General features: G+C 44.7%; 1 pseudogene; it reads right to left on the bottom strand.

Moving 5' to 3' along the window:
• Positions 1-27,900: 27,900 nt before the first annotated feature.
• LOC117362903 lies at positions 27,901-53,605 on the bottom strand (annotated as a pseudogene).
• Between the last annotated feature and the right edge of the window lie 18,484 nt (positions 53,606-72,089).

Below are 72,089 nucleotides of genomic sequence, written 5' to 3'. Positions count from 1 at the left end.
AGCCCTAAGGGCTATTGGGGTGGTAGATAAGTGGGTCTAGGGGATTTTAGAGGTGGTTTGGGGGGCTCACCGTGACCTATAAGGGAGCTATAGTGAGATGATGACATGGCACCCTTTTTGTGAGGTACCCCACCCTTGTCTGGATGTTCAATCCATCACTTTGCAGACCCCTCCCATGTCCAACAGGGCTTGTTCTGGGCGGTTATGACTTGGACGAAAAGTTGGACGGAAATGTGGTATAAAGATGGACGCTTTAGCGACTTGGATGATCAGATCGACAGGACGTATAATTAGACGATTTTCGAAACAAAAAAAATTTTGGACGTATTTTTTGAAAATGTGTCGTAAGCTGTTTTTTTACTTTGGACGACTTGCGAGTTGGACGCAAACGGACTTAGATGTCCCTTTCGATTATGCCCCTCCACATGCTTTAATGCCTTATGCCTAAATAATGAATTGGATTGGCTCTCATTAGTTTAAGGGTCTTTGTGGGGGGGGGGGGGTTGATGACAGAAATGTATCAAACTGGGTGAGCTTAAGTCCAATCCCGCGATCCTACCTGTAATTAGGAGGACCAGGGGTTCCGGGTTGGTGCAAAGCTTAAATCTTTAGCTAAATAAATAAAAAATAATTTTAATAGCAATGGGTCTTATGGGAGAGCTGCAATGACAAGAGATAGAGGCATTCCCGTGGGTTGATAGGAAAGGTTGTTGGCACTAGGATCTCAGTTGATTTGCCATTGAATGATGACATGGCGAGTCAGCTGGAGCTGGTGGCACTAGTATAAAATTAATAAGAATGCTGCCGCTATCTCACAGCTGTAAAAGAACGCATATGGGAAGGTGGTTAATGGAAAATATGTATGACAGGACGCTAAAATATTATGTAACTTAGGTGGTATTTAAGAAACTATAAGCTTTTATACTATGCTCCTTAATCATTCTATAGGTGTAATATAAGTGTTGAAAATATGCTTTTTATTTATCTCATAGGGAAAGCCTTGATAAAGCAGTGGGCGAAACATGTTGGCTCCTTAACCCCTGCATATGAAACCACAAAGCTAAGTACTAAATGGAAAAAATGTATAGAAAAGTATGAACGATAAAAGAGAGTTATCATACAAGTACGAACCGATGAAGAGTGGACACGTGAAGCTTAAAGCAATGAAACTTTTAAGCTTTGAGTGGTGTCACTGAGGTTCTTTGAAACAGATAGTAGGGATTACCAATGAATATGCATAGATATATATATAAATAAAGGTGGATGTGCATATGTGTGGCGCAGTAAACTGCAGCAGTAAAATGGTCAATTTTTTTACATTAATGTCTCCATTTGTTCTCAGCGATAATTATCGAATTAGCACTTTGGCCCGGATTCTATAAACAGCACCATCGGCTGCCTTAAATATGGTCATCGATCATGTGTCAATCATGTGATGGCACCATTTATAGAATCGCAGCTTCGGGAAAGGTAGGCGCTGAAAATATAGGTCATGGTTTTCAAGGCATACATTTCTAGTGCCTACCTTTCATGTGAATCATGCCTAGAGGCGCTTTATGACATCTAGGGCTCCTTTTACAAAGCCGCGCTAGGGCCTTAATGCACGGAATAGCGCATGCGCTAGCCACTACCGCCTCCTTTTGAGCAGGCGGTAGATTTCCAGTTAGCTCGCTATAGCGCACACTAATCCGGTGTGTGCATTAAAACCACTAGTGCGGCTTTGTAAAAGGAGCCCCTAATGTCACTTCTGACATTAACCATGCCTACAGTAGCATTAAGCATCATCAAGTGCCTCCATAGGTGTGATGCAGGTAGGCACCTAGAATGTTTTTAAAACCACTTTTAAGTGCCGTTTTGCACTTAATTTAAGCACCAGTAGGGTACCTACCAGTGCCTAACTTAAGGCACTGTTTATAGAATATGGGCTTTACTGACATCTATTTTGTAGGTTGTAAGGACACACAAGGTACTCATACCAGTTTTAATCATTTTCACCATAAGCAATTCCCTAATCCCTTATTTGTCCTGTTTGTCTGTTTTGATTACATTGAAAACTCTGTTGAGTAGGGAGTGTCTCTTATGTGTTTAATGTATGTCTCATATGTCTAGCAGTGCTATAGAAATGATAAGCTGTAATTGTAGTAGTAGAACTTGCATTAATCAGCACAAGGTAATATAGCTGTGTAAAGTGATTAGCACAGAAATACCTACTTTCTTTCCCCAGACACGTCTCTCCATGTAAAAATAAAAGTTTTTTTAAGGCACAGGTAATATAGTAACATAATAAATGATGGTAGATAAACACCTGAATGGTCCATCCAGTCTGTCCTGTAATCACGTGCATTACAATTTTATGATTAAATTAAAAAGTCTTTTTTCTTTGTTATTTCTGGGCCATAGACCTTAGAAGTCTACTCGATGCTGTTCTTAGGTTCCAACTACTGGAGTTGCCATTGAAGATCACTCCAGTCTATCCAAACCATCCCCTTTACTGGATTCATACTGTGAAAGTTTACACATTCATATTTTAATTAGTGATCCTCTGTGTTCATCCCATGCTTTTTTGAATTCCATCACAGTTTTCCTCTCCACCACTTCCCTCGGGAGGGCATTCCAGGCATCTACTACCCTCTCCATGAAAAATAATTTTCTAACATTACTCTTAAGTCTACCACCCCTCAATCTCAATTTATGTCATCTAGTTTTACCAAATTTCCCTTCTCTAGAAAGATTTGGTCCTATATGATATATGTCTGCATCATATCACCCTGTCCCTTCTCTCCTCCAGAGTATACATGTTAAGGTCTTCTAGTCTCTTATTGTACTTCTTTTGGTGCAAACCCCCTACCATTTTCATTGCTTTCCTCTAGACTGCTTCAAGTCATTTTATATCCTTGGTCAGATACAGTCAGATACTGAACACAATACTCCAAGTGGGGTCTCACCAATGACCTATACTTCATCAATACCTCCTTTCTCCTGCTGGTTATGCCTCTCTTTATACAGCCTAGCATCCTCCTGACTACCACCACCGACTTGTCACACTACTTTCTCACCTTCATATCCTCAGACACTATCACCCTAAGGTCCCTCTCCCTGTCCATACATACTTATTTTATTTACTTAAATAACTTATTATCCGCTTATCTCCAGAGGTCAAAATTTACCATACATTTTCCAATACATTACAAACATCAATCAGCTTTGTTTACAATGTTCAACAAAATTTTTAGTTATTCTCAAACATTGGATGTCAGAGGGACAGCTAAAAGCTAAGATGAAAAAATGAGCCTTAAGTAATTTTTGAAATAGCAGTACATTGTTACAAAAACATATTGCTCTGAACAATCCATTCCAAAGCATCAGACCCACAATTGAAAATCAAGCATTTGGTCATTCTGGAAGGGTATCATATATCCCTTGAAGGATTATTTTCAAAATCTTAAACTGTGATCCAGTGTCCCTATTTCAAGATGACAGTGCCAGCATCTATTAGACTTTGAACTATCTAACTTTTGCAAATGAACAGGGGTCCAAAAGATTTGATATAACAGAAAAAAACAGGTTTGTCGCATAGATGCTGATGCTGTATATCTCATCCTCCAAGTCCAAATCCGTGGCCATTGAGTAGCAGAAATCTGCTGCTTTGGCTCAATGCTCCAAATATCTTTGTTTTTGGTTTTTTGTTCAAATATTCAGATATTAATTTGTACCACTTGGCAGCATGATGCCCTAGCAAATCTATCTGGAAACATATGCCCAGCAAGCTATACTGATTTTTTAAGTTTTGCCAATCAGGGAACCCTTTCTGAATGACCTGTTTCAACTGCAAACATTTATAAGCTTGAGACTTTGTAATGCCGAATGATTGTTGCAGTTGTAATAAATTTAGCATTTTCCCATTAGAATCACATCATATAAAGTACATATGCCTGCCTGCAGCCAGTGTTTCCAGAGGATTTTAGACTCGCCAATTTGAATCCTGGAGTTTAACCATAAAGATTGACACATGGATTGATAAATTGGAATAGGTGTTAAATTATTAATAAATTTTAGGGCTCCTTTTACGAAGGTGCGTTAGGGCCTTAACGTGTGGAATTGCATGCACTAAATTGACGCATGCGCTAGCCGCTACTGCCTCCTTTTGAGCAGGTGGTAGATTTTTGGCTACTGCAATCTGGTGCGTGTTCTAAAACACTTAGCGCACCTTCATAAAAGGAGCCCTTAATGTATTCCAGGTGGAAAATAAAATTCTATTGTCCTTATAAATCCTAGGCAACTTGATACTCAAAATATGGCACAATCGTGATGGGGACATAAGTTCACTTTCTAATATTAGCCAGTCCGGAAGATGCTCCATGAGTTCTGGAAGGATCCAATACATACACTGATACAAAATGAAGGCTTGATGATACCTATAAAAATTTGGAAAATTTACCCCACCCACCAAAATTGGTTTTTGCAAAGATACTAAGGCTATTCTAGCAATTTTACCTAAGAACATAAGCATTGCCTCTGCCGGGTCAGACCAGGAGTCCATTGTTCCCAGCAGTCCGCTCCCGCAGCGGCCCCCCATGGTCCATGACCTGTAAGTGATCCTTTACTTAAATCGTGTATTCCCTATTCATTTATTATCCTGTATAGTTACCCTCTATCTGTATCCTTCAATGCCCTTCTCCTTCAGGAAGACATCCAGTCTCTTTTTGAAACCCAATATTGTACTCTGTCCTATCACCTCTTCTGGGAGCACATTCCAGGTGTCCACTGCCCTCTGAGTGAAGAAGAACTTCCTAGCATTCATTTTAAATCTGTCTCCTTTCAATTTTTCTGAATGCCCTCTTGTTTTTGTTGTCCCCGCTAGTCTGAAGAATCTGTCCCTCTCTACCTTCTCTATGCCTTTCATGATTTTATAAGTCTCTATCATGTCCCCTCTAAGTCTCCGCTTTTCCAGGGTAAAGAGCCCCAGCTTCTCCAGCCTTTCAGCATACGAAATGTTTTCCATGCCCTTTATCATCCTTGTCGCACTTCTCTGGACCCTCTCGAGTATCGCCATATCCTTCTTAAGGTACGGCGATCAGTATTGGACGCAGTACTCCAGATGCGGACGCACCATCGCTCGATACAGTGGTAGGATAACTTCCTTCGTTCTGGTTGTGTTACCCTTTTGATAATGCCCAACATTCTGTTCACTTTCTTTGAGGCCGCTGCACATTGCGCCGCTAGCTTCATTGTTTTATCCACCAGTACCACCAAGTCTTTTTCTAGATTGCCTTCCCCCAGTACCCTCCCTCCCATCATATAACTGTACATCGGGTTCCCCTTCTCTATATACAAGACTTTACATTTCTCTACATTGAAGCTCATCTGCCACTCACTCAGTTTGTTCAGGTCTCTTTGAAGTTCTTTGCATTCCTCAACTCTTCTGACCCTACTGGAGAGTTTTGTGTCATCCACAAATTTTATAACTTCGCACTATGTCCCTGTTTCCAGGTCATTAATGAATATATTGAACAGCAGTGGTCCCAACACTGACCCCTGTGGGACACCACTTGTGACCCATTTAGTTACTTATAAAATGAACTTTGAAAATAAACCGGTAACAAACCACAGGCAAAATCATCATTTTGACAGTTTGGACTCTCCCCCACCAAGAAAGATGTAGTGGGTTCCAATGCTCACACAGTTCTTTGACCTTCAGCAATAAAGACTTTTCAATTCCTGTCATTGTATCTTCAAAAGTTCTTTGAATCATAATACCCAAATATTTTATTCCTTCTTCCTTCCAAAAGAATGGGAATGAATCAAATAAGCTCTTTACACAATGCACATTTAATGGAAGAATTTCTGATTTGTTCCAATTTATTTTGTACTCCGAAAATTTGCCAAATCGATCAATCAATTTCAGTAAATGCGGGATGGTAGATTCAGGATTCTTCAAATGAAGCAAAATACCATCTGCATAGGCTGAAACCTTAAAATCTTGACCTGCATATGGAATACCCTGTATCTCATTTGCCTGCTGAATGGCCAACAACTAGGGTTCCAAAACAATATCAAAAAGCAAAGGAGATAAGGGGCATCCTTATCTAACTCCCCTCTTCAAATTAAAATGTTCAGAGAACGTGTTAATATATAATCTGGCAGAAGGGGAACTATGCAAGGTTTGAATCATTTGAATAAATCCGGATCCTATACCAAACCAATCCATTGCTTGATACATGACAGTCCATTCTACACAATCAAAGGCCTTCTCTGCATCCAAAGAAACAGAGAAAGCCAGATCATCCATTGTTTTTACTAAATTTAGGCTGTACTATTTTGGTTATTTGAGACTTAAAAAAAAATTTTGCATCAAGGATAACCCCCCAGCATTTTGATCTCTTCATTAAAGATAATCAGATGATCATTTACAAGAATGTGACTAGGCCAAAGATGTTCTTGCTGCTTACCTATAATCATTATTTCAGTTTTTTCAACATTTAGCCACAACCCATTATCAAACATCCATTAATTGATCTATTCATATAATCATTTAATTTCATAGATAATTTTGCACCCAACTTCTCTCCTAGCACATACATCTCCCTCAGATTTCAGCTTTTCAAATGCATAACTCTGCACTTCTTTACATTGAATTTTAATTGCCAGACATCAGACCATTCTTCCAACTTTTGCAGATCCTTTTTCTTGTTTTCCACTCCCTCCGGGTGTCCATTCTGTTACCTCAGCCTCAAGGAAAGCAAACAAAATGTTGGGTATCATTAAGAAGGGTATCACAACCAGGACGAAGGAAGTTATCCTGCCACTGTATCGTGCAATGGTGCGACCGCACCTGGAGTACTGTGTTCAGTACTGGTCGCCGCACCTCAAGAAGGACATGGCAGTACTTGAGAAAGTCCAGAGAAGAGCAACTAAACTAATAAAGGGTATAGAGGACCTCTCATATACTGACAGACTGAAAAAGTTGGGGCTTTTCTCCCTGAAAAAGCGGAGACTTAGAGGAGACATGATAGAAACCTTCAAGATCATGAAGGGTATAGAAAAAATAGACAGGGACAGACTTTTCAAATTAAGGGGAACCACAAGTACAAGGGGGCACTCAGAGAAATTGAAAGGGGAGAGGTTTAGATCAAACGCCAGGAAGTTTTTCTTCACACAGAGGGTGGTGGATACATGGAATGCGCTGCCAGAGGATGTAGTAAGCAGGAGCATGCTACAGGGCTTCAAAGAAGCTTTGGATAGGTACTTGGAGGACAAAGGGATAGAAGGGTACAGATAAGAATGGAGATAGAGGTAAGTTATAGAATTGGTCAGGGACCACTGTTTCAGGCAGTGGGCCTGGTGGGCCGCCGCGGGTGCGGACCGCTGAGCAAGATGGACCTATGGTCTGCCCCAGCGGAGGCAACTCTTATGTTCTTATGTTCAGTCTTGTATCATCAGCAAAAAGGCAAACCTTTCCCTCTAACCTTTCGGCAATATTGCTCACAAACATATTGAACAGAATTGGCCCCAGCACAGATCCTTGAGGAACTCCACTACTCACCTTTCTTTCCTCTGAGCAAATTCCATTAACCACCACCCTGTCCATATGTCTATCAACTAGTGTCTAATCGAGTTCACCACTTTGGTTCCTAATTTCAGCCAGTCAAGTTTGTTCAATAGCCTCCTATGAAGAACTGTGTCAATTACTTTGCTGAAATCTAAGTAAATTATATCTAACACACTTCCTTGATCTACTTTTCTGGTCACCCAGTCAAAGAATTCAATCAGATTCATTTGGCACAATTTAACTCTAGTAACGCCTTGTTGTCTCAGATTTTATAACATTTGATTCTAGGAATTTCATTATCCTCTCCTTCAGCAACGCTTCCATTATTTTTCCAATAACCAAAGTGAGGCTTACTGATCTCTAGTTTCCTGCTTCATCTCTGTGATCATTTTTGTTAAGAGGAGTCACATCCTCTCTTCTCCAATTCCATGGAACCACTCCCATCTCCAGGGGTTAATTGAACATATCTTTAAGTGGAGCCGCCAGAACCTCTCTGAGCTCCCTCAATATCCTGGGATGGATCCTGTCCAGTCCCATGGCTTTGTCCAAGTTTTCAAGTTGTTCATTAACACTTTCTTCCATGAATGGTGCAGTATCCATTCCATTCTAACTTGTAATTTTGTCTGCCAAATGTGGTCCTTCTCCAGGATTTTCTATCTTGAACACAGAGCAGAAGTATTTGTTTTGCTTTTTCTTGATCATTCTGCCCGTAGCACTTGATAGCATCTTTCTATCTCACAATTCCATTTTTCATCTTCCTTCTTTCTCTAATATACCTGAAAACATTTTTGTCTCTCTTTTTTATATTTCTAGCCATTTGCTCTTCCGCTTGTGTTTTTGCCAAATGTATCTCTCGCTTGGCTTCTTTAATTTTCATCTGGTATTCCTTTTTGTTCTTCTTTTCTTGAGTATTTTTATATTTCATGAACACCAACTCTTTTGCCTTTATTTTCTCTGCCAGGTAGTGCACACACATTAGGAACTTACTGCAGGATGCCTTACACATTCCATGGTAAGCATGCCATAGTGCTTACCGCAGCTTAGTAAAAGGACCCCATAGTGATTTTTATGTAGCTTTTCCAAAATATGCAAATTCTCAAATGTATTTTACAAAAAATTAGGAAATGTTTAATTTTGCTCAGCACAGATGGCAAACTTTTTCTACTGCAAATTTTTAAAGTCGCAAATTTAAGTGAATCAAACCTGCGATTATTATTTTTCTGCTTCTCTAGTAGAAAATGAGTATCATGATTGCAAAGTGCTAGTAACATAGCTAGGTCATGTGCCTGAGCAGGATGAGTGGTATAATTAACAGCCATTTAAATGTTTCAGGGTCCAACAGTCAGAATAGGCATTTAAAAAATTACAACAAAGCAAGCACTATGTCCTGGCTCCAGCTGAGAGTAAGCAGAAAGCTGCATTTCCTTAAAGATCTGTCTGACCTGCTATACTGAGTTTACATTGCTTTTCTTAATTGGTCAAGTAGGCTCCAGATTTAACTATTATGGTTTTCAGAACATTCCTCAGACCACATTTTCAAAGGACTCGAGGACATTTATAGAAAAGTATTTACACAGAGGGAATTGTATTTCCTTCCCCTCTTCCTGCTCCTTGGGGAATGCTGTGGCTGGTCTGTATTATTATATTCTCATCTCTCGCTCTGACAGACAATTATAAGTAAATTCCTTTCTACTTTGGTTGTCTGATGAGGGAAGCCAAGACTTTTTTCTCCTCTGGCTCCATGCTTTCTAGATCAAGTCACAGCATTTTGCAAAATGCATGAAAGCAGCAGTCAAAAGGAAACACTGGGGTTTATGTTTTAGCGGTTAAACCTTTCCGTGCAACAAAAGCCACTGGCTTTGAGTTTGTGCCAGAATGTCACCAGCCAGATATTACTTGGAACTATATGACCTGGGAAAATCATCCAGTCTGAGATACAAATAAGGATGAGCCTTATTTATTTATTTTTTTTTCTTTCAAAGGAATACAACAGTACTAGATCATATCTTTTCAGCCCCTGTTTTTTAATTAGCTTTTATCCTTCACTGCTTTATTAATCAATTCTCTTGTGATTCATTCAGAGGCTAATGTAATAAAAGAGCCCTTTTACTAAGATGTTTTAGGTGCTAAGGTGCTCCTAATGCAGCTTAAAATGGTTTACCACAGGATGCACTCAGACATTCTGTGATAACTGCCAAATGTGTGTGTTAACATAGAAACATTGAAACATGATGGCAGAAAAAGCCAAATGGCCTATCTAGTCTGACCAAAGGCAGTAACCATTATGTTTGGGGGGGTTGATTTTTGTGTGTGTGGTTTTTTTAAAATTATGCCCCTCAATGCGATTGCCATACTATGCTTGTACAGTACTCCCCCGATATTCACAGGGATTCCTGGAACGGAATTCCCGCAAATATCGGGGGAATACTGTACAAGCATAGTATGGCAATCGCATTGAGGGGCATAATAAAAAATATATGTCTCTCTGTTTTGGGCCAAAGTCACTAGTCATCCAAAGTTAGACATGTCCAAAGTCTATTCTCAAAAAATATGTCCCCAATTTTTTTTTTTTTTTTGAGAATTGTCTACTTGTACGTCCAGCTGTTTGATCAACCAAACTGCTATATCATCTATCTTTATACCCCATTCTTGTCCAAAAATTTGTCCAAGTCAAAAATGCCAAGAACATGACCTTTTAGATGTGGGAGGGGCCAGCAAAGTGATGGACTGGCCACCCAGACATTTCAAGAGTGAGCGGCACCTTACAGGGCACTGCTGTGAACTTCACAAAAAGGGTGCCACATAAACCTTTCACCACAACTCCCTTACAGGTCATGGTGAGCCACCCAAAACCTACTATACCCACCTGTCTACCACCCCAATAGCCCTTATGGCTGCAGGTGCCATATATATGGCAGTACAATAGGGTTTGGGGGGGTTTCGTGGGTGCACATGTTTCACCATGAATGCAGTGGTTAGAGCGGCTTATGGGCCTGGGTCTTCCTCTCTATGGTTCAGCAGCCTCCCCCCCCCCCCCTCCCAGACTACTTAAGCCACCTCTGTGCAGCTCTACTAGGATTTCCTATGCCAGGTGCTGATGTTCTGGAGGCAGGTATGTATGTTTTATTCCAATTTTTATGACAGTGGTGGGGGGTCAGTGATCACTGGGTGAGTGTGTGGGGGTCTGTACTTTGTGTCTGCAGTGGTTATCTAGTCACTTTGGATACCTTCTGGGCACTTAGACCTGTTTTTAGATCACCTAAGTCATTATGTATAAGTTCCGTCTAGGCAGTCTCGTTAAACTTTCAGTTATACTTGCAGTACGACTAAGTCTAGGTCAGCCCACGTCCTGCCTAAATCCCACCCTCACCACTCCTCCTAAAACACCCCTTTCAGTTTGGGGTGTACAGCAGCACTGAAAAGGCCTAAGCTGCTTTTAGATACATCTAAAACCCGTTTCAAATATCAGCACTTGGACAACCTATCTTTAAGGTTGTCCAAGTGCCGATTTGGGCAGGATTTTAGACGTATTTCTATTTCGATTATGAGCCCCATTATACATAGTGAGCATAGTATATTAGAGAAACTAAAAAAACATTGTGGAGAAACGCTGTTCCTGAAATAGACTTTATTATTAAAATATATATATATGTCAACATAGCAATCCACATAAAAACCTTAGCTGGGAGCGTTGGACCCAACACAATCCTGTTTCGACAAGAGAGTCTTCCTCAGGGGTCCCTGCTAATCCTAGGGTGAAAAATACATGGAAAAGCTAAACAGTCCAAAAGTACCAATATATAGAAGCTCCTTTATTGAATATACTGTATACTGTATATGACAAATGAATGGAAAAAATGGTGTTATAATTAGTACTATTATGGGGGCGGGGTCTGGGGAAGATTGGATGGAAATGGGTGATATCTGCCTCAGGGACTTCAGGGTAAAGTTGTATTATTTGCCGATGATGCTAAATTATGCAATTAGTGGGCGGAGGTACCGTGCCCGACACTATGACACAGGACCTACTTTTACTGGAGCAATGGTCTACTATTTGGCAACTGAGTTTTAATGCCATGAAGTGTAAAGTTATGCACCTTGGTAGCGGAAACCCATGCAGAACCTACACTCTGAACGGTGAGACCTTAACTAGAACTGTTACCGAACGGGACCTGGGAGTAATCATTAGTAAAGATATGAAGACGGCCAATTAAGTGGAGAAAGCTTCATCCAAGGCTAGACAAATGCTGGGATGCATCCGGAGAAGTTTTGTCAGCCGAAAGCCCAAAGTGGTAATGCCGCTGTACAGGTCCATGGTGAGACCACATCTGGAATATTGTGTTCAATTTTGGAGGCCACACTATCAAAAGGATGTGCTGAGAATGGAATCGGTTCAGCGAATGCCCACGAGGATGGTCTCAGGACTCAAGGATCTCCCATATGAAGAACGCCTAGGTAAGTTGCAGCTATACACTCTCGAGGAACGCAGAGAGAGGGGAGACATGATAGAGACGTTCAAATATGTTACTTGCCGTATTGAGGTAGAAGAAGACATTTTTTTCCTCACAAGACCTATGGTGACAAGAGGGCATCTGCTAAAAATCAGGGGTGGGAGATTTCATGGTGACACTAGGTATTTCTTCACCGAAAGGGTGGTTGATCGATGGAATGATCTTCCACTTCAGGTAGTAGAGGCCAACAATGTGCTCGATTTTAAGAATAAATGGGATAAACATGTGGGTTCACTTCGAGGAAGTGCTTAGTGGGGTGGGTTATTCGAGTGGGCAGACTTGTTGGGCCGATGGCCCTTTTCTGCCTTCATACTCTATGTTTCTATGTTTTTATCTGTTCCATGACTTAGCCCAGTGTTCTTCAACTGCTGGTCCGCGGACCGGTGCCGGTCCACAAAATAATTATTTTATTTTTGCCAGTCCATAGGTGTCAAAAGGTTGAAGAACACTGGTCTAGATGTAGCCCCCTAAATTGATGGCAGGAGTGAAACTAATTGTGCATAATTAACTAAACCCATTATAGAGTTGCTAATGTTAGGGATAATTACTAATGAAGTAAAATTGACAAGTTTATTTGAGCATGAATTTAGTTTGAGCTAACTGATAAAGATTTTAAGAGATTCTAGATTAAATTGCTGATGTTTATTTTTGGCATTATTTGGTTTTAACGACTAAAGGTACTCAGAGGCTGCTCTGAGGGAACTGACAAGTTAATTAATTTTAGAAGCTTGACCATTGTGAATTTTCATTGCTGACAAGTGGTAACTCAAGAACAATCCTTGTAAGGAATTAATTTTGTTTAACAGTTTGCTCCCTGATATTATATGGGATAAAAGGGGAGGTTGTTTTTGAATTGAGCTCTGATCAAGCTGAAGTTACAGGAGAAAACTGATATTTGTGGAAACATCAGAGGAGTTAATAAATTAAAATCTCCTTTTACAGAGTTGTTCCTGATGTTATTTCTGTGAATTAATCCATTAGGGAAAAATAGTTTTAAATTGAATCTTGAGGAGCACTGCTGCAATGTTGAGCTGGGCTGCAGTGGCTCTGCAGATCTGAGTGCCAGTGTTCCAAAGCTGCACTAGTAACATATAGAAATTGATTTGCTGGCTGTTGTATTGAACAGAAAGTGCTTGAATGTGAGGAGCAGTTTACCTTATTGCACAAGGTGAGAGGTCTAGTATTGGGAATTTTATTTTATTAGTTAGAACACGGCTTGTCTGTCTAAGAATACTGATGAAGTAACACACACAGAAAGAGTGAGGGTTTTGCCTCCTTTTAAGAAAGAGTAATCCAGTTCCAGTGCAGCATCCAGTTCCAGGCTAGCCAATGCAAGACAGCCTTCAAACGGAAAAGAGGTTTTCTTTAGTTTTATTCTTTTTTCTCTGTGTGCACACAGTGAGATAATGTAACTTTTTTTTATACTTACCTGCTTGGAAGTCTTAATAGTATTATCTTCAATACTCTTGAATGTTATTTGAATAATTTATATGTTTAATTTTGTTTTACACAATGAACTGTTAGTTTATATATGTTATTAAAAGTATTGGCCTCTTTCCTTACTGGTATTTTGGCTGTAGACTACATGTACCCTGAAGTTTCCAAAAACCTCGGCAGCAATAAGGTGGAAGTGAGCCTTGTCTTAGGAATTTTAACACCATTGTGACACATTTTCTGTTTCTGTGCATTAGGACAGGGCTGCGCTGAACCTAAGGGGTGCTACAGAGCATTTTTGGTGTCACTGGACAGGATCATCTTTTTCTATTTTGGGGGCTTCCGGGTATGTGTAGATTCTTGTAAGTACCAGTAAGAAAGTCTCCCTCGCGACTTAAGAAGAGAAATTTAAGAGGGCTGGGAAAGAAAATTAAGGGAAGAATGCAGAGAGTGCCAAGAGAGATTGCAGAGGACAGAGGAAGAAATAAGAAGAATGCAAGCAGAACACAGACGAGAAATGACAGAGCATTCTACAGAAGGAACTAGATATATGACAGCCATGTATATAATCGGGGATAAAAAGATTCCTAATTTTTCTGAAACTCCAAAGAGCCATGGTGACTTGACAGTAGAGGAGTGGATAGAAAGAACCAAAGCTGCGTTAAAGGTATCCAGAACTCCACCTGAAGATCAGATTGAAGTGGTTAAGGACTATATACTAGGACAAGCACGAGATACAGTTAGATTCAGGGCACCTGGAACTCAACGGACTGTGGAGGATCTGTTTAAAGTATTAAAGACAGTTTACGGGGATAAAGTTCAAGTTAAGTGAGGGTCAAAGAATTTTATGACTGAAAACAAGAAATAAATGAAGATATCCAAACATATGCATATGGACTTCAGGATAAGCTATATAAAATTGAAGCTATTGACAGATCCACAGAAAATGCTTAAGGAAAGATTTGTGCTTGGGATACGTGAAAGCAGTTTGAAGCCTGAAATGAAGAGGCGCCTAGAAAGAGTTCCTGAACTAACATTTTCAGAGTTAATGGAAGAGGCTGTGAGATGGTCAGAGGAGGATGAACAAGTAAGCTGGGAGGAAATCCCTCCAAGAATACTGTCCATAAATAGAAATGAAGCTACACTTAGAAGAACCAGTGTTAAAACCAGAATGGAAGCTCTTATCAGCAAATTAAAGAGAATGATGGCTGAACTAATGCAGAAACAGCAACATCCACAAATATATTATGATACCAATTCAGTGTCACGTTATCACAGAAATAAAGGAAATTACAGACAAAGAAACTGGGATCCAATCAATAGAGAGGGATGTTAGTAACAGTGAAAGAAAACCACTGCTGAAAAATGAGAGAGGACAGCTGGTTTGCTATAAATGCCTAGAACCAGGGCATATAGCTCAAGAATGCCGTAATGAGAAAATTAAAAGCTCCTCAGATGGAGGCTGGGCCGGCAATGGTGTTAATTGGTCCAATGTTGCATGTCATGAAACTTCGAGCATGCCATAGTATCACAGGAAGTAAATACATCACAAGAACCAGTAAAGTATACTTTCAAGTCTGGTACCACCGCATTAACTTCTAAAACAGTGCAGCTAGTAAAAGGAAATGCTTCTGATGGAAGAATGGAAGAAACCGAGTGTTTGGTAAGAGTCCCACGATTGATGTATGGATTGAAGGAGTGTCAATCCCATGTTGTACCGGTTCGTAAGTGCTGACAATTACTGCTAGTTCAGCAATTCCTGGAAGAGAAAATTGGACTAAAAAATATAGTGATGGTAAAATTATCAGCAGTTAATGGAATGAATATACCTATACTGGGCTGCATTGAAGCAGAAGTATTTTATTTGGGTCAAACCTTAAAACACTGTGGAATACAGATAATACAGGATGATGATGCTCACCAAAGGATGAATATGGTTCCTGGGATAATTGGCATGAATATTTTGCAAGATTTGAATTGGGATTTGTTGGCTGATAATTGCCTGAAGTGAGGAGAGGTGTACAAAATATGGTCTCAGATGAAAAATTTTGATAACGAAAGAATTGGATTTGTTGAATTGGTAGGAAGAGAAAAAGTTAGTTTGCCACCCTTGACTGAAAAAATGCTGTGGGGAAGTTGCACCAAGTTAAATTAAGTTGCTCAAAATTCAGTAGTAGTGGCTGAGACTTCAACTGTAACAATGCCTACAGGAGTTTATGTGGCCAATACTTTGGTTTGGCCTAAACAAGACAAAGTATTAATCAGAGTTATGAATGCAGGGCAAAGAAAAATTAAGTTACCCTCATGAATCCAGGTAGCAGAAGTCTATAGAGCAAAATAAATACTACCTCATGCTGATGTACAATGTGTGATGGAGGAAAATACCATGGTGGTACATCGTTACAAGGCTATAAAAGTGTTAGAAAATGATATGAAACAATTTGCACATGAACTTGCAATCAAAGTAAATTGGACAGAGTTGACAACAGAACAAAGTTGGGAGCTTAAGAAATTCTTGTATAAGCACCAGAATGTATTCTCCAAAAATCACGATGACATTGGGTTTTCTGATAGACTTCTTCACATTATAAATACCAGTAATCATCCACCAATAAAGCAAGCTTACCGTTGTGTATCATTGCACATTTATGATGAATTCAAGAAGCATGTACAAAATTTAGTAACACGGTATATTAGAACCTAGTGTGATCCCATGGGCATCTCCTGCTATGATTATTAGAAAAAAGATGGTTCTATCAGGTTTTGTGTTGACTATCGCAAGTTGAACAGCATAACTGTTAAAGATGCCTATTTTTGGCATTATTTGGTTTTAATGACTAAAGGTACTCAGAGGCTGCTCTGAGGGAACTGACTTGAGTTAATTAATTTTAGAAGCCTGAGCATTGTGAATTTTCATTGCTGAAAAGTGGTAACTCAAGAACAGTCCTTGTAAGGAATTAATTTTGTTTAACAGTTTGCTACACCTAGATTATTAATGATATTTCTGATGCAGAGATAGATCTGGGCAGGAGCAGAGAAATGTCTTTTTCTTTGGGGGTGTACAAGCTATGCCTCCAACTTCATCCTCAGCTCCACCCTAACCCTGCCACTCTAAATTTACCCTCAGCTCTGCCCTACCTCCAGCTGCTTTCCTTCCCTTTGTCCTATACTTCCCCTCCCTTGGCATCTAGCATATCGCTCCTTCCTTCCCACTCAACTCCCAGGTGTCCAGCATTTCTCTCCTTCTCTACTTCCCACTTCAGCATCTTTCTCCGCCCCCGACCCCCAATGGTGTCCAGCATTTTTTCTCTCTTTCTCAACCCTCTTTCCCTTCCAACCCTCCCCCATCCCATGGGGTGTAGCATTTCTCTCCTTCCTTCTCCTCCCTCACAAGATATTTATTTTCTTACCTTTCTTTCCCGGAGTGATTACTCTAGATATTGTCACAGGGTAGACCCTATGACTGAGAAGGGTGGTAGGAAAATGCCTGTGACCAGGGATAGGCAATGGAAAATACTGTCTCAAAATGGAAGAACCCTACCAACACCTCAACCCAGAACTAGAACCAGTCAGAGAAGATTCAGTCATGAGCAGGAAAATACCTATTTGTTTTCACCTGAATTAAGAAAGGGGGAACAACGTGCAGGTGGAACTTGTAGTGCTGGAAATAGTGTTCCTAGGGGGAATATTTACAAGGCAACTCACAACATTCATGGGGGACTCAGTTCAAGGCAACACCAAGAACCTTCTAGTCTCCACTTTAGCCAGGAACAAGCAACAGCTGATTATCCTGCAGCTCATTATCCTGAGGCTTATAAGGGCCAGCAGCAGTGCTCAGAGAGGAGGCAGCCACTGAACCAACCCAAGCTGGAGAGGAGTATTGAAGGAAGACCAGTTCCTAGGACTCGAAGCAGCATACCTCAACAGAACATACAGGTCAGATCTAACATCCCCAGCAGGAGAGATGCCCATTCTCTCCTGCCGGCACCCCCCCCCCCCAAACATATGACCTCTCTACCCCCCTCCCCCCCGAAACACACCGGAACCCCTGGACCTTTATCAGCAAGTCCGACCAGTGAGATGTCTACTTTCTAGCCAGCAGACCTACCTCTTCAGAATGGTGGGCCTTCCCCTTCCCAGTGCATCCTAGGATACACTGGGGAGAAACTTAGAAACATAGAAAAAAGCAGCAGAAAAGGGCTATAGCCCACCAAGTCTGCCCATTCCAAGTATCCCCCCCCTGAATTTACTCCCTTAAAGATCCCACGTGAGTATCCCATTTTTTCTTAAAATCCGTCACGCTGCTGGCCTTTATCACCTGGAGTGGGAGTCTGTTCCAATGATCCACCACTCTTTCGGTGAAGAAGTACTTCCTGGAGTCGCCATGAAACTCCCCTCCCCTGATTTTCAGTGGATGCCCTCTGAGGTCTCATGAGCCAGAAGATATCATCTTCTGACTCGATGCGTCCCGTGATGCATCCCAGTACCTCTCTCAGTATCCCACGATCCCTTTATCCCACAGGGATTGGACGGATTCTTGAGGGATAAAGGGATCGTGGGATACTGAGAGAGGTGCTGGGATGTAACACAGGTATAGAAAGCTAACCAGGTAATAAGTATAGATACCCAACCAGGTCGTGCATGTGCAAGACCGGAGGGTTAGGACTTCGATGGGAAGATAGGACTCAATGGGAAACCAAGGTGGCAAGGGGGCCCCTTCTGGGATTCAGACAGGTCGTGACCTTTGGGCGGCCGCGGGAGCGGACTGCTGGGCAGGATGGACCTATGGTCTGACCCGGCGGAGGCACTGCTTATGTTCTTATGTTCTTACTTGTACGTTTCAATCATATCTCCCCGTTCTCTTCTTTCCTCTAGTGAGTACAGCCGCAATTTCTTTTGTCTTTCTTCATACGTGAGATCCTTGAGCCCCATGACCATCCTGGTGGCTATTCGCTGAACCGACTCGATCCTCAGCACGTCCTTTCGGTAGTGTGGTCTCCAAAACTGAACACAGTACTCTAAGTGAGGCCTCACCATGGCTCTGTACAACAGCATCACAACTTCAGGTCTCCTACTGACGAAACCTCTGCGGATACACCCCATTATTTGTCTTGCCCTGGAGGAAGCCTTCTCCACCTGATTGGCAACCTTCATGTCCTCGCTAATGATCACCCCTAGATCGCGTTCCACCGTGGTCCTAACCAAGGTCTCACATAAGAACATAAGAACATAAGCAATGCCTCTGCTGGGTCAGACCTGAGGTCCATCTTGCCCAGCAGTCCGCTCACGCGGCGGCCCAACAGGTCCAGGACCTGAGCAGTAATCCTCTATTTATACCCTTCTATTCCCTTTACCAGCAGAAAAATGTCCAATCCTCTCTTAAATCCCAGTACTGTATTCTGCCCTATAACGTCCTCTGGAAGCGCATTCCAAGTGTCCACCACACGTTGGGTAAAGAAGAACTTCCTGGCATTTGTATTGAATCTGTCCCCTTTCAACTTTTCCGAATGGCCTCTTGTTCTTTTATTTTTTTAAAGTTTGAAGAATCTGTCCCTCTCTACTCTCTCTATGCCCCTCATGATCTTATAAGTCTCTATCATATCCCCTCTAAGTCTCCTCTTCTCCAGGGAAAAGAGACCCAGTTTCTCCAATCTCTCAGCGTATGAAAGGTTTTCCATCCCTTTTATCAGACATGTCGCTCTTCTCTGAACTCTCTCGAGTAACGCCATATCCTTCTTAAGGTATGGCGACCAAAACTGGACACAGTATTCCGGGTGTGGGCGCACCATCGTCTGATACAGCGGCAGGATAACTTCTTTCGTCCTGACTGTAATACCCTTCTTGATTATACCTAGCATTCTAGTCGGCTTCATTGACCTGTCCACCATTACCCCCAAGTCCCTCTCTTGGGTACTCTCATTCAATGACATCCCTCCCATCGTATAGTTGTACCTCGGGTTTCTGCTTCCCACATGCAATACTTTACATTTTCAACGTTGAACTTCATTTGCCATTTTGTCGCCCATTCTCCTAGTTTGTTCAAGTCCCTTTGCAATTCCTCACAGTCCTCTTTAGTCCGAGCTTCCCTAAATAGTTTGGTGTCATCTGCAAATTTTTTATCTCACACTTCATCCCTGTTTCTAAATCATTTATGAATATATTAAATTTAGTATGTAAGTTTGTATGTAAATTTAGTATGTAAGTTCTACGCGGGTTTCTTTTGCCCAGGTGCATTATCTTGCATTTTTTAGCATTGAAGCCTAGCTGCCAAGTATTTGACCATTGTTCCAGTAGCAGTAGGTCGTGTGTCATATTATCAGGTAATAAGCATCTGCCTACTATGTTGCAAAGTTTGGCGTCATCGGCGAACAGTGATACCCTTCCTCTACATCCTTGCATCATATCTCTTATGAATAAGTTGAATAGAATCGGGCCCAGGACCGATCCCTGCAGCACTCCACTGATCACGTCCGATGCTTCGGATGGGGTACCGTTTACCACCACCTTCTGAAGTCTACCGCTCAGCCAATCCCCAACCCATGTAGTTAGAGTGTCTCCTAATCCTATCAATTTCAGCTTGTTCAGTAATCTTCGATGAGGGACGCTATCAAATGCTTTGCTGAAATCCAAATATACCACGTCCAGTGACTCTCCGGCGTCCAGTTGTCTAGTAACCCAGTCAAAAAAGCTAATCAGATTAGATTGGCAGGATCTACCCCGGGTGAACTCGTGTTGGTGTGGATCACGCAGTTTTTCTTCGTCTAGGGCCAACTGGAGTCTTAGGCCCCCATCCCAGTGTACTCTGGAATGCATTGGGACTAGCCAGATCCCTAAGGCCACTCCCGGAGTCTTAGGCCACTCCCAGTGCATCCCAGAATGCACTGAGAAGGAGGCCTAAGACTCTGGTTGGCCCAGGTGCCTAAAGCCCCTAATTACCCCGAAACACACTCCCAGTGTTATTTTTTAAAGTGTGGGAAGCATGTACACATCCAAAAACTACCACAGAAGGCCTGACCACACCTCATGGTAGTAGATTTTAACCTGCAATAAACATGCATTAGTGCTTACCACCGCTTATTAAAAGACTCTCTAAGTTACACATGCAACTGATCTCATTCTATAACTTGCACATACAAATTTGCACACTCATTGGAAATTTGAGCACACAGGTTTGTAGAATTAGGGGTCTATGTTATCTTATGTTAATACAGTACCTTATAGAATAAAACTTTAGTTTTTGGGACGATACATTTTTACTCAAATTCTTAAACCATTTAACTGTTTAATATTGCATCTTTAAATATTGCATCCTTTCATCTGTTGGAGAGTGTGGTGTAATGATTAGAGCTATAACCTCAGCACCCTGAGGTTCTGGGTTCAAACCCTGTGCTTCTCATTGTGACCCTAGGCAAGTCACTTAATCCTCCACTGCCCCAGGTACATTAGATACAGTATATTATGAGCCCACCAGGACAGATAGGAAAAATGTTTGAGTACCTACCTATATGTAAACTGCTTTGAATGTGGTTGTGTAACTACAAAAAGGTGGTATAACATTTGTTTCCCTAATCCCATTGTTCTTTCCATTAATGTCATCTTTCCTAGACTTTATTGTATTTCCTCCTCCTTTTGTCTTTGTAGTCAGTTTCTATATGTCTCTGTCCTAATTTTTATATTCCCCGTTATTATTACTGTATTTTCGTCTAGAATTCAGGATAGACGAGTAATCAAATCTTAAATAAACTATGAAACTAAACTATGAAACGTATCCCTTAATTCCTCATCCCGAAGTAACAGTGTAATCTTGAACAGCGGAAACTATCTACTGTTCATCAGAAAATCCATCTTGCATATTGCCTTCAAATATTATTAACTTGTTTCCTTTTCCTCTGCTGATACCACAAAACACTCTGCCAGAAACATTCTCTCTGAGTGAACAAGAATATGTTTAAGAAATTCACAGTGATGAGTCTAACAGAGTTGAGGAGTAGCCTAATGGTTAGTGCAGTGGAATCAGGGTTTGCTTCCTGCTGTAGCACTTTGTGACCCTGGACAAGTCAAGTAACTCTCCATTGCCCCTGATACAAAAACTGAAATTGTGAACCCACTAGGGACAGAGAAAGTACTGGCTGGTATAATATGAAAATAGCCTAAATAACTCAGATAAGTGAAAAACCAATGAATACTGTGTAACTCTTTCACAAGTATAATGCAAGGTAAAAGGCAGCACTTACTCACAGGCCAAAATTATATACCCAGGGGATGAAAAAGCCTCAGACAACAAACCCTCCCACCATCCAAACAGCAACTCTTCCCTTACTTCAAAGATTAAGTTACAGTCCATATTTTGCCATATTGAATACTAAGTAATCTCATAAAAGTGTTTAAATAACAAATTATTTTCCATCTGTCTCCTGCTCCTTCTATTCTTATGAATAGAAGGAGCAGGTATGAAAGGTAACAGCAGCCATTTTGAAAGAGTGCCGCAAGGGGCAAGAATGAGGGCCCCCCCGATGACCACCGTTGGATCACCAGGGATACAAGTAGGCCAGGAGGGCCCACCTGAATGGCTGGGGGAAGGGCTCCAGAGTTCAAATTTAAAAAATAGAAATTATATGGGTGCTGGCCAGATAATCTAGGCATATTCAATCTGAACCCTCATTACCATGTATTAAGGGGATGCAAAAACCTTTTATTTTACAAAAGGTTTTGGGGACTGATACTGCCCAGGAGCTATGGTGCTCCTGGTTTTACTTTTGAGCTATAAATATCTTTTTTTTTTTTTTTTTGCTTTTCTTCTTTTGATGTTATTTTAATCTGTTTGTAAACCACCATGATTTTTCTAAACATAAACACTACTGCAGGCCCACAAAGTGCAGGCCAACTCCCCACCACAACCTCTCTGACTCAAGCTAAAAGAAATCCACACTGCCACCTAGGGGTCACTGACATATAGATTTAGGCAGAATCATTGTGGAAATTCCAGATGGAAATTGTGTAGCAGAATATTTACATCTCACTACACTGGCTGTGGGTTGCTTTCTTCAACTATAAGGCATTACTGATGCCAGTACTTGAAACAAATTATTTTTTGTTGGCTTTTTTTTTAAATAAAATCTTTATTCATTTTCAAACTTACAATAAGTGTGACAAGTTAAAACATTTTAACATTAAATATATCACTTAATATTCAGCAATAATACAAATAATATAACCTTATCTCCCTCCCTTCCCACCCTTTCATAACAAATATGTAATATCTTATATAATAGATTATGTACTAAAACTAGTGTTTAAGCCCGTTACATTAACGAGTGCTAGAATATATGCCTGTCTGTTTTTCTTTATTTATGTCTTTCTCCCTGCTCCTGTCTCTTTCTTCCTTTCTTTCTGTCTCTCTCCCTCCTGCTATTTTTTTCTCTCTCTCTCCCTGGCACCCTTTGTCTGTCTGTCTTTCTTTCTGTCTGTCTCTCTCCCTGGCCTCCTTTGTCTGTCTGTATTTCTTTCTGTCTCTCCCCCCCCCCCCACACACACAATTTCCTTTGCAGAAGCAGCAGCGGTATTTCCCTTCCCCTCCAGGTCCCTGCTGAAGCAGTAGCAGCATTTTCCCCCACCCCCCATTCCCTTCTCTCCCCCCCCCCACTTTCCTTTGCAGAAGAAGCAGTGATATTTCCCTTCCCCTCCAGATCCCTGTGAAGTAGTAGCAGCATTTTCCCCCACCCCACCCCCATTCCCTGCTCTCCCCCCCCACACACTTTCCTTTGCAGAAGCAGCAGCGGTATTTCCCTTCCCCTCCAGGTCCCTGCTGAAGCAGTAGCAGCATTTTCCCCCACCCCCCTATTCCCTTCTCTTACCGTGAGCTGTCCTGCTCCGTTCAGCCCCTTCCCCTTCCCTTCCCGTGGGCTGGCCTGCTGCTTGTTTCAAGTTTCAAAGTATCGGCGGCTCTTCTCACGATCCCCATGGTGGCTGATCCTCCTGTAAAGAGCAGCCTGCGATGGTGTCCGGCATTAGCAAACCTCGCAGGCCGCTCTCCAACTCGGTAGCACTTTCCCTCTGACACGATCTCGTGCGTCAGAGGGAACGTGCTACCGAGGTTGGAGAGCGGCCTGCGAGGTTCGCTAAAGCCGGACACCATTGCAGGCTGCTCTTTAGAGGAGGATCAGCAGCAACAGCGCTGGCGGTGGCGGTGGCGGCAGCGGCGAGTTAGGGCGGGAGGTGTGTTCCCTGCTGAGGACATGGGCAGGGAGAGAGCTTGCCTGGCTTCCATGGTGAGTGAGAGCGGGAGGAGGGGAGTGGCCAAAATGTTCCCTGCCGCCGGATTGGCGGCCATGGATCAGAAATCACAGCGGCAGGGTTCACAAAATTTCAAGAGCGCATGCACGCTCTAGGGTTTTATTATTATTAGATTCTCCCCCCCCCCTGAATATTGAACTTATAATTTAAGGGGAAAATGGAATCTATTCATTACAATATTTTGTTAATGGCTCCCACATATCTTGAAATTTCCTAAACAAATTATTGTAAAATATATATACAGTAAAACCTTGGATTGCAAGCAACTTTGCAAGACAAGCAAAACATTTTATTAAATTTTAACTTGATATACAAGCAATGTCTTGCAATACAAGGACTTACAGTATACACATATCACAACTGAGCCGATTTGTTCTTCTCTCTCTGACACTGCAAGAGTGTCGTGACTGTTCTAAACGAGCAAAGTCTTGCATTACGAGTACATACAGTATACACGCATCACATCATCACAACTGAGCTGATGGTTCTTCTCTCTCTGACACTGCGGAAGTGTAGTGACTGTTCTAAATGAGTGAGGTCTTGCTATACAAGTACGTATAGTATTTTGTATTAGTTTTTGGGTTGTGGAACAGACGATTTGTTCCACAACCCAAAAACTAATACCATTATTTCCTATGGGGCAATTCGCTTTGATATATGAGTGCTTTGGATTACAAGCATGTTTCTGGAACGAATTATGCTCACAAACCAAGGTTCTACTGTATATATATATATATATATATATATATAATATTTATTAAAAAGCCTCTAGGCCCAGATTTTCTAAATGGCACCATTTAGAGACTCACACCTACAGGAAAGAGAGGAGCCAGAAATGTAGGCCAGTGTTTTCAAGGCCTACATTTCCGGCGCCTTTGCTGTGAATCGCACCTATATAGGCGCTTTACAGTGTTTAATGCCACTTGCCTATAGTGATATTAGGCGACAGTAGATACCTCTGGAGGCGCCGGTAGGCGCTTTAAATTTAACATTAATTGCCATTTCAAATGGAATTTCCGAATTAACTTAGGTGCCATTTATAGAATTTCCCTAAGAATATAAGAACATAAGAATTGCCGCTGCTGGGTCCATCGTGCCCAGCAGTTTGCTCACGCGGCGGCCCTTTTGGTTAAAGACCAGTGCTCTAACTGAGACTAGCCCTATCAGCGTATGTCCTTGTCAGTAGGAACTTTTCTAACTTTGTCTTGAATCCCTGGAGGGTGTTTTCCCCTATGATAGCCTCCGGGATAGCATTCTAGTTTTACACCACCCTCTGGTGAAGAAGAACTTCCTTACGTTTGTACAGAATCTATCCCCTTTCAACTTTAAAGAGTGCCCTCTCGTTCTCCCTACCTTGGAGAGGGTGAATAACCTGTCCTTATCTACTAAGTCTATCCCCTTCAGTATCTTGAATGTTTCGATCATGTCCCCTCTCAATCTCCTCTGTTTGAGGGAGAAGAGGCCCAGTTTCTCTAATCTGTCACTGTACGGCAGTTCCTCCAACCCCTTAACCATCTTAGTCACTCTTCTCTGGACCCTTTCGAGTAGTACCATGTCCTTCTTCATGTACGGTGACCAGTGCTGAACGCAGTACTCCAGGTGAGGATGCACTATGGCCCGGTACAGCGGCATGATAATCTTTTCCAATCTGTTCGTGATCCCCTTCTTCATCATTCCTAGCATTCTGTTCGCCCTTTTCGCCACCGCCGCACATTGCGTAGATGGCTTCATCGACTTGTCGATCAGAACTCCCAAGTCCCTTTCCTGGGAGGTCTCTCCAAGTACCGCCCCAAACATCCTGTACTCTTGCCTGAGATTTTTGTTATCGACATGCATCACTTTACATTTATCCACGTTGAATCTCTTCTGCCATGTCGATGCCCATTCCTCGAGCCTGGTTATGTCACGTTGTAGATCTTCGCAATCCCCCTACGTCTTCACTACTCTGAATAACTTTGTGTCATCCGCAAATTTAATCACCTCGCTCATCATACCTATGTCCAGATTGTTTATAAAGATGTTGAAGAGTATGGGTCCAAGCACCGAGCCCTGCGGCACCCCACTGGTGACACTCTTCCTGTATGAGTATTGCCCATTTACCCCCACTCTCTGTTTCCTATGCTCCAGCCAGTTTTTAATCCACATGAGTATTTCTCCCTCAATTTCATGGCTCGCAATTTTCATGCAGAACCTTGTCGAACACCTTCTGAAAGTCCAGATATACAATGTTGATTGAGTCGCCCTTATCTATCTGCCTGTTTATTCCCTCAAAGAAGTGCAGCAAGTTTGTCAAACAAGATCTGCCTTTGCTGAAACCGTGCTGGCTGGTCCTCATCAGACCGTGTCCGTCAAGGCGATCAGTGATGTGGTCCTTTATCAGCACCTCTACCATCTTTCCCGGTACCGAGGTCAGACTCACCGGTCTGTAGTTTCCCGGATCTCCCCTCGAACCTTTTTTGAAGATCGGCGTAACATTCGCCACCTTCCAGTCCTCCGGAATCTTTCCTGTTTTGATCAACAGATTGACTATTAGTTGAAGTAGTTCTGCTATGGTCCCTTTCAGTTCCTTGATGACCCTCGGATGTATGCCATCCGGTCCTGGGGATTTATCGCTCTTAAGCCTATCAATCTGCCTGCATACCTCTTTTAGACTGACTGTCAACCCTGTCAGTTTCCCATTTTCGCTTCCAGCATATAGCCTGATGGGTTCCGGTATGCTGTGTATATCCTCTTTGGTAAATACAGATGCAAAAAATGTGTTCAGTCTATCTGCGATTTCTTTGTCCTCCTTAAGCACTCCCTTTATTCCTTGGTCATCCAATGGTCCCACCACTTCTTTCGTGGGTCGTTTTCCGTTAATATATCGAAAGAACAACTTGAAGTTTTTCGCCTCGTAGTCTCTTTTTGCTGCTTTTACCGCCTTATCGCACCTGCGTTGGTGTTGTTTGTGCTTATTCCAGTTTTCATCCATTTTTTATCTTTTCCATTCCTTAAACATGTTCTTTTTGTCTTTGATCGCTTCCTTAACCTCCACAGTGAGCCACGCCGGTCTTTTTCCTCTTTGATCCCTTGTTGATACGTGGTATATATAGATTTTGTGCTTCGGTGACCGTATCCTAGTGAATACTGCATTAAAGTCCTTTAAGAACATAAGAATGGCCATACTGGGACAGACTGAAAGTCCATGAAGCCCAGTATCCTGTTTCCAAAAGTTACCAACTCAGGTCACAAATACCTGGCTAGATCCCAATTAGTAAAACAGATTTTATGCTGCTTATCCTATGGATTTCCCCAACCATCTCAATAATGGCCTATGGACTTCTCCTTTAGGAAATTATCTAAACCTTTTTAAAACCTTGCTAGGTTAACTGATTTCATCACATTCTTCAGCAACAATTTCTAGAGTTTAATTACATGTTGTGTAAAGAAATAGTTTCTCTGGTTTGTTTTAAATCTAATTCTTAGTAGCTTTATTACATGCTCCCTAGTCTTAGCATTTTTGGAAAGACAAGTGATTCATATCTAACCTTTCCACTCCACTCAGGGGAAGATTCTCAAAACTTTAACGTGGTTGCTAAACTGGTTCCAGCCAGTTTAGCACTGATATATTTTTGCAGTAGATTATCAAAACGGCTTATCATGGTCTTTTCTGAGCTTCCTAGCAGTCTCCGACATTACCTTGCAAATGTATTACAACAAGGTCATTAATATTTCAACGAATACTGCAGGCAATTCTCTATTATTGCTGAGTAATTCCTTAACCTTGCTGTCCTATATTTGCCTTCCGCTGCCAAGCAACCCCTCCAACCCACCCACCCACCCCCAGCAGCGGGTAGGATACCGACAGAAGAAAAGAATGGACAAAGGGAGGGAGGGCTGGAGAAGCATTACAGAAAGGAGAATGTGCTAGAGAAAAGAGCGTGGAGTAGGGTAATGCTGGATGGGAGGGACAGACGGAAACAGCAGGAGAGGAGGATGGAAGGAGAGAGAGAGGAATTTAAAAAGCAGCACCCATAGGAGAGAGGGTTGGAAGGAGAGAGAAGCAACCATGGGGAAGGAGGGTTGGAGGAAGGGAGAAAGAGAAGCACTAAAACACACTTGTGACAGACATCTTTTTGTAGAAGAGAAGCTGAAGTGTGGCACTTAAATCTTTATGTTCAGCAGTTCATCAAGCTTATTCTGGATGTCTCCATATACTGTATTAAGCAGTTCTTTTCTAGATTTTGTTCCATCTAATTGCACCACATCAACACTGAGATCTTCCATTATCTTCTTATGTTTAATATACATGGGTCAGACATGACCATCAAACAGTCCAGGTGGATTAGGAACAGTGTAGTTTCTTGAACTTCTTCTCTTTTTGCATTCTTCATAGGGAATAGAAAGAAAGTAACATTGGTTGAATATATTAATTAGTGACTTGTAGGTATACAGAAGAAAACCTTCCACAATAAGAATGTGAATAGTTTCATCTTTCTCCTCTGACTGTTGCAAAACATCAGTATCCAATGTATTACTGACTCCATGTGAACGTTCATACTTGTCCAGTGAAATGATAACATCATCCTGCTTAAATCCATTTTCAATTGCTATCTGGTCCTGAGGCTTAAAGAAATCATCTTGTCATTTTCAACCACAAAGGAAATGTCAGACATATCCAAGGTCATTGCATGTTGCTAACCAAACAAAAACGAGCAGAAAAAAACAAAAACATTTTTTGTTTTGTCACTCATCAATAATAATGCATACCATGTGGACAGAAAAAACACTATTTCAGAAAGAGTGCATACACGTTACCAATAGTGGAACCACCACAAATGTATGAACCACTGAATTAAAGAGAAATATGTTCTGGTTGATATTGAAAACAATTTAGCTGGCCAAAAATGGCAATGACCAATTACATCACTTCATCAGGGGTATCTGCTAATTTTCATCGGCACTTAACTGGTTATTGCTACTGAAAATTAATGGTTAATATCTAAGTGAAAATCAGCTATTCTGGGGAAGTTCCAGGGCAGAGGTAGCACTTGGCCAGTAAAGTACCAATATTCAGCACTGACTATTCTATCTTTATGTGGCAATCCATGACCAGTTAAGTCCTGAATGTCTGCTTAACTGGCTATATGTTAGCCTGTTCCACATAAACTGGAAATTCAGTGCCAAAGTCTGGCATGGCCCAGCGTTGAATATCTGGGAATAACTCCACCAACGGACAGCAGAACTCTTACTGTCGCTGACCGAATATTGACTCCATTGATGTCTAAATACTTCTTTATTATCCTAATTTTTAAAGAGATTGACTGTATTCATTTATGGCTGTCAGGAATATGTATTGTTTTGCTTTGACAGTCTCACCTCAAAGCTGTTGCCCTAGATCAGTGGACGGCAGTCCACGGCTCGTGAGCCGCTTGCGGCTCTTTAGCCATTTGAGTGCAGCTCGCAGGGCCGGCATCTCCATCAAGCCTAAGAGATTGTTCTGTAGCCGCTGGTCCTCGGTGCAAATAGATCTCTTTGCATTTCCCCACAACCACAAACTGCCTCAGTTCTGCTCCAGGATATACTCTCCTCATCGCCTTGAGGCAGATGCTTTCCTTCTGGAATGGATGAATCTGTTCCTGTATGCATTCCCTCCATTCCCTCTCATTCTTAAGACTCTTGTCAAGCTTAAGACCAATCATGCCACCATGATTCTAATAGCTCCTCAGTGGCCCAGGCAACCCTGGTTCTCCCATCTACTTCAGCTCAGCAGCAGGGAGCCATACCTTCTACCATTTTTCCATCTCTGCTTACACAGAGTCAAGGATATCTTTTTCATTCCAACCTGCAGTATCTACACTTGACAGCTTGGTACCTCTCAACATAACTCCTCTTCAGTTTTCTCAACCTGTTCGGGACATTTTAGAGGCTTCCAGAAAGCCTGCTTCTAGACAATGCTACCACCAAAAATGGACTAGATTTTCTACGTGGTGCATCTCTCATAACAAGGAGCCTCGAGATACCTCCTTTTCTTCCATCTTGGATTATCTTCTGCATTTATCTACCTCTGGCCTCAAGTCTACATCCATTCGAGTCCATCTTAGTGCAATTGCTGCTTTCCATCAGCCTATCGAAGGGAAACCCCTTTCTTTTCATCCTGTGGTTTCCTGATTTATGAAAGGACTTTTCAATGTCAAACCTCCTCTCAAACTGCCTCCAGTGGTTTGGGATCTCATTGTTGTCATTGCTCAATTGATGAAGCCTCCTTTTGAACCAATAGCTCATCTGAAATATCTCACTTGGAAAGTGGTGTTTCTGATTGCCCTCACATCTGCTCGAAGAGTCAGTGAGCTGCAAGCTTTAGTTCCTGATCCACCTTTCACAGTTTTCCATCATGACAAGGTGGTCCTCCGTACTCATCCTAAATTCTTACCTAAAGTGGTTTCAGAATTTCATCTCAACCAATCCATTGTACTTCCAGTATTTTTTCCAAGGCCTCATTCTCATCCTGGAGAATCAGCTTTTCATGGACTGTAAACGTGCTTTGATCTTCTACTTAGGACGCACCAAATTACACAGATCTACTCCTCAACTTTTTTTCTCCTTCGATTCAAACAAGTTGGGAGACCCGATTTCTAAGTGAACCATCTCCAACTGGATGGCTGCTTGTATCTCTTTCTACTATGCTCAGGCTGGACTGCATCTACAGAGTCAAGTCACAGCCCACAAAGTCAGAGCCATGTCGGCTTCAGTGGCTTTCCTCAGATCCACTTCTATTGAGGAAATTTGCAAAGCTGCCACCTAGTCCTCGGTTCATACTTTCACCTCTCATTATTGTCTGGATGTTTTCTCCAGACAGGATGGCCATTTTGGCCAGGCAGTGTTACAAAATTTATTCTCCTGAATTGTCAACACTCCCATCATTCCATCCTGGTTAGTTTGCAGGTCACCCACATGTGAGAATAGGCTGCCTGCTTGTCCTGGGATAAAGCACAGTTACTTATTGTAACAGGTGTTATCCAGGAGTAGCAGGCAGCTATTCTCACAACCCACCCACCTCCCCTGGTTGGCTTCTCTGCTAGCTATCTGAACTGAGGCGGGAAGGCAGACTCAAAACTTCTAAGTTTCTATAAGCAAGTCTGCTTGCGAGGCTGTGCGCATCAGGGCTCCATGGATGACATCACCCACATGTGACAGACTCAAAACTTCTAAGTTTGTATAAGCAAGTCTGCTTGCGAGGCTGTCCGCATCCGGGCTCCATGGATGACGTCACCCATATGTGAGAATAGCTGCCTGCTGTCCCTGGATAACAACTGTTACGGTAAGTATCTGTGCTTTTCCTACTGGTCCTACCTCTCCCTATGCATCCTAGCTTTTGATGTTGCCTTTTCAATCTATTTGGCCACTTTAAGATCATCACAAACTATCATACCGAAGTTCTGCTCCTCTTTTATGCAGAAAAGTTCTTCACACCCTAAACCTCAGGGGTCAAACACAAGGCCTGCAGGCTGAATCCGGACCGCCTGGCCATTTATGCGGCCTCTGGTAAGATGCAGCGTTTTCATTGCCGTTCCTGGGTGTTTTATCATCTGGCCAGCTCCCTCCTCATAATTTCCGTTGCGACGTCAGAGAGAAGGTTTCTGGATCAATCACAGGAGTCAGGACGCACATAGGAGCCTCCGCCCACGGCTTTATGCACATTGTGGCAGTGAGGAGGAGGGAGCCAGCCAGAAAATAAAACACCCTGGGGCGGTAATGAAAACGTAAGACACCCGCCGGAGGGAGGCGCCTAGTTGAGGCAGGGGGAGGGAAGAATAGGGGCGTTTTGGGACTAAAGAGGGAGCACAAAAGGACAAACGATAGAAGGGAGGGGAGGGGGCATGAATTTGGAACATAGAATGAACGGAAGGAGAGACCCATAGAATGAAAGGAGGGAGAGAGTGAGGGAAAGAGATGTTGAGGTGAGGGAGGGAATAGAAAGGGAAAATTGGGTGTCTGAGAAAGAGAGATGGTGCACATGAGGAGATGGAGAACAAGAAGAATTGTTGGGCAGAGAGAAGGAGGGAGAAAGAATTATTGGATATTGTGATGAGAAAGGAGTGAGGTAGAGAGATGCATGGGGAAGGGAGAGATGTCAGACCACTGGAATAGGATGGAGTGAGAGAATTTCTTGTGTGTTGAGTTGTATATTGTCTGATGAGTAGGGTTACCAGATGTCCAGGAAAACCCAGACATGTCCTCTTTTTAGAGAACTCTCTGAGTGCACCGATGGGCTTTCCAAAACCTGGCAGTTTGCCTATGTTTTGGAAAGCCCCGTGCTCTGGCAATGTCTGGGGGGCCTCTGAGCATACGTGGATGATGTCAAACGCATCGGCATACGCTGATCTTCAAGAAAGGTTCAAGGGGAGAACCAGGAAACTACAGACCAGTGACCTCAGTAGAGGCGCTAATAAAGGACTGCATCACTGATCACCTAGACGGACACAGTCTGATGAGGACCAGCCAGCACGGTTTCAGCAAAGAAAGATCTTGCTTGACGAACTTGCTGCACTTCTTCGAGGGAGTAAACAGGCAAATAGACAAGGGTAACTTAGTCAACATTGTATGTCTGGATTTTCAGAAGGCATTCGACAAGGTCCCACATGAACAACTACTTCGAAAAATTGCGAGCCATGGAATCGAGGGTGAAATACTCACATGGATTAAAAACTGGTTGGTGGATAGGAAGCAGAGCGTGGGGGTAAATGGCCCGTAGGTCAGGGAGGAGATGAGGCTTTTGTTGGTGAGGCAGGGTGGGGCTGGAGGCAGAACAAGGTGGGACTGGAGGCAGAACAATGTGGGGCTGGGGCAGAATGGGGCAGGGCCATGTATCCGGGTTTTTACGTCGCTAAATATGGTAACCACACTGAGGAGGTCTGGGGTGGCTAGGACTTGCAAAAAGTCAGCAGCTGTACTTTTACTCTGATCTATTCTTTTAATATTGCTTTTTTTTTTCTATATTTCATATTTTGTTCATAAATACAATAACAGTACTCTATACTGGTACATCGAGTTTTAAATAAACTAAACTTTGAACTGAGTTGTAAGTGAAACATCCTACTTCTTCAATTGCTCATTGCTAGGATGAATGTATTAATTCCATATGAATGAATAATCAATCTGGACACAGTCTGATGAGGAGCAGCCAGCACGGCTTCAGCAAAGAAAGATCTTGCTTGACGAATTTGCTGCACTTCTTCGAGGGAGTAAACAGGCAAATAGACAAGGGTAACTTAGTTAACATTGTAAGTCTGGATTTTCAGAAGGCATTCGACAAGGCCCCACATGAACAACTACTTCGAAAAATTGTGAGCCATGGAATCGAGGGTGAAATACTCACATGGATTAAAAACTGGTTGGCGGATAGGAAACAGAGAGTGGGGCACCCCTTCCAAGGTAGAGAGAATGAGAGGGCACTCTCTAAAATTAAAAGGGGATAGATTTCGTACAAACGTAAGGAAACTCTTCTTCACCCAGAGAGTGGTAGAAAACTGGAACGCTCTTCCGGAGGCTGTTATAGAGGAAAACACCCTCCAGGGATTCAAGACAAAATTAGACAAGTTCCTGCTGAACCAGAACGTACACAGGTAAGACTAGACTCAGGGCACTGGTCTTTGACCTAAGGGCCACCATGTGAGCGAACTGCTGGGCATGATGGACCACTGGTCTGGCCCAGCAGTGGCAATTCTTATGTTCTTAAAATGGGGGCAGAACAGAAGTAGGAAGGAGAGAAAGTGGAAGATTCTAGATGGAAGAGGGGTAGGATCTAGGGGAGAAGAGAAAAGGGAAGATGCTGGATGGAAGGGGGTACAGAAAGTAGGCACATGCTGGATGGAAGGAAGGAATAAAAAAAAAGGTCACATGTTGAATGGGGAAAGAGGACAGAGTTAGTGAGATACTGGAGGTGAGGGAAAGAGGTGGCAAGCTATAAATAGACACAGTGAAAAGAGGGAACTTAAGAACTTAATTTAATCTAAGTGGAGGCATAAAATAAATTGAAGAAAGTTAAAAGGAAATGTAGGAGAGAAAAAAAAGCTAAACAGGAAATCCTAGCATGAGAGTTAAGAGAAAATGAGGGAAAAAAGAAACCAAAGATTGGTAAAAATATAAAAAGCAAAAGTAGAAAAAATAATTTTATTTTCCATTTAAGATAAAAGTAGTGTGGTTGCTGTGTTAATAAATTTTAATAAATAAAAAATGGTGATGACTTGAATTAATATTAATATTAATCCAAGTCATTTTTTTTTTACTAACTTTCAGAGATTGAAACTACCATCCTCAGGTCAGAACAGGATGCCATAACAGCAGTATACTGCACTAACCTGAAAAAAAGGGGTTTGGCCTTTGAAAGCTAATTGAAAAATGTATTTAGGGGTCCTTTTATCAAGCCGTCAGACATTTCATCACTCGCTAACCCCCGCGGCCGGCTAAAAAACTAATGCCTGCTCAATGCAGGCATTAGCAACTAGCATGGCAGGCAGTTTAACGCGCGGTATTACGCATGTTAAACCCCTACCGCAGCTTGATAAAAGGACCCTTAGTCCAATAAGCTTGTATCACATTTTCCATTTCTTGTATTATTTATATTTGTTAGTCTGTAATGTAGTGATTGGAATATGTCAGTTTTAAAAAATTTACATCTGCTATCATAATATTTTGCAAAGTACAGGGGTACATGCATCATACTTTATCTTTCTCTAGTGTTGCACTGAATGCAAGCTCTGGCTTCTTGGAAATTCAGTTTAATTTTAATTTTTTGTTACTTATTCTATATTGGGTGAGGATCTGTGGTTTGCATGTGAGAGACACGTGGCTTTCTGTTTGCACTGACTGCAGAATTAATCTGTACTATCTGGCTTGTTTAGTTTTCCAATCAGTGTATTGATGTTCTAATGCCCACTAGTGCTGCCCGATTCAGGGAAAAACTTTTGATTCAACCTATTAAATCGATTTTTTTTATTAGATTTGATTTGCTTTTCCTACCCAATTGGGTAGGGTTTTTCAAACATCCTTGCGGGTTTATTTTGTAGCCTCCTTCATCCACCCTTTCTTTGCCCTCTCCAATCCCACGCCAGTGTTAACAAAATAAACAAAAAATACTTTTCCTCTCTCTGTTAGGTCCTAACTCATGATACACTTTTCAAATATGACATATTGTAATCACAAAATAGAAAATAAAATTATTTTTTCTACCTTTTGTTGTCGGTCATTTTATTATTCAAATCATGTTAGTCCCAGGCTCTGGTTTCTGTTAACTCGCTCACTAGGGTCTCCTGCCCATTTCACATTGTCTTTGTTCTCTGTGCTCACCATCCATTTTCCATCTGTGTACCTTTCCTTTCACTGCCATATCCAACATTTCTATCCCACTATCTACCATCTCTCTATCTCCCTGCCTTGTGTCCTGTATCAAACTTTTCTATTCCCCTTCCATTATCATATGAAATATTTCTTTCTCCCCATGCACCATCTCTCCCTGCCCTCCACCCTATGTCCAACCTTTCTCCCCCTTTTCCAAGCATGTCCCCTCCCCTCCACCATATGTATGATTTCTCCCTCACCCCTTTCTACCTCTTTGTATCACTCCCTTCCTCTCCTCCACCCCATGTCTAATTCTTCCTCTCTTCCCCCCTGTGCAGCAGTTTTCTGTCCTTCCCTCCTATCCCCCTGTGTGAAAGCTTTCTGTCCCTCCCATCCCCATGTGCAACACTTCCCAATCGAACCCCCCCCCCCGAGGTTTGACATACCATTGGGTTTCTTAATGCAGCAGCAGCGACGGTGCATGGCTAGCAGATGTAGGCTCTAAACAGGGTTGTTCGTGGTCTGCCCCGCTAAGGCTTCCCTCTGTCACATCATCAGTGACACAGCAGAGGGAGGCCACAAACAAGCCTGTGTCATTCATCTATAACGTGACCATTTATTTTTTTCATCAAAACAGGACATCTATTAATATTCAGTCCCGCCCCCAATCCCACCCTAGCCCCACCTCCAATCCCACCCTAGCCCCGCCCCCAATTTTTCCATTCATTTTTCATGTACACACAATATCTTATTTCATAATGGTAACCATAAAATTTTTAAAAAACCAAAACACCCTATACGCAGAGAAAATGTTAATTATCATTTATATTTGGGGGGTTTTCAAAGATGTCACCTCAGTAACTATAGAAAAATAGACAAATATAATGCAAAATATAGACAGCAGATATAAATTCTCAAAACTGACACATTTTGATCACTAAATTGAAAATAAAATCATTTTTCCTACCTTTGCTGTCTGGTGATTTCATGAGTCTCTGGTTGTATTTCCTTCTGACTGTGCATCCTTTTCTTTTATTTCTTGTGCACTCAGGCCCAACAATTGTCCCTTTCTATTCCCTCCCTCCTTCCTTCCTATGTCCTTAGTGCCCCCAGCACCTCCTTCCTATGTCCTTAGTGTCCAGTGCCTCCTTCCTATGTCCTTAGTGCCCCTTTCTATGTTCTTAGTGCCCCAGCGCCTCCTTCCTATGTCCTTAGTGTCCCCAGTGCCTCCTTCCTATGGCCTTAGACAGTTCTCCTTTGTACCTTTGTTCCAGGTCTCCCTCTCTCTCCCTCCTCTGTTATAATCTTGCCTCTCTCTGCTCTTCCTCAGGGGCTCTCCCCCTCTGACTGCACCTCCCAAAGTCCTGCTTCTGCCTCCTGTCTTTCTCCTTTGGTCCAGGCCTTTATCTCTCTAGTCTTTCTTCTACTTACAATCCCCCTACCTTCTCTGCCTCTTTCTCTCCTTCCTTCATCCCTCCTTCCTATGTCCCCCCTCACTGCCTTCCAGCATTTGTCCCATCCCCTCCCAAAAAGCCTGCCACCCTACCTCCCCCAAAACCAGCCTGCCTCCCCCAGAGCCAGCCTACCTCCCCAGAGCCTGCCTGCCTCCCCCAAAGTCAGCCAGTCTGCCTGCCTACCTCCCCCAGAGCCAGCCTGCCTACCTCCCCCAAAGCCAGCCTGCCTGCCTCCCCCAAAGCCAGCCTGTCTGCCTACCTCCCCCAAAGCCAGCCAGCCAGCCTGCCTGCCTACCTACCTACCTCTCTGCCCCAGCTTGCCTGCCTACCTCCTTCCCCCTTACCACAGGAAAAAAATAGCCTCCCTCCAGGCCCGACTTAAACTTCCCTCTAGTCCACCGCTGCTGCTCCTCTGTCTGCCTGCCTGCCTACCTCCCCCAGAGCCAGCCTGCCTGCCTACATCCCCCACTGCATTCAGCTTTGGAGACAGCCAGAGGAATCGGGAGGCAGCTGGGCTAAAGAAGCAGGAGCACGTGGGAGCTGAGGGAGAAGGGAGGAGGGAGAAAGCCAAGGCAGGCAGAGCTGAGGCAAGGCATAGAGAGGGGCAGAGGCGAGAGATAGCTCCGCTCACCCCTCTGACGTCAGCAGCACCCAGCAGCCGATCTCTCCCTTAAAAGGGGAGGAGCCAGCAGCGCGCGCCACTCGGTGCGCAGTGAAGGCGAGCAGCAAAGGTGCTTGCCTTAGCGAGAGCGCCTTTGCGAAGAGCCTTAAGAAGAGCCAAATCCTTGACAACAGGACACCTTTTTCTCTTTTTTTAATTCTCTCATTTACTCACTAACAGGCAGACCTTAAATACAACTTGGATATGGCAGGGAGAACAAGAAGCGCAAAGCCTACATTCAAGGCCGGCACTCCTTCCACCAGGGGGATCCAGGAGGCGACCTCGGCCTGCGTACAGAAGGAGGAGGACCCAGGATGGCGGACAGAGGTCTCCATGCAGACCGAGACCATCCCCCAGCAGTACACTACAGTCTCTATGCAGACAGAGGAGGTCAGTCAGCTGAATTAAGACATCATGCAGGAACTAAGAAGCCTCAGGGAGGAGGTGAAACGCCTGAGAAGCATCAGAGAGGATGAGGCCTACATCGATGAAGTAGTGCAGGAGCTATCCCAAATTACCGAGCAGGCCCGTGACGGATCCTTCCTTCAGACGCCCAGACCGTCGACCTTGAAACCAACCACAGGGGTCCAGGAGGAGGCTGGGGATGCTGACTCCTGGCAGCTGGTGACATCCTCCACGGGTAAACGTAATCTCTTCACCTTCTTCTTCTTTTTCTTACCAGGGTGGCTCCACAGCGATTGGCTGGCCCTGAACGTCCTCTCCTACGTCAGAATTGACGTCGGGAAGAAGGCTTCTGGGCGCGATTAGGCAGGAAGGTAAGCAGAGCAGCGGTGATGGACCGGGGGGGAGGAGGAGTTTAAATCGGGCCGAAAGGGACGCTTTTTTTTTTGGGTGTGGCAGGAAGGGACAGGAAGCGATCGCCTGTCCCGTTGTCCCCGCGCACAGCTTTGGGACGCTGTCCCTGAAAACGGGACATTTTGGCATCCCGAAGCTGTGTGTGGGGACAACGGGACAGGGGATCCGAAAACGGGGCTGTCCCGTTCAAAACGGGATGTATGGTCACTTTATTCATCTACTACAGCTGCTGCTTTAGGAGGCCCTGGAGGTATGTCATGCCTCACCGGGGGTGGGGGAAGGGGATAGGGGTTTTTGGTGAGCCCGATTTTGGAGGGAAATGAATCGATTCACCAAATGAATCAGTGAATCGATTTGAATCTGCAAATCGGGCAGCACTAGTGTCCACTGTAAAGCTGTCTTTCCTACTTCAGTCCTTTTTGTGTGACTTGTGGAAGTTACTGCTATAATGGTATGTTGCAATTGCTGTGCTATAATAGTATGTTGCAATTGCTGTGTAGGTCCTGAGTGACATATGCATTTTATTTTATTTATATTCTGCATATCCTACAATTCTATATGGATTACAAATTATTTTGGTTCTCAAGTATTTTTCCCTATCTGTTCCAGCGGGTTCACACTCTATCTAATGTGCCTGGGGCACTGAGAGATTAAGTGACTTGCACAGGGTCACAAGGAACAGTGCAAGATTTGAATCCACAACTCCTGGGTGCTGGGGCTGTAGCTCTAACCACTGCACCACACACTCCCACAGTTTAATGTTTTGTATTACTTTACATTATGTCTCTTATTGGTTTGGATTTACACCAAACCTTTCTCAGTAATAGATCAAGGCAAATTACATTCAGATACATTAGGCATTTTTCTGTTCCTGGAGGGCTTACAATTTAAGGCTCTCTTTTATCAAGCATTTTAGTGTGGGCCAGCATGGTAAATGCTCCAACATTCATTAAAATTGAATGAGCGTCGGAGCATTTCCCACAGCAGCAGCGCTACCACAGATTGATATAAGGGGCCCTAAGTTATGAATCTAAGGCAATGGAAGGTTAAGTTACCTGTCCATGATGTCAAGGAGCATCAGTGGGAATTGAACCATGGCTTCCCTGATTCTCAGCCTGCTGCTCTGTTAGAAAATTAAAGGCTAGCAGAGCTGAAGCCTGGTGGCCATTTGGCAACCTACCTAAATCATTGCTAGGCACATTATTTTATGGTTACTAGTATCCTCAGAATTTCTGTTATAGTACTGTTGAACATTACTGTTCACAAGCACAACAGGAAGATGCCAGGCTTGGGAGCTAGAGCTGACTGAGAGCCAAATGTTAAAGTGCCTGTTATATTTTCAAAATACTGTACTGTATTTTTCGCTCCATAAGATGCACTTTTTTCCACCCAAAAGTGGGTGGAAATGTTGGTGCGTCTTATGCAGCAAAGATGATCCCCCCGGTACCTTTATAAAACCCCGCCTGCCCTTCCTTTTAAAACACCTCTGCCCACCCACATGCCCTTCATTTTAAAACACCCCCTTACCCCGTGAGACTCGTGAGAACTGATGCCAGCCATTCAGAAAGAGGTGCGGGCCCAGGCAGCAGTGAAGAAAGCACACTTCCTGCCGGCCCATACACCGCTGGACCACTAGGCTTAAGAGGCGTTTAAAAAGGTACTTTAGGGAAGATTGCATGCAATCGCTGCTGCCGGAGTAGTAAGGAGGAATACGGGGAAGAGTAGGGACTGTATTGGAGGAGGGAAAGAGGGGAAAAGATGCCAGCATCAGGGGGGGATGGGGGGGAAGGCAGGCCAGGAAAATATGTGGCCTTGAGGTGAGGTGAGATGGGGTGGGGGAAGGAGATCTTTAGAAGAAGGTAAGAGACAGGGGAGAAGCTGAGCATGGGGAGAGATAAGAACATAGAAGAGAGATGCTGGGAAAGGAGGGACCACAGTCAGGGATGCAGACTGTCAATGGTAGACAGGGAGAGGGTAGGAACAGTGGAACATAGAGGCAATGTTGGAAAATGGAGGAGATTAGGACACTGAGGGACAATGCTGGAAAAAGGGCAGATTGGGACATAGAGGTAAGGTAGGGAAAGGGACAGAGACAGAGAAGGAAGATGCTGGGTAGGGCAAATAGGGGTGCAGAAGGAACAAGGATGGTGGACCTGGGAATAGAAGAAATGTCAGAGAGACAGGAGACCCTGCACAGACAGAAGAAACAGATAAAAACAGAAAAGAGACACATGGAGTCAAAGTAAATTACAAAAAAAACAAACAAACGACGTGTTCAAACAAAGGTAGAAAAAAGTATTTTATTTTGCATTTATTAATTTAAATGTTAGCTTTTGGAAATAAACATCTCTGATATCTTGCATTAAAAAAGGTACTGCAGGGCGGGGGGTGTTTTAAAAGAGCAGGCAGGGGTGTTTTAAAAAGGTACCAGGAGGTGGGGGGAGAAGAGGAAAAAACTGTTAGTAGGCTGAGACAGATTCCTCCTGTCCCAGCCTATCACTAGCTTACCAAAGGTGAGGGGGGGAGCAAGGTTACATTTCAGGGCATTGGGACAGGGTACAGAGCCTGGCAGGGAAGGGGAGACAAGGTGCAGAGCCTGGCAGTGAAGGGTGGACAGGGTGTAGAGCCTGGCAGGGAAGGGGGGACAGGGTGCAGAGCCTGAGTGTGGGGTTGGGTGCAGAGCCTGGCAGGGAGTGAGGGAGGCTGGGTGCACAATTTGGTTAAGAATGTTTTTTCCTTGTTTTCCTACTCTAAGTCTAGGGGGCGTCTTATAGTCAGGTGCGTCTTATGGAACGAAAAATATGGGAAATACTATTCTCTTTGATATGTTGTGTCACTTTGCTGTGCATTATTTTATGTGTGATATTCTGAAGACTGTTCTTGATATGTTTTGCACATAGAAACATGATGGCAGATAAAGGCCAAATGGACCATCCAGTCTGCCCATCTGCAGTAACCATTATCTCTTTCTCTCTCTCAGAGATCCCACATGCTTATCCCACACCTTCTTGAAATCAGACGCAGTCTCTGTCTCCACCACTTCTTCCGGGAGACTGTTCCACGCATCTACATGAATAATTAGAACTAAAATTATTGTTTGGACTAAAATATCACTGGTATTGAGCTGATGTTTGGCTTTCTGTGTGCAATGCAGAACCTAGCATACCTCATAAGTTGTACTTTTATTGATGTTCTTTCAATCAAAATAAAAGTTAGACCTCCCTTCCCCCCCAACACACACACATACATGCTATAGACTTAAAATGTTTATTTGCAATGCCTTAGGCACATAAAATTGCATAAAATCATCCTTCTACTTTGAATGGGGAGATGCAGGGAAGAAAATTAAGACTACAGGGACAGTGAGGGGACACTGATGAAAAATATGGGGATAGAGAGGGTGACAAGGATGAATCTTTGTCCCCAAGTCACTCTCTACTAGTGATTAGAGCAGCTGCTTCAGCACCCAGAGGTTGTGAGTTTGATTCCCACTGCAGCTACATGTGACTTTAGGCAAGTCATTTAACACTTTGTTACCCCTTTTAAATGTCTTTGATTGTGTAAACTACACAGAAAAAGCAGTATATCAACTTTCATCCCCTTTACCTATCCCTATCTTGCTGCTCTTACCATTCCATGCTTTCCTGTCCATGTCTGTCATTCTATCAATGACCATCAATTGGTTCTCCTTGTCCCTAGAGCTGCACAATTTGAATCGCGATATGGTACCTTCTTCCTGATGGCCCCCTTTACATAGACCCAAAGGAATTGGGGAAATAAAACTCACAACAACTCACTTCCAAAGGGAGCGAATACCAACAAATAATAAATGGAAGAGACACTACTTGTTTTAAAGCAAAGGTGATTCACAACTGCAACTCATATGCATATCTCTAAGTGCTCAGAGAATTAGTTGTCAGACTGCGGAACAAGTCTGCATGATGGAGCATCTGAAGTAATCACCTCTAATCATTGCACGTGAGACATGGTGTACAAATTCATATTCAAAGAAATCAATGTGTAAATTCAAAACGTAAAAACTTATCTGAAAAAAGCTGGGTAGAGCTCAGAAACACGTTCTGGGTTCTAACGCGTTTCACCTGGGCTTTTTCAAAGAACCCGTACTGCAGTGCTCAGGTGTGAAATCTGTAGACCATGGGTCATCTGTCAGTGTCCTTGTCAGTGGCATAGTGAGAGTGAGAGGCGCCCCTCTCCCCCCTTGTCTCCGCCCACAACTCCTTCCATGATCCCTCCTGCCGCATACGCACCCCCTATCCCCCCTACTTCTGGTTGTTTACCACCATAAGCAACAACTTCAACGTGTTACTCGTGACCCCATTGGCTCTCCCTCTGACATCACTTCCTATGTGCGGCACCCAGAAGTGATGTCATCAGGAGAGCCAACATGATCATGAGGAACACGTTGAAGTTGTTGCTCGTGGCAGTGAACAGTTAGAGGTATGCGGGAAGGGGGCGCGCACATGACGAAGCGAGGAGAGGGAAGTAGTGGGAGCGGAGAGGAGGAGGGGTGCTGGTGCCCCTACCAACATGATGTCCAGGGCAGACCACCCTCTGCCCTCCTCCCTTACTATTCCACTGGTCCTCATCACTTCTTTGTAGAACATGGCTAATTTAACAAAACACATTTCAATGTATTTAAATAAAGAGGGTGCTTTTCTTTAAAGCAGGGATTCATGCTATATTTTGGTTTGCGTTAAACATCATATGGATGTAAAAATGCTCACTGTTGGCTTGGTAACAGTGTGCTTCTGCCCACGATACCTTTCTGCATTGAATCCAAAGTTAGGAGCATAAATAAGAACATAAGAACAATTTTACTGGGTCAGACCAAAGGTCCATCAACCCAGTAGCCCATTCTCACGGTGGCCAATCCAGGTCATTAGTACCTGGCCAAAACCCAGAGAGTAGCAACATTCCATGCTACCAATCCAGGGCAAGCAGTGGCTTTCCCTATGTCTTTCTCAATAACAGACTATGGACTTTTCCTCCAGGTAATTGTCCAAACCATTCTTAAAAATATCTGCTCTTACCACAATCTCTGGCCCACTGTTTGGGATTTTTTTTGTGTTTTGGATGGTTCTCTATATTCATAGAGTATGATTGGGCCTATGCAGGGAAAAGATAGACATAATTTCTATTTCTTTACTTTTTTTTGTTAAATGCAACTGCTGAAAGCAGGAAAAGAATTCATATAATCCATATATAATAGTGTCTGCAATATTGCCATTTTAAAAATAAAATCATTATTCAGTCAGCACCAAAGTCTTCTGTTCCCTCCTTTCACTGCTGGTCTCAGACTCATCTTCATCAGACAGTTTCACTTTGCAGTCCAAGTTCTGTTTTTACCATCATCATTGCTTGTAATAATTAGCAGGCCTGCCCCGAGATAATGATTTTAGCACAACAGTTGCAAATCGTAAACTATTTCAAAATGTGGAGCCCCCTCCTCTCCCTAGTGTATTTCACCAAGAAAAGAAGTTCTCCATCCCTGTGTAGATAATGCAGCTTTTTGAATTAAAACGGATATAGGTTTGAGCCTGCTCATTTATGCTTACAAATGGCTTTTGACTTCATTTGCATATGTATTCTGCAACAAAAGACTTCAGAGTTGGAGTCACATGTCTGTGCTGGAATTGACAGAGATGGATGTAGATACTGCGGTGTTTGGGGACAGAGAGTCTGCCTTGATTCTAATTCGGTGCCCCAGTAAGTTATTGGGTCAAGCTCGCTTCCCCTTCTGGATGCAAGATAAGAGGCCAGCAGCAGCAGCCCTAATAGAAAACACAGTCAAAGAGAGTGAAGAGAGAAGATAAAAAGCCAGCGTAGAAAAATGAAGCCCAGTACAGTAAATGTACTAGGCCTATTTAACTCACACATCACCCAAAGTGGTTTTGCCAACCTTTTACATGCTTGGTTAAATTGCACAAATAAATACATATACATAACACACATGATTTTTTTTTTCTTTTTGCGGAAGGAAAACTAACCAGCTGTTCCTTTTATGATATAGAAAACAAGCTTGATTTATTACCTAAAAAGCTATTTTTAGAGTTGCTTTTCCTGGCAGCCCGGGTTCTGGAGAAGTCACTGAGGCCTGTCCACTTGACAGGCTCAAATTGTTTCCTGAGCAGTCCCCCTTCACTCATCACCTTCAAGGGCTATTATTGACAACGTGTGACTGGGGGCCTTAGAGTATTTTAAAGCAGCAGGGATCCTGGCTAAACAATCAGCCTGTCAATTACCTTTTCCCCTGTTGTGAAAAGGGGGCCTCGGACAATGCAACTTCTCAGCTGGGAGTTGTGCTACTCCAAGTATGCAACCCACTCCCTGCACAGTTCAGCATTCAAAACCAAATAAATGGCAGCTTGCCCTTTTCTCTGCTCTAGTGAGAATCAGTAAAGGTGTAGGTGTCTCCATAGAAAGGTTTAGGAGTTCTGCACATCTCCCTTGCTGCTTCTTTAAAACATTATGAAGTCCCTCCCTAACCTTTTCATGGAACCTTGTTCACAGTGAAGGCCCGGCTGCATTACCTACACTCAATCTTAGGAAACTTCCTGTATGCATTGACCACTTGCTGAGAGGACTGTCCATCATGTGGACGCTTTGTCTGGCAGTCACTTCTATTTGAATTTGACTGACTGAGGCAGCCTGGGTTATTTGTAAAGAACAACAAAGCTTTTCATTCATAATTTCAGTAGGGGGGACAGGGTGCTAATGATGGAGTTTGAATAAAGAGGAAAGGTTCTATTCAAGGCAGGAAGGAGCCCAACTGACTGCCAAAAGAGAGGAAGGGGAAGGGGGGATGAGTAGGTGAAAGTGGCTGTGTGAGAAGGCAAACAGTGCAAACAAGCTTGAAGACTCTTAAAAGGTGAGACAACAATGAAAAAAAAGGTGGAAGCAGGAAGAACATCAAGAATAGGCTAACTTTCTCATTTCCTTGGTATCAACTCACAGGTCAGCTTTATAAATTTGAAAACCTAGAAAGAGCTACATTTCCAAAATATGCACTTGTATGTTTATGGCCAAATTTAGGTGTCTAATGTTAAATACATAATTGGGGATTCAATTTTCAAAACTCAATAGGCATTTAATTCAATGTCTGAATATTCTCCCTTATAAAAATTTATGCTGGGTTTTTACTAAATGGCGGTAGAGGTTTCTACCATAGGGTGGTGAGGTAAATGCCCTGATGCTCATAAAATTCCTATGAGCGTCGGAGCATTTACCTCGCTGGCCCGTGGTAGAAATCTCTACTGCCTTTTAGTAAAAGGAGACCTTACTGCCTCTTTTACAAAGCTGAGCTAGCGGCTGCCGCGCGGCAACAGCCCCGAAGCCCTTTAAATCTCTATGGGCTTCGGGGCCGTTAGCGCAGGGCAGCCACTAATGAGGCTTTGTAAAAGAGGCCGTTAGACTACTAAAAGAAAAAATTGCTTTTCAAAACATTACACACTTTAATTGCCCAGCCAAATGAGTTTATGGCTTCATCTTAGCATAGTTATCATGTATTGCCAAGAATTTTCCCAGTTTGTAAAGGCACTTTAAGAGAACCACAAAACACATATTCAGCACCACCATCTATATGTACAGAACAATAACTACAGTGTATATATTAAGGGCCTCTTGCAGTAGCAAGTCCCAGTGCGGCAAATGTGACACAGCCCATAGGAATTGAATGGGCTGCTTCGCATTTGTTGTGGGGGAATCACTACCGCGGCTTTATAAAAGGGGCCCTAAATTAAATGCCAGCATGGGTGTTTAAAAGAATCCACTTGCCACAGCTAAAAACTTTGATGTTTAGAACATTTAGGTAAACTCTGATTTTTCCTGTGTTCAATAAATAAAAAGATCTTTGCTTTTAAAGCTACATCTGAAAGAAAAAATTTTTCAAGGCAAAATTGCAAAATGCATCAGCTTAAATTGTTGAATGAATGAATGAACGAATTAATTAGTAGTTGATTTTGTGTTGTAGGTCTATCTGCAGCACTTTTGGTTCTTGTCAGCACTTCTCCAGACATGGGGCTAGATTCACTGGGGACCAGTCGCAAATGTCCTTTCCAATTCTCCAGCTCCATTGCCGCCCTGCTCTCCCCTGAATCGCTGACAAATCTCTCCTGCCTACTCTCCCCTGAATCTTTCCTGCCTTTCCCCGACCCCATGGTTTTAACCCATGAGTTTAAAGCAGGTTAAAACCACAGACTCGCTGGGCTACAAAGTAAAGTATACAAAAAAAGTCACGGCTGTCATGGGTCTTAAGACGCATGCGCAGACCATTTATAGCCAAAAGGGGACTGATTCTAAAGCTTGTACTAATAAAAAGGAGATAATTTCTTGTAACTCTTCTAAAGGGTCATGATCAATAGGTTGGTAATATGCAGCATCTGACAACTGTCGCCATGCTTCTCGTGTATATGCGCTGGCGTCCATAACCACTATACCTCCACCTTTGTCTGCAGATCTAATTACTATATTTTTATCTGACATCAAATTACATAATGCTGTTCTCTGTGCTAATGTTAAATTGTTTCTAATCAAAATAGGTTGAGTTTCTAGAATGGCAAGGTCACGTTCAACTAACTGTTCAAAGGCTGATATGAGGGTCAACAAGGCCAGGAGGGCACCACTTAGACCTAAGTCTTGGGGTAGTTAATATTTTTTGATTATCCCCCTCATTCTGCTCACTCGCTTGATCAATGTCATCTTCACATTTATTGCCAACTCTGTCCTCCCTTTCCATTTCCCTTCCCTCCCCAGGAAGTCTGGTATCTTTCCTTTTTTTCATCTCCCTCCACAGATCCACCTTTTCTTAACTACCCTTTCAACCGGCATCTCTCCCTCCTTCCCCACCACCCCAGAGTCCACCATCTCTCCCTTTCTTTTCCCAATTACCCTTCTATCCAGTATCTCTATCCCTCCTCCACACCATCCCTTGTGTCCAATTTCTCTCCCTTTCTGTTCCTTCCCTCCCTAAATCCCATGGTCCATCATCTCTCTCCCTCTCCTCTATTTTCAGACCCTTTATTTCTCCCCCCCCCCCCAAAGTTTGGCATATGCACGACTTTTTGAACACCCCCTTCCCTCTGTGTACTTCTAAACCAGGGTCCCCCCCAAAGGCCTGTCCCCCCTTAAAGGTCTGCCTGTCCCCCCTTGAAGGCCTGTCCCACCCCCTTGTAGGCCTGTCCCCCCCTTGAAGGCCTGTCCCCCTCTTGTAGGCCTGTCCCCCCCTTGAAGGCCTGCCTGCCTGTCCCCCCCTTGAAGGCCTGTCCCCCCGCTTGAAGGCCTGCACCCCCTTGAAGGTCTGCACCCCCCCGAAGGCCTGCACCTCCCAAAGGCCTGTCCCCCCCCTTGAAGGCCTGTCCCCCCCTTGAAGGCCTGCCTGCCGGTCCCCCCCCTTGAAGGCCTGTCCCACCCCCTTGTAGGCCTGTCCCACCCCCTTTTAGGCCTGTCCCCCCCTTGAAGGCCTGCCTGCCTGTCCCCCCCTTGAAGGCCTGTCCCACCCCCTTTTAGGCCTGTCCCCCCTTGAAGGCCTGCCTGCCTGTCCCCCCCCTTGAAGGCCTGTCCCCCCCTTGAAGGCCTGTCCCCCCTTGAAGGCCTGCCTGCCAGTTCCCCCCTTGAAGGCCTGTCCCCCCCCTTGAAGGCCTGTACCCCCTTGAAGGTTGGCACCCCCCCAAAGGCCTGCACCCCCCCTGAAGGCCTGTCCCCCCCTTGAAGGCCTGTCCCACCCCCTTGTAGGCCTGTCCCACCCCCTTTTAGGCCTGTCCCCCCCTTGAAGGCCTGCCTGCCTGTCCCCCTCTTGAAGGCCTGTCCCACCCCCTTGTAGGCCTGTCCCACCCCCATTTAGGCCTGTCCCCCCCTTGAAGGCCTGCCTGCCTGTCCCCCCCCCTTGAAGGCCTGTCCCCCCCTTGAAGGCCTGCCCCCCCCTTGAAGGCCTGCACCCCCTTGAAGGTCTGCACCCCCCCGAAGGCCTGCACCCCCCCAAAAGCCTGTCCCCCCTTGAAGGCCTGCCTGCCTGTCCCCCCCTTGAAGGCCTGTCCCCCCCCTTGAAGGCCTGCACCCCCCCGAAGGCCTGCACCCCCCCAAAAGCCTGTCCCCCCCTTGAAGGCCTGTCCCCCCCTTGAAGGCCTGCACCCCCTTGAAGGTCGGCACCCCCCCGAATGCCTGCACCCCCCCTGAAGGCCTGTCCCCGCCTTGAAGGCCTGTCCCACCCCCTTGTAGGCCTGTCACCCCCTTGAAGGCCTGCCTGCCTATCCCCCCCTTGAAGGCCTGTCCCCCCCCCCTTGAATGCCTGCACCCCCTTGAAGGTCTGCACCCCCCCGAAGACCTGCACCCCCCCTTGAAGGCCTGTCCCCCCTTGAAGGCCTGCCTGCCTGTCACCCCCCTCCCCCTTGAAAGTCTGCCTGCCCGCCCGCCCGCCACACCCTGAAGGCTTGATGCCCCGACCCACCCCCGAAGGACCGCTCGCCCCCCTGGCCTCCCCGCACCACCTATGAAGCAGCCGCAGCAGGATCGCGACATCAGCTATCCCTGCGCTGCTTAGGCGCTGCTTCCTGCGCCGCGGTCCCGCCCCTCCTCTGACGTCAGAGGAGGGGCGGGACCGCGGCGCAGGAAGCAGCGCCCAAGCAGCTCAGGGATCACTGACATCGCCATCCTGCTGCGGGCTGCTTCATAGGTGGTGCTGGAAGGTCAGTGGGGCGAGCGGTCCTTCGGGCGTGGGGAGGGGACTGAACGGCAAGGCCGGGAACACCCCCTCAGGGCTGGCACCCGGGGCGGGCCGCCCCTCCCGCCCCCCCCTTGGTACGCCACTGGTGTCATCTGCATATTTAATCACCTCACTCATCGTTCTGATTTCCAGATTATTTATAAATAAGTTAAATAGCATCGGTCCCAGTACAGACCCCTGTGTCACTCCTGTATTGAGAAAAATGACCATTTAACAGGCTCACTTGTTGCAGGAGAACTGCCCTGTTGAGAGTAGTGAGCAGCACATTTCCCCCTTCATTTAGGCACCATAAAAAAAGTATGAGGAGAGAAATGGCAAGACATCAGGTCTGTCAGCTGTTAAAAAAAAAAAAAGACGGTTGACCATCACCAGCTGAATATTACTCCCAGGGTTTCTAACTGGATCATACACTATGGCAGGGGTAGGGAACTCCGGTCCTCGAGAGCTGTAGTCCAATCGGGTTTTCAAGATTTCCCCAATGAATATGCATTGAAAGCAGTGCATGCAAATAGATCTCATGCCTATTCATTGGGGAAATCCTGAACACCTGACTGGAATGCGGCTCTCGAGGACCGGAGTTCCCTACCCCTGCACTAAGGTATAAATTAGAGTATGACACGGGGACATATTTTTCCCCATCCTTGCATGAACTCAACTACCCCATCCCATCCCTGTGAGTTATGTACCTGTCCCATTCCTTAACCACACAAGCCTCGAATACTTATGATTTTAAAGTGTTTGAAGCTTGTGCAGATGGGGACAGAGCTTACAAGAATAGAGCAGGGACAGAATGGGAAAATGAGTTCCCGTGGGGACGGTGAAAAATTTGTCGCTGTGTCATTCTCTAGTATAAATTCTGTAAAGTAGTTGCTACCATGCCAAATACTCACAAAAATGATTAGAATAATGGCATATATGCAAAGCGCTAACCCTGAACCAACGTTTGCTACAGCAAAGGCATATGCTCTCACCTTTGTGAAAGGTGAGCCAATAAAGCAGGCCTTTGGTGCCTTTAAGCTTTCACTTCCTGAGTAAATGTCTCACCTAGTTCATGCCTTAGGGCTAGATTCTCAAAACTTCACGGTAAAAACCTATGGGCCGCTGTCACAGTCGTTATTGTAGCAATTTCAAAATGGCGAGTCATTCTAAAAAAAAACACACTTGCACATGAAGTTGGCGAAGAGTAGCGAAGGTTCGCTAAATTTACATGAGATGAGTCACTGGTGATAGTGATTGGCACATGTGCAGAATGCACTACAAAAGAGGAGTAAATGTGCACATTTGCCAGGAAAAGCAACGCCGTAAGCGGTGTGTCAATCATAGGCATGCCAGAGCTATTGGATGAAGGGAAGGGAGGGGAGATGCAATGTTGGCTTTCAACAAGCACATATAAGATGACTTTCTCTCCCTAAAACTAACAGTTTTTTAAATCTTGTAATTTGTTTTAATCTTGTAATTTGTTTTTAATGTCAAATTTTATTATGAACCACAATCAGAAACACATAAGACACAGCTATAGTAAGTGTACTTATGTCCACCCCCCTAAACCTCCCCCCCCCAAAAAAAAAGACTATAATTTATGTGAATCATGTAATATTTAATAAGAATCCTGAACTGTGATTGTTGCACTTTATTTAGTGGGGCTAGTTAATGTGTAAATTCATTGAGCTTTTGACATTATTTTAAGAGGATTAAATCACTATGTAATTGCAATGTAATTTGAATACATTTTGTAAATGTACTGCCCATGAACTATTGTGAATGTTTTAATTGTTAACCGCTTAGTTATTGGCGGTTTAAAAATTTTAGAAATAAATAAATAAATTTTTCATAAGCCACAGTCACCCCCTGACCAGTCACTGATTTTTGGTCGCCAAAAGCCGATGCTACGCTTGGAGAATCACTTGGCGATGCTGATGAATGGCCCGAAGTGCTCATTTAAATATTGATGAGCCCATTTGCATGGCAGAATTGGAGGCTGCTAGGAAGATCAGAAAAGACCATAGAAATCTGTTTTAATAATCTGCCACTAAAATACATGCATGTTAAACCGGCTGGAACTGGTTTAGCAACCATGTTAAAAGCAACCTTAAGTTTTGAGAATCTGGCTAGGGAGATTATTGATTGGCCAGCCCCTGAGTCTAATAGAGCTTGTACTGGGTACTCATTGACCACCACATCTATCATATGGTAATGGGAGTGGGAGTGTGTGGTGCAGTGGTTAGTGCTTTAGCCTAAGCACTCTGAAGATGTGGGTTCAAATCCCTCACTGCTCCTTGTGACCCTTGGCAAGTCACTTATTCCCCTCATTGCCCAGGTACACTAGATAGAGTTTGAGCCCACTGGAACAGATAGGGAAATATGATAAAGTACCTGAATGTAAACCACTTAGGATATAAGTGGTTTGTAAATAAATATAACCATCTTTCTGTGTTGCCAACCCATCTTGAACCACCACTAAGCTTTTCCCCTCTTTAGAGAACCTTTGTATGTGCCCTACTTGTCCACATTGGTAGCACTTGGGAGGGGCTTTCTGGATGGGTTTAGGGACGTCCTGGATTATTGAAGGTTGGGGGGGACTTTGAACACATTTAGGTTCACTAGCCAGGGCTTGTCTCCATCTTCCCTTTTGGCCTTTATTCTTCCTCTCCCCCTGTAAACCAAGGCTGGTGCCTGAAGCATCTAGGAAAATCTCTGCCGCCTCTATCACCTGACCTAGCCCTTTACAGCCTTGCTTCCTAATCTAGTTCTGCAGGTTTTTGGGGAGGGACGCTACCAATTGTTCATAGAACAACTCTGCAAACATGGCTCTAGGGTCCCCTAAACAGGGCTGTAACCCTACAAGTTTCTTTAATCGCTGCACAAGGGCTTTAGGCCTTTCCCATCCCTCATCTGGGCTTGCCTGAACTGCTGCCTATACAATTTTCCCCAGTCGTTCACGGTCGGTGGTTCACGGTCCCGGTCATTCACGGTATTTTCTATCCGCGAACCGCTGACAAGGAGAGGGCAGGAGAGAGCAGCCGGAGCGCCAGTGAGTGCAGGAAATCACTCGCGGTATGCTTTGATCGCCTCTTCCTGCACTAAGTCAGGCCTTATCCAATCAGGAGCTGCTTTGACACGAGTGCAGGAAGAGGCGGTCGGAGCATACCACGAGTGATTTCCTGCACTCATGGCGCTCCGGCTGCTCTCCTGCTGCCCTCTTCAGTCTCCCCCATGAAAAACCGTATTCGTTGTATTTTCAAGATTCGCGGGGGTTCCTGGAACGGAACCCCCGTGAATATCGGGGAGTACTGTAGCTCTCCCTTGTCAGCCCCAGTGCATGCAAGATATGTGTTTTAACCACCCTATAGTTCCCCACTTGATCAGGGTTAATAGCTTGGAAAACCACTAGTGCCTTTCCTGTTAAACAGGGCACTAAGCGTATTGTCCACTGGGCTTCCAGCCACCCTGCCACTTCAGCAGTATGTTCAAAGGCACTAATAAAGTCATCTTTTGCATCAGTAGAACTCATTTTGCACAGTTTTACCGGTTGACAAAAATTAGGTCCTACTGGCACCATAGCTGCTATTGGTTGTGTAGTTCCACTGTCCACAAGTGACTGTCCAATCGTGCTATTGCTGGCAGTTGAGTGGTTAGCCAGTGCAACAATTGTCCATGCTGTTTCTGTGAATCCTCTCAGCTAACTTGCCATGCTTCTTGATTGGTCCTGATTAGGGCTTGAACATCCTCCGTCAGCTCCTGCTGGCTAGCAGTAAACATGACAATCAACTGCTGTGCCTCCATCTTGGCCCTGTAACAAAACCAAAAAGAGAGAAAAAAACCAAATGGATAATCTTCTGCTCTTCCAGACCCATACCCATCCTCGCCAGTGCCCCTCTTAGCTACCCTTACCAGCGGGACAGACGAGACTGTGCTTCCTGACCAAATCACGTGGTCAGCTCGGGCTTTCCAGAAAGACTTCTTGTCTCTTGGCCCCCTCTGCTCCTGGGTCTGATTTGTGCTTGCCAATCACCACTCCGCGCTATGAACCTCACTCCAGTCAATCTGGTCTTTCTGCGGCCTGCCTCTTTACTCCAGTCTCCCATGAAAGCAACAGCAAATCCCACCACTGCCTTAATGTTGTGGCTACTGCCAGGGTGTCCTCATGAACTTGTCTCTAGCAGGTCACTGTATTTTCCACAAACTTGAGTAGAGACAGGTCAGAGTTAATCAAAGTTTTATTGTTCTTCTTATTATTGTTATCAGAAAGCACCCTCAGTAAATCAAGATTACACATCAGGATTTCTCCCATTTTTACATTGGATTTTTCAGATCCAAACAAAAACATTCTTCATTTAAATTCAAGAAGGAAAAAAAACTCCAGCAATTAGTCAAAACCACAACTGCCATAATGACATTCAATCACCTTCCTTGGTTTAGGCACTTGTGCAGTTTCAGTGATGAGCTCAGATTACAATTCCCATAACGCAATTCATTCACCTTTCTAGTTTAGGCAGCTGTGCAATTCATTAGCAAATTCAATAATTCATTCTGTTATACACACTTTTCTCAATTAAAACATCACAGTTCCAAAATAAAATTTTTCTTCAAACAGGGTGAGGCTTCTAGTAGCCTAACATTCTGCGGTCCAGCCAGCTTGGTGGAGCAAAGAAAAAAAAAAACACCAGAAGAAAACACAATTTAAGTTTCATTCTTGCCTTTAAGCTGCAGCCTGATTGCTCAGACCCACTCCATGAGTTTTGGCCCCATTTCAGCCTTCCACTGCTGCATTGGCTCCCCTTGGAAGTTCAGGTCAGAAACCAGCATAGTTTCCTCTGGTAGCTCTTCCATTGCTACATCAGGAGGGACGTTGGCAGCAGGTGTGCTGACTAACTCCTCCCCCTCTGAATCCTCTCAGCTGAATTTAAGTTCCTGGCTTCTACGGGCGTGCCCTGACTCACCCAACCCCTTTTGGCCACCAGATGTCAGGTGTTTCAGGAATTCCCTCTTGTGTTCTTCAGTACAGTGGAACCTTGGTTTACGAGCTTAATTCATTACAGAAGCATGCTCGTAAACCAATTTACTCGTATATCAAAGTGAGTTTCCCCATAGGAAGTAAGGGAAATTCGCTTGATTCGTTCCACCTCCCCTCCCCCCCCGAGGCCACCGGCGCTGCTCCACTTTACCCCCACCCCCCGAGGCCATCGCTGCTCCCCCCCCCCAGTGATCTGACATCCCCCTCCTCGATCCAGCATCCCCCCACTCGCGTGCCCCCCCCCCGCTGCAATCCGGCATCCCCCACTCACCCACCCACACACCCTAACACAATCGCTTACCCCGCTCTGGCAACAGCACAAACGCACAGGACATGCCTGTGCCGGTCTTGAAGATCCTCTCTGTTGCTTGTGCTGGGCCTTGAGCATTTGCACATGCTCAAGGCCTTCTAGTTCTTGTTCTCTCTGGTGCCGGTGACAGAGCAGGGTAAACGATTGTGTTTGGGTGGATGGGTGGGTGGGTGAATGAGTGGGGGAATCCAGATTGTGGCGGGGGGAGGGGCGACGCGAGCGGGAGGGATACCTGATCGCGGGGGGGATGCTGGATCACATGGGGGGGCTCGCAAATTGAGGCAAGCTCAGTTTCTGAGACTCGGATTTTGCAAATGTTTTGCTCATCTTGCAAAACACTCGTAAACCGCGGCACTCATAAACCGAGGTTTGATTGTACAGTATTTGTAAAAGGCAACTTTCCCCTCTCCACCTGAATTCTCCTGAGTCAGGGAAAGTCTTTGGTTCAGCATAGCATTTTTTCTATCCCTTCCCCAACCTTGTTCCTATTGGGGCTCAGGACACTAACAGGCTTCTCAAACCAAGGAATATAAGCTGGTTTAGCTTCTAAACTGGCTTGAGCACTGGCAACGTTTCATCAGCGTATGCAGTGTGTCTGTCACAGTGTATAGCCCTCGATGGAGGCTGCCCCAACTTTGTTGGTTGGACTGAGAACTTTTCAGCGGCCCCTCATATAAATATTTGGAATTCCTTTCCTATCTGTTTATTTTATATTGTAATTATCAACTGCTTTGATTTGCCTTTGGTAAATGAAGGGGTATAGTACATTTTTAAATAAACCATATCTATGTAAAACAAAACTGTGCTCATTTAACTCACATGAGGGCTCTTTTACTAAACTGCATTAAGCACTTAATGGGCGATATACTGTATAGTAACTGCTAGCGCAGAGTCACATTAAGAAGCTGTGTGGTAATTTGCAGTTACTATGTAGTAAATGATGTAAATTTAGATAGAGGAGTGTGGCATGGGCAGAAAGTGGTCATGGAAAGTGTGTGGCTGATAATGCATTTCACTTACCCTGTACAAACTAATATAGAGCTAATATGGAACCACTTACCGCCTCCTAAAAAGGAAGTGCTATGTGCTTCTGCCTTAATTGGGAGTAGCGACCATGCATTCATGTGAATATTAATGCATGATTGCAATAGAAAATACTGGGAACCCTCCCAACAGTGAAGTCTTATGTTAAGCCACGGTAACCTCAAATTTTACTATGATGTTACATAATTACCGTATTTTTTGCTTTTCACTCCATAAGATGCACCTGACCATAACACGCACCCTAGATTTAGAGGAGGAAAACGAGAAAAATACATTCTGAACCAAATTCTCCCTGCCAGGCTCTGCACTCAGCCCCACAGTCCTTGCCAGGCTCTGCACCCTGTCCCCCTTCCCTGCCAGGCTCTCTACCCTGTCCCCCCTCTGGTGGTCTAGTGGTAGGCCGGGACAGGGTGGGCAAGCACAGGGCATAGGGCGGGCACAGGCACAGATGTCAAGGCAGATGAATTTTTAAAATATGCAATGTCACCTCAATAAAAACTATAGAAAAATAGACAAATATAGTGCAAAATATAGACAGCAGATATAAATTCTCAAAATTAACATATTTTGATCACTAAATTGAAAATAAAATAATTTTTCCTACCTTTATTGTCTGGTGATTTCTTTCTTGTTTCTTTCCTTCCTCAGGCCCAACAATTGTTCCTTCCTCCCTCCCTCCTTCCTATATCCCCCTCAATGCCTTCCAGCCTTTGTCCTCTTTCTCCCCCCATTGTCTGGTGATTTCTTTCTTTCTTTCCTTCCTCAGACCCAACAATTGTCCCTTCCTCCCTCCCTCCTATGTTCCCTTCACTGTCTTCCAGCCTTTGTCCTCTTTCCCCTCCCAAACTCAGGCCCTCAATGCCTTCTAGCCTCTGTCCTCTTCCGCTCCCCCCAAGCCTGCCTGCCTACCCGCTGGATTTAATTACCTTCCGCTGCTGCTGTTGTGAGGACACGTCACCAAAGCAGCAGCAGGGGGGGGAATTCCTGGCTCAGCAGCGCGGCACACGGAACGTCGGACTCCTGGCTCAGCAGTGCGGCACATGGAAGGGCCAGGCGGATGCAGTGATTGCACGCCGCCGGCCTAGAAGCCTTACCACCAACATCAATGGGACCTTCTTGCCAACGTCAGAATTGATGTCAGAGGTAAGGCTTCTAGGCCGGCGACGTGCTTCTACTTTTGGTAGTGAGCAACCAGCAGCAGCAGCAGTGGCAGGCGAGGGGAGGGCGGCGGTCCTGCAAAGTAACGGGGGGGGGGGGGGATTTGGGTATTCGTGAAACGAACAGGATCCATTTCTTGGTCCCGAAATCGTCCTGCAAACATTCTATCATCTATTACAGACGTCTGGAGGCAATTTCCCTTAGAAAGAAAGATACCAGACAGAGTTCTAAAGGGATAGCCTGTTTTATTATTAGTCTGCATTCATTTATATATCCTTGAACATGGGTCAGTGGCAACCATCACAGGAAAAGGGGGATGGACAAGAATGGGGAGGGGGTGTGTGAGCAGGATATGTACATGGCAGGGGGGGTTTGAGTCTTTATTGTCTTAAAGACGAAACTTTGTTAACATGATTAAATGACCTCTTCCCAAACCATTAAGAAAGTAAACACAAACATTCTGCATTTGATTAACTCTAGCACAGGCAGGAACAAAAGACATAAAATATGTGTGTCCTTTTTAAATGTGTCCTTTCATAGACAGAGACAGAAAACCTATCCTTTCCTTTCAATCCCCTCTTACGTCATGAAAATGATGTCATAAAGGTACAGCATGAGCGTGAAGGGAGAGATGTCTCTTGAGGAGGGGTTTTAGGGGCTGTAATATGAGTCAAACAGCGCAGGAACAGTCTAAAATTACATAAGCAACAAGAGTGCAGATAATAATAAAGATTATAACAATAAGAAGGTCTTTCACCCACCCCTGCATCCAAATAAAATACAGATCCCAAGGATTAGATAAACCAGAATTACGTTTAAGTTCAGCAGATAGGTCTTCTAATTTTTTAATGGCCATAGTAACCTTACCCGTGGGACCTGCATTGTCAGGAATAAAGGTGCAACAGGATAAAGTATTTTTGACACCCAACAAAGCGTTGCTGATTATAATAAATGTAATTAATCCAATCAACATTCTTATTGATAATAATAAGGGACTCAAACCTAGCCTTAATCTGGTCTCGGGCCTTGAATTCATCTGGGATCCCTCTTGGGACCCCTATCTCATCTATGTATAGCTAAAGCGCACTGGCCTATCTACTGGCTGAGTAGTTTAACACGGAGCCGGAGGTCTCCACAGAGCCAGTAAATATCGCCTAAAGCAAAATCTAATGCGGCAACAGTGAAGCATACCTATAATTTCCAAAAAAGAATACTAGGCTGTAGTTAAATTTCCAGTATGCCTCGGACAATAGTTTCTGATTAATACATTAACACATTTTAGCTAATCATGATTTAATCAAGACTACTTGAAACCGTCTTCTTGCCCTCAGGGTCTATCTGCATCCCCATGCCAGAGTCAAATTGATACAATTTCCCATAGGCCTTGAGTGACACCAGCTATGCCAACCAAAATGCTGAACGCCTGCAACAGCTATGCTGACATCTTCCATATTCTTTGAAATGAAAGCAAACTTGTGGTACCCTTAGCCAGCTTGCCTCGCTTATGCCTTGCCAATCTCTAACAGTATATAATAGCTGTCCTCCAAGCTATGAAGATGAACAGTTCCCATTATGAGTTCAAACCTCTATCTTAGGTTGCATAGGTCGTATCTATATCTTACCCGTCATTGAGCGAATGAACGGTGCATAAGGGATGCAGGAAACTTTCTCAGGAGGCCCAGGCAAAAAGGAACATAGATGTCATAAGAGAGTATGTAAGTATGGGATATGGGATAATATTATCTCTGACCCTGGTAATGGTAATGCAATAGGCCATGCCAAATTGAAACCAAATTAGAACCAAATTAGCAAGTGTCAGAGAAGATACTGGAAATTCCTGTATAACTGCCTTACAAGCTAAAAGGTGAGAAAAGAAATGTACACGTGTTTCCCTCTACAGCAAAGGAGAATCATAGCAAAATTTGTAGAATAGTTAAGATAGGGTGAATTAAAACATTAAATACATGGTCTGCAGTGGGCGAATACTCAAAGAAAAGTTCCCAAACTTGAGACATGAGCATCTCGGAGCAAATTTTGTGCAATCTGTTCATTTTCAAAAGTGATAGTATGATTCACTTCTTTGGAGGTTTTCTTAAGTTGTTCAATAAAGTTCAGCAGCTTATGAAATGTCTCATTGCCCATACCAAGAGGTATTAGATGTACAGCATATGAAATAAAGTCTGGAATGTCCATAGAATAGGTTAAATAGGTGGAATTGTACAGCAAAGCGTTCTTAGGAAGGTGGCTGATGAACAGGAAACATTGTGTAAAAGTCTTTGCAGTCAGGGTGCAGGAAGATGAATTACAGTCTCTTTAAACTGGTGAGATGCACGCTTGGGATGAAATGATGTTTGCACAGGATCTGTCAGTTACTGGAAACTAGTAGTGTTCACCCTTGAGATGAAATGATGTCTGTGCATACAGGGAGGGATTTGAAAAGAGTCCCGATATCATTCAGCAGCTGTACTTCAGTGTGACCCAAATAAGAGATAGAAAATGGGAGAGAATGTACTGTACTGAATGCCTGTACTGAATGGAGAGAGAGAGAGACCAGGTTGCCTGTACTGAATGTGGCAACATGTGACAATATTGTTATAGTTATGGCAAAAGAGAGACAATATTCAAGTACTTAAGGTTCTTAATCAGACATTCCAAAAAGATATGTTTTTGTGTGCTGCATATAACTATTATGGCAATTCAGAGAGACCATAATTCTGTACTGAATGTATTTAAAAAATTATGTCAGAAATGTGTACTGAATGGTTCATATCAAGTGAGCACCATAGAATAAACACTGTATAGATATAGAATAAAACCTTTTCTTAAAATATATAACCCCTAACTAAGCTACATTTAGCATATGCAAGTTATAGGGAAAAAAGAACATTGCGCATTTGGGCTAGTAAAAAGTGGGAAAAGAGCTAGCTCTAGAAATGGCCAATATTATGTATCCTGGGGTACCCCTCAAATCAAAACAAGTAGACAAAACACAGACCACATGGCACAGACAAAACACATAGCTCTAGGCTTCAAACTATTCTTCCATCGGTCAAGTGTTCAGAGCTGAACTTATCTCTGGAAATAAACACATTGTTATAGAAAAACAAAACAGAGATGAACACATGAGTAAAGTATATGGACAAATAATGCATAGCATAACCATCTCATATTTAGAAAAGCTAATGTCTCTTTGGATCGTCTTTATCTCTGCAGTGACAAAGAGGATCCCTGGAAAACACCAGAAATATCCTAGTGCCAAAACTGGGATGGGCATCCATATATCTGAACCGCTGCTAAGAAAAAGAAAAGAAAAACACATTTTAATTTTGCAACATCCTAATTTCAGCTAAAACAATAGGAAGGAATTTTTTTCCATTCACAAATGTGCCAGCTGTGGCTTTCCAGATTTTATCTTTAATAGTCCTGTTCATGCGTTCGACAATACCAGAACTCTGTGGGTGATATGGGAGATGAAATTTCCACTCAGTGTGGAGTGTGATAGCTAAATCTTTGCATACTCTGGCAGTGAAAGCAGGACCATTATCTGAGTTGATGTGTGTGGGACATCCCCACCTAGGGATGATTTCGCGAAGTAAAATGTTCACCATAGTCTGAGCAGTTTCATTTGTAGTGGGGAAAAACTTCAGGTTATCGGGAGAACATGTCAACAATAACAAGGGCAGCTGGTATACAGGGTTTCCCCTCTTTGCACCAAAGTCCGTCCGAAGGGCGGCTTTGGGCACCAGCCAGATGGGCATTGATTAAGCCAGTGACCAGGGTCTCCGCAATTAAAACATCCAGTACTTCTAGATGGATTATTACCATCTCAATCGGAGACAGGGGCCCGCCTGCTACGAAACCCGTGACCCCCTCTTTCGCGAGGAGCGAACAGGCGCGGTCCCCAGGTAGGTAGCTGGCCCTGATAATGCAGGATTTCCCGAGGCTTAGAGATCTCAAAGCGTAGGAGAGTGTTGTGTAGTGGTTAGCGCTACAGCCTAAGGAACCTGAGGTTTGGGGGTTCAAACCCCGCACTGCTCCTTTTTCCAATCTGAAATTATGCACGAGAACTAGTGGGCCATTCTGAAATCATTTGTTTGACCAGAATCTGCAAAGGAGAATGGAGGTTAGAAAGGAAAGTCTGAATAAGTAGGGAATCCATATTTGCATGGGCACTAAGACCTGCCTCTTGGGTCCAGGTTTCATTAAACCTCTTCAACACCTATCAAGCTCTGTCTGCAATCCTGATCGAATCACATTGGATTCCTGTTGCTTATCGCATTACCTTTAAAATCCTACTTTTAGTTTTTTTAAAACACTGTCTTTGAACGAACCCCAATTCATTAATAACTACTTATTCCCCATAGTATATCATGTTCTTTAAGATCCATTAATCAAAAACTCTTAACAATTCCATCACTGAAAGTTATCGGAACTCGTCATCATGATATCTTCTCTGTAATGGCCCCACAATTATGGAACACCTTACCTCAACATTTAAGAGAAGAAATGACCTAAACCATTTTAAAAGCAATCTGAAGAGCTTCCTTTTTAAAGACGCCTTTAATTTATTTATTCCCTATTCCTATTGTTTTCACCCTTCATGTCTTCTTTTGTGCTTTATTAATACAATTGTAGTTCTGCCCTTTTTTCCTTATGCATCTGTTAGTTTGTATGTCAATATGTCAAACTCATGTAATTTATTATAAATAAGCTTATGTGTACACCTTGTTTTTTATTTGTAAATCGCTTAGCAAATTAAATTAAGCTATTCAATAAGTTAAAAATAAACTTGAAACTTGAATCTCACAAATTTCCATATTTTTCTTGCTCTATCTGTAAAACTAATTCTGGCCCCTGTATTAATTGAAGTTAATTTATCCTGACCCTCTTTGGGATTGAGATCTTTAAGTCTGTCCCCATAAGCCTTATGGCAATGACCATGCACCATTTTAGTAGCCTTCCTCTTGCCCAACTCCATCCTTTTTATATCTTTTTGAAGGTGCGATCTCCAGAATTGTACACAATATTCTAAATGAGGTCTCACCAGATTTTTATACAGGGGAATCAATACTTCCTTTTTCCTACTGGCCATACCTCTTCCTATGCAGTATAATATATACAATGGTACCTTGGTTTACGAGCATAATTCGTTCCAGAACCATGCTCGTAAACCAAAATACTCGTATATCAAAGCAAGTTTCCCCATAGGAAATAATGGAAACTCGCTTTGATACGTTCCCACCCACCAAGGCCAGCAGCGCTGCTCTATCCCCCCCCATGAGAACCGGCATTGCTCCCCCTGAAGGCCCCCCTGCGATCCGGCACCCCCCCCCGATCCTCCCCCCCCCCCTGCGATCCGCTCCCCCCCTGCGATTCGGCACCCCCCCCCCCGCCGTGATTCGGCACCCCCTGCCGCAATCTGAAGTCCCCCAGACCCACCCGAACCCGCTTCTTACTGTCATCTGGGCCTCGGTACTGGCACCAGCATGTCCTGTGTGTTGGTGCCGGTGCCCGAAGATCAGCCTCCTCTTCTTGCTGGGCCTTGAGCATCTGCGCATGCTCAAGGCCTGCAAGTTCACGTTCTCTCCGAGATCTCCAAGAATCTCGGAGAGAGCGTGAACTCGCAGGCCTTGAGCATGCGCAGATGCTCAAGGCCCAGCAAGAAGAGGAGGCCGATCTTTGGGCACCGGCACCAATGCACAGGACATGCCGGTGCCGGTGCCGGTGCCGAGGCCCAGATGACAGTAAGAAGTGGGTTCAGGTGGATCTGGGGGACTTCAGAATGCGGCGGGAGGGTGCCGAATCATGGTGGGGGTGCCGAATCACGGCGGGGGGGATGCCGGATCGCGGGAGGGAGGGTGCCGGATCACGGGGGCGCCGCTCGCAAATCGAGGCACGCTCGGTTTCCGAGGCGCCAATTTTGTGAATGTTTTGCTTGTCTTGCAAAACACTTACAAACCGGTGCACTCGTAAACCGAGGTACCACTGTACAAGCATACTCCCAGGTTAGGTTGCTGCTGCTGTAATCATTCATTCTTAATTGATTAGCAGTTAATATACACAGGACATATTCTTGGTCCAAGTGCTGCTCCTTTTAAATATAAATGTTAGTGAACACTTGGATGAGAGTAAATGTTGTGTGACATTTTATTTGGATTTAGCTCATGCCTTTTTCAGTAGTGGCTCAAAGTGTATTACATTCAGATATACTAGATATTTTTCTGTCCTTAGAGGGTATCTAATCCTCCAGTGCCCACCACTTTAAATGTAAGCATTGAAATGCCAAAGCCACAAAATGGCAGTATACCCCGTTCCCTGTCCTTTTTTCATAAAAATATGAGTTATTTTAGATTGTTTATTTTAATAGTTTAATAACACTTTGGATCTCATAATAAAAATGGAAATAAGTCTAAAAACCCAGCTAAATTGGCTCATGGACGACCTAAAAGACAGGTCGTCCAAATGCCAATAATCGAAACGGGTTTTAGACATATCTAAAAGCAGTTTAGGCCTTTTAACTGCCATTGGCATCCAGACCGAAAAAGGGCATTTTTCGAGGAGTGATTAGAGTGGGAGGTGGATGGGATGTTGGCTGACCAAACTTAGTCGTCCTGCAGCGATAATCGAAAGTTTGACGAGACTGCCTAGACTAGTGGTCGGCAAACCACGGCTCGCGAGCTGCATGCAACTCTTTAGCCACTTGAGTGCGGCTCGCGGTTCGTCAAGAGCAGGGGTGCCCAACCTGCTTCCCTTCCCTGTAAAGAGGATGCTGAAGCACCAGGCCGACCAACCTTCACCACCTGATGTCAATTCTGACGTCGGAGAGAAAGTTCTGGGCCAGCCAATCACTGCCTGGCTGGCCCGGAACTTCCTCTCTGATGTTAGACTAGATGTTGGGTGGGGAAGGGTGGTCGGCCCGGTGCTTCAGCATCCTCATTACGGAGAAGGGAAGCAAGGAGAGCTCAGAACCCGGCGGTGGCCTGTTTCCCGATGGCAGTAGCGGCAGCCTATTCCACTGCGGCGGTGGCGGCCTGTTCCCCAATGACAGTGGCTTGGGGGAGGGCATGGAGAAAGAAAGAAAAAAAGGGGGGCAGTGAGACAGAAAGAAAGGAGACGGGAGACAGAAAAACAGGGAGACAGACAGAAAGGGGGCATGGAGAAAGAAAGAAAGAAAGGGCACGGAGAGAAAGAGAAACGGGGGTATGGAGAGAGAAAGAAGAAAGGGGGTAGGGTGAAAGAAATAAAAAGTTGGTGGAGAGAATGAGATCTGGAGGAGAGGAAGCATCCAGGAGGCTGAAAGAAGGGAAGAAATATTGGATGCACAGTCAGAAGAATAAAGTGCAACCAGAGACTCATGAAATTACCAGACAATAAAGGTAGGAAAAATGATTTTATTTTCAATTTAGTGATCTAAATGTGTCTGTTTTGAGAATTTATATCTGCTGTCTATATTTTGCACTATGGCCCCCTTTTACTAAACTGCAATAGCGGTTTTTAGCGCAGGGAGCCTATGAGCATCGAGAGCAACGCAGGGCATTCAGCGCAGCTCCCTGTGCTAAAAAACGTTATCGTGGTTTAGTAAAAAAGGAGGGGTATATTTTGCCTATTTTTGTATAGTTGTTACTGAGGTGACATTGCATAAAGTCATGTGCTTTGACCTCTTTGAAAACCCATGGAATACAGATGATAATATTTTCTCTGCATACAAAGTGCTTTGTGTTTTTAAAAATTGTATTGTTGGTAGATCATTTTGACTTGGCAACGAAGGGAAGGGGGAGGGAGGAAGGGAGGGAGGGGAGCTGCTTTAAGACATCTAGTAATCCTTGCAGGCTTGACTGTTCAGGGAATTATTTTTGTAAAATCATGTTTTGTTATGTGACTGGCATTATTTAGACTTTAATTTCTATGAATGAACAGAATGAAAATGATATAAAATTGCTTGCCTGTTTTTATGTGCGTACACTGAAAGGAAGTGGAGAGAGAGTGGGCTGAGGACACTGAAGGGAAATGGGGAAGAGAGAGTGGGGAGAAGACGCTGATTTATAAATTGACAATTGTACAGAATATTTTTCTTTTTATACTTTAACTAGCTTTATAGCCCGTTACATTAAGGGGTGCTAGAATATATGTGTGTGTCTGCCTTTATTTCTTTCTCTCTCTGTCTCCTTAGCTGCTTTCTGTATTTCTGTCTTTCTTTCTTTTGGCTGTCCACCACCACCCCTTGCGTGCTCCCCCTGTCCATTCTCCCTTCTTTTTAGCTCCCCTGTGTCCACCACCACCACCACCCCTTCACTGCTCCCCTTATCCAGCAGCAGCCCTTCTCCCTTTGTTTTACCTCCCCCCTGTCCATCAGCACCTTTTCCTGCTCCTCCTGTCCAGCAGTGGGCCTCTCTTCATTTTTACCCCCCCCCCTTGTCCATCAGCACCTCTTCCTGCTCCCCCTGTCCAGCAGTAGGCCTCCCTTCCTTTTTTTCCCCCTTGTCCATCAGCACCTCTTTCTACTCCCCCTGTCCAGCAGTAGGCCTCTCTTCCTTTCCCCCCCTGTCCATCAGCACCTCTTCCTGCTCCCCCTGTCCAGCAGTAGGCCTCCCTTCCTTTTTTCCCCCCTGTCCATCAGCACCTCTTCCTGCTCCCCCTGTCCAGCAGTAGGCCTCTCTTCCTTTTTTCTCCCCCCCCCGTCCATCAGCACCTCTTCCTGCTCCCCCTATCCAGCAGTAGGCCTCCCTTCCTTTCCCCCCTGTCCATCAGCACCTCTTCCTGCTCCCCCTGTCCAGCAGTAGGCCTCCCTTCCTTTTCCCCCCCTGTCCATCAGCACCTCTTCCTGCTCCCTCTGTCCAGCAGTAGGCCTCCCTTCATTCCCCCCCCATCCATCAGCACCTCTTCCTGCTCCCCCTGTCCAGCAGTAGGCCTCCCTTCCTTTTTCCCCCCTGTCCATCAGCACCTCTTCCTGCTCCCCCTGTCCAGCAGTACGCCTCCCTTCCTTTTTCCCCCCTGTCCATCAGCACCTCTTTCTGCTCCCCCTGTCCAGCAGTAGGCCTCTCTTCCTTTTTTCTCCCCCCCGTCCATCAGCACCTCTTCCTGCTCCCCCTGTCCAGCAGTAGGCCTCCCTTCCTTTCCCCCCTGTCCATCAGCACCTCTTCCTGCTCCCACTGTCCAGCAGTAGACCTCCCTTCCTTCCCCTCTGTCCATCAGCACCTCTTCCTGCTCCCCCTGTCCAGCAGTAGGCCTCCCTTCCTTTTTTCCCCCCTGTCCATCAGCACCTCTTCCTGCTCCCTCTGTCCAGCAGTAGGCCTCCCTTCATTCCCTCCATCCATCAGCACCTCTTCCTGCTCCCCCTGTCCAGCAGTAGGCCTCCCTTCCTTTTTTCCCCCCCTGTCCATCAGCACCTCTTCCTGCTCCCCCTGTCCAGTAATATTTTTCCCCCCTGTCCATCAGCACCTCTTCCTGCACACTTTGTTCAGCAGTAGGCCTCCCTTCATTTCCCCCCCATCCATCAGCACCTCTTCCTGCTCCCCCTGTCCAGCAGTAGGCCTCCCTTCCTTTTTCCCCCCCTGTCCATCAGCACCTCTTCCTGCCCCCCTGTCCAGCAGTAGGCCTCTCTTCCTTTTTTCTCCCCCCCCCCCGTCCATCAGCACCTCTTCCTGCTCCCCCTATCCAGCAGTAGGCCTCCCTTCCTTTCCCCCCTGTCCATCAGCACCTCTTCCTGCTCTTCCTGTCCAGCAGTAGGCCTCCCTTCCTTTTCCCCCCCCTGTCCATCAGCACCTCTTCCTGCTCCCTCTGTCCAGCAGTAGGCCTCCCTTCATTCCCCCCCCATCCATCAGCACCTCTTCCTGCTCCCCCTGTCCAGCAGTAGGCCTCCCTTCCTTTTTCCCCCCTGTCCATCAGCACCTCTTCCTGCTCCCCCTGTCCAGCAGTACGCCTCCCTTCCTTTTTCCCCCCTGTCCATCAGCACCTCTTTCTGCTCCCCCTGTCCAGCAGTAGGCCTCTCTTCCTTTTTTCTCCCCCCCGTCCATCAGCACCTCTTCCTGCTCCCCCTGTCCAGCAGTAGGCCTCCCTTCCTTTCCCCCCTGTCCATCAGCACCTCTTCCTGCTCCCCCTGTCCAGCAGTAGACCTCCCTTCCTTCCCCTCTGTCCATCAGCACCTCTTCCTGCTCCCCCTGTCCAGCAGTAGGCCTCCCTTCCTTTTTTCCCCCCTGTCCATCAGCACCTCTTCCTGCTCCCTCTGTCCAGCAGTAGGCCTCCCTTCATTCCCTCCATCCATCAGCACCTCTTCCTGCTCCCCCTGTCCAGCAGTAGGCCTCCCTTCCTTTTTTCCCCCCTGTCCATCAGCACCTCTTCCTGCTCCCCCTGTCCAGTAATATTTTTCCCCCCTGTCCATCAGCACCTCTTCCTGCACCCTTTGTTCAGCAGTAGGCCTCCCTTCATTTCCCCCCCATCCATCAGCACCTCTTCCTGCTCCCCCTGTCCAGCAGTAGGCCTCCCTTCCTTTTTTCTCCCCCTGTCCATCAGCACCTCTTCCTGCTCCCCCTGTCCAGCAGTAGGCCTCCCTTCATTTTTTCCCTCCCTGTCCATCAGCACCTCTTCCTGCTCCCCTGTATAGGCCCGGTCTCTGCCATTCTCCCCGGAGTTTGTTCTTTACTCGGATAGAGTCCTTGCCGCCCCCCACCCTTCACTTCCCGCGGGCCCGACTACGAACCTGGTGATTCCAGCTGCGTGTGCAGCAGTCTTCACACGCTGCTTTGGGTCCTTCAACTGCCCTGATTTACTCTGGCACATCCCTGATGACATCATCAGAGATGTGGCAGAGCGAATCAGGGCAGTAGAAAGGTTCAAAGCAGCATGTGAAGACTGCTGCACACGCTGCTTGAATCGCCAGGTTCGTAGTCGGGTCCGTGGGAAGGGAAGGGGGTGGAGGCAAAGGACTCGGACTCCTCTGGTCTGTCGCGGAGGGCGGCCCTGCTCCATTTCTCGGTTCGTCCCGGAGAGGGGGGGCAGTAGGCGCTCTTTGTGCCCCAGTCCCGGCTTGTGGAGGCATTCGTCGGCTGGCTGGGAGCGGGCTTGTGGAGGCGATCGTCGGCTGGTGATGTACTTCACGCATGCACACTCTCGCCTAGTGCAACAGATCAGATCTCAGGGAACACGTGGCGAGAGTGCGCATGCGCAGCTAGCATTCTATTATTATAAATATAATAAGTTCAGTATAAAACTATTTGAGGCTTGTGTGGATGGGATCACATGGTTTGCGGGGAAGGGGACCGAGCTCATGGGGACGGGAAGGGGATGGAGACAAATATTTTCCCCGTGTCATTCTCTAGGCTCTGCCACGAATCGATTTCGACTACGTGCGGGCAAGCGGGGTGTCAGTTGGGTTGACATAGCCGTCGTAGCGCAAGCGGGCGCTGGGTATGGCTCTCAAAAGAAATCTTAATCGTTGGACTGCTAATGTTTGGTTCTTTTGACTAATGAGTTTGCCTACCACTAGCCCAGACAGAACTTATTGTGACTTAGGCAATCTAAACACAGGTACAGTATAATCTCATTATAACAGACTTCAAGGGACCTGGAAAAACATTCCGTTATATCCAGAATCCGTTATATCCAGAGTTGCATTTTTTAAAAACTTTATTTAGGTCAACTTGAAACAACGTTCAATCAATGAACAACAGTCACTGCACAAGCATATCAGCAACATCAAGAACAAAACTCAGCAAAACATTGGTATGACACGAAATGATTTCAAAACCAGAACATTAAAAGAAGTTCTAAAGCATTATATCATACTGTACTGGAAAGAAAAATACTCTGTCATTTTTTTCTGGGCTGCATTTTGATACTATATCACCGGCATGCCACGCGCCTTGTAGGCGGAGCCTGCATGTCCGTTATAGCCGAAAAAAACTACAGCTAAAAGCAGCTCTGGGGACCAAATTGGTTGTCCGTTATATCCGAAAGTCCATTATATGTGACTCTGCTATATGCAATGATTTTCTGTCTGTTTATAATGGCACAAAGCCGGGACTAGCATCCACCAAACCCCCCAAAACTCTACTCTACTGCCATATAGGTGCTACCTGCAGCCATAAGGGCTATTGGGGTGGTAGACAGGTGGGTATAGTAGATTTTGAGGGTGTTTTGGGAGGCTTACCATGACCTGCAAGGGAGTTGTAGTGAGATGTTTATGTGGCACCCTTTTTGTAAAGTTAACAGCAGTGCCCTGTAAGATGCCCCACTACTCTGTTGCCATGTCTGGGTGGCTAGTCCATCACTTTGCTGACCCCTCCCACATCCAAAAGGTCTTTTCCTAGGTGTTTGGGACTTGGACGATTTTTTTTAAATGAGAATGCGGTATAAAGATAGACGACTTGGTAGTTTGGACTATCAAACGGCTGGACGGCAGACGATTCTCGAAAAAAATATTTTGGATGTATTTTTTGAGAATGGACTTTGGATACGGCCTTCATTGGTCAAGTAGCGTCCTAGGCCCAAAACAGACGGGGAGGGGCATAATCGAAAGAGACGTCTAAGTCCGTTTATGTCCAACTCGCAAGTTGTCCAAAGTAAAAAACAGCCTAGGACACATTCTCGAAAAATACATCCAAAATTTTTTACTTTCAAAAATCGTCTAATTATAAGTCCTGCAGATCTGAACGTCCAAGTCGCTAAATCGTCCATCTTTATACCACATTTCCGTCCAACTTTTCGTCCAAGTCCAAAATGCCTAGAACAAGCCCTGTTGGACGTGGGAGGGGTCTGCAAAGTGATGGACTGCACACCCAGACATGGCACCTAAATAGTGGGGTACCCTACAGGGCACTGCTGTGAACTTCACAAAAAGGGTGCCATGTTTTCTCCTCCCTACAGCTCCCTTACAGGTTATGGTGAGCCCCCAAACCACCTCCAGAATCCCCTAGACCCACTTAACTACCACCCCAATAGCCCTTATGGCTGCAGGAGCCACTTATATGCCAGTAAAAAGGGTTTTGAGGGTGTATAGGGGAGTGCACATTTTTAAGTATCAATGCAGTGATTATAGAGGCTTATGGGCTTGTGTCCTCCATTCCATGGGTCCCTAACCCACCCCCAAGACGACTTAAGCTGCCTCTGTGCTGGATGACTAGGCTTTCCTATGCCAGGCGGCCAGGTGATGATGGTCTGGAGGCGGAATTTTAAAGATGTGATTAATAATTTTATGGGGGTGGGGGGTTCGGTGATCACTGGAGTAGTGTATGGGGGTCTGTTTTATGTGTTTGAAATGCTTATCTGGTGAGTTTAGGTGGGTTTTTGTGACTTAGACCATGTTTTACATGGTCTAAGTCACAACGTCCAAGTTCCGTAGATCGTGGGCTGTATAACTTTGGTCTAAGCCGGCCAACGTCTCGCCCAACTCCCGCCCTCAACACTCCTCCCAAAATGCCCCATTTAGCTTTGGTCATTCAGCGGCACTATGAAGGCCTAGGTCATTTAGAAATACATCCAAAAACCGTTTTTTGTATCGGCACTTGGACGTTTTTGAGAAATGTTCGTCCAAGTGCCGACTTAGGCCACAGGAGGGGCCTAAGGCTACTGGGCCTATTTTGGTTGGCCCAGACATCACAGGCCCCACCTGTGGGTGGGGTTTGAGCTACCTGGGCCAATCAGGACTTAAGGCCAGCCATTCCGGGGATGGCTGGCCTGTCGGACAGACGGGCTTGGCACCCCTCCGTCCGACCAACGATTTTCAGGTAGGGGGTGGGGGTGGGGGGGGGGGGCGGTCAGGGGTTCGAGGGGGCGGTCGTTGAGGGGTTGCATCAAGGGCAGGAGGGCTTGGGATCCCTCCTGCCCATATTTTATGGGGGGATAGGGGTTTTCAGCAGGTCAGAAGGGCTTGGGCTCCCTCCTGTCCTGATCATGTCGGGGGTTCGGGGGTGCCAAGGGGCAAGAAGGCTTGGGCTCCCTCTTGCCCCGATTGTTATCGGCGGGACCAGGAGGGCTTGGGCTCTCTCCTGGCCCGATCGGATCAGGGGGGAGGGGTGGATCGCTGTAGGAGAGATGGGTCATCTCTCCTGCCGCTTTAGCGCTTCCAAGTGCCGTGTTTGGCGGCACTTGGTGGTATCGCTATTGTGGCAGGAGAGATGAGGCATCTCTCCTGCCCCAATGGTTGTGGTGAGTAGGTTGCCGGGCCACTGAGCTGATCGCGCCAGCCGCCATCAGCTCAGCGGCCCATTTTTCGGCACTTATACCTGTTTTCACTTGGTCTAAGTCAAAATGTATAAGTGCCGACTAGGCAACCTGTCAAAAGTTTTGGTTATACCTGCTGTACACCTAGGTGTAGGTCGGCCCACCTCCTGCCCACTGCCCGCCCTTTCCCCTCCTCTAAAAACACCTCTTTTCGCTCTATGCGTTTAGAGGCAGGGGAAAGGCCTAAGCTGGTTTTAGATACGTCTAAAACCAGCTTTGATTATGGGTACTTGGACGATCAGGCTTTTTGATCATCCCATTTAGGCCACTTTTTAGAAGTGGGGTTTTTTTTTATTATGAGCCCCTTTTTGTACAGTCATTCCCCTATTTTAATCTGTAATACGCTTTGAAATATTTGACATTGCGCACACATCAAATTTTAATAAAACTTGAAACGTTCCCCTTTTATAAATACGAATAACAATAAATAAGTATTCCAGAACTGCTGAGCAAAAAATCTTGCCCAGCTGTCAACAGACAGACTGAGCACCAAAAGGAGGGGTGAAACATTTTACAGAACAGACTGGCAAGTGACAGCCACATGCTAGTGAGGAAACAAGGCTTATGATGCACTATCTTTTAATTTAATTTAACATATGCATTTTTATTCTGCTTTACTTTTCAGTTCAAGGTGAATTGTTCATATAATAATACAGCATGCTGTACATATCAAATCAGTAAAACTAGACAATTCTATACATTCCTTCCCATTTCTCCATCCTTACTTAAAAAAAACATTTAAACCATAGATCATAATATTCCCCTCAATCAATTTAATTCAGCTACAAATACAGCATTTTTGGAAAAGCCATATTTTCAAATACTATCTAAATAGCTTATAGGAAGAGATCATCATAAGTTGTTTTGGCAAAGAATTCCATAAAGAAGGACTACAGCCCGTTTTTATGTTTCATGTATTGAAAGCAAATCACAGATATATTTGGTACAATCAATCTGAGTGAAAACTTTGTCTTGGAATGTAAACTGTACTAAAATATGACATAATTTGGTGCCATCCCATATAAAAACAGCATTTGTAAGGAAAATAACTTGAAATGATCAGCATAGAAAAGAAGAAATAAATTTCTGAAGGGGTGTTGAGATATAGATAGATATAAATTTAAGAAATTCATATGCATTGTTAAGGTAGACTTTGGGCCTCTTCTATCAAACTGCGCTAGCAGTTTTTAGTGCAGAGAGACACGCTGAATGGCCCGCACTGCTCCCAAAACTCATAGGCAGTGGCGTACCAAGGGGGGGGGCGGGAGGGGCGGTCCTCCCCGGGTGCCAGCCCTGAGGAGGTGCTCCCGGCCTTGCCGTTCAGTCCCCCCCCCGCCCCCGAAGGACCGCTCGCCCCACTGACCTTCCTGCACCACCTGTGAAGCAGCCCGCAGCAGGTTCGCGACGTCAGCGATCCCTGAGCTGCTTGGGCGCTGCTTCCTGCGCCGCGGTCCCGCCCCTCCTCTGACGTCAGAAAGCAGATAGTGTAGCTGGTTTTAAGAAAGATTTGGACAAATTCCTGGAGGAAAAGTCCATAATCTGTTATTAAGACATGGGGGAAGTGTCTGCTT

The sequence above is a fragment of the Geotrypetes seraphini genome, chromosome 6, assembly GCF_902459505.1.
Source record: "Geotrypetes seraphini chromosome 6, aGeoSer1.1, whole genome shotgun sequence".
Taxonomy (NCBI): Eukaryota; Metazoa; Chordata; class Amphibia; order Gymnophiona; family Dermophiidae; genus Geotrypetes; species Geotrypetes seraphini.
The sequence above is the reverse complement of the archived record's forward strand: the minus strand, read 5'-3'. Positions and strand labels throughout refer to the sequence as shown.